Genomic DNA, 72,089 nt, shown 5'->3' with positions numbered 1-72,089 from the left:
CAATTTTTTCCCTAAACTTTGTACCATCTCAAAAAATCTGAGATGCCAAGATTGTCTCTTGGGAGATTTCTCTGCTCTTAGATCAATTAGAAGTTCTTGAAAGGACCACACTACTTCTGCTTTTGATTTTCAGCTTTCCATAGCACATATTGCATGGAAAGCCAAACAAATTTGTGTGTCTTTCAACCTGGAGATTAATGAAGTTAACTGCAAAGCACAGAAATTTCCCTCTCTAACCAGGCTGTCCCATATGTACAAAAAATAAAAACAATTTGTAGTCACCATTAGACTTTCAATTTGTTGGTTCATTCCTCATTAAGTTGGACTTTGCCATTATTAATACATATTGCATTAGCATTTTATTAATGTATAAGTAAAATGTAAATGTCTACACTTTGCCCAAACTGAACCAGGGCTGTGAGAGAGAGTCACAGAAAAGTGGAGTATCTGAGAGGCAAATGTTATGAGAGGAGAGAAAAAAAGGAAAGCATGTTTGTAGTTTAGATGGGAAATTAAACAAATGCCAGTAAAAGACGTTTAGGATTGCCCTTTGAACACAATACTTTTCTAAATTCAGTAGTATTCATATAGTAAAACTCAGATTAACCACTGATTGCTCTAAGGCATTGAGACAGCAGTAACATAGCTACAGTAATAGTAATTGCGCCCATGCATGGTCCCATGGAGAATTTCAGTTATCTGTAATTTAACAAAGCACTGGTAAAGACTAAAATACCTTAATGAAAACTGGCACTTAGCAGTGTTACCCAAAGGTGCAGGAGGATATGAATTAACTGGAGACACATTTTCTCCCTATCGCCCTCTCTGCTGATGCCTTTTGATTTTGGTTTATTTACTTAATATTTTTATCCAGTGAGAAATTCTCATGTGATAAACAGCTTATTTCATAATATTACCTTAGCATAATACTAACACTGTTATGTGTTAGACTTAATCTAAACTAGCAGATAGTAACACTGAACTGTGTACTGTAAAACCATGGGGCCAGTTCCTGAGCTGCTATAAATCATTGACTTCAATGGAACTCTGCAAATCTACACCAGCTGAGGATCTGGCCCATATAGTCAGGTTTGGAAGGATTCAATTTTTATCAGTAAATGTCAGGAAACATCAATGTCACCATACACACGCAAACCAACAAAAACTATTTCCATCAATAATCATCAAAATTTACTGATAGGCAATGTAAGAAAAATGTTGCTTGAGAATTTGTAAGTTTGATTTAAGGCTATTTTCTTTGTAAATTTTGACATGCAGTGTTGATAATTTGTGTTGTAATGGTTATAAATCTTTAACTTTTTGAATTTCAGAGTCATTAAATAATTATTGTGTATCACCCTCTCCCCCCCAAAAAAAAATTCCTGCAACTATGAACATTTAAATTGATAGAAATAAAAAAAAAGGACAATTTTTTTTAAAATTTGAATTCTGCCAAGTCTACCTGTAAATGAGAAATACATTGTTTGCAGCTCATATTGCAGACCTCATATTGTTAGTAATTCATAAAATTATACATTAAATAGAAAATAATCAGAATAGAATGGATTCAAAATAAGCATTGCATTGGTGTAATTATTAAGAGCCAACAATGCATTCAGCAGTGTACAAGATGTAAAAAGTAGAGGGACAGATCCTCAGCTGGTATCAATCAGAATAGCTCCAGTGGAAATATGGAACTATGTTGAATTACACCTGCAGAGGATCTGGTGCAAGGACAAGTCCCTGCCCCTACGACCTATTGACTTCAGTTATGTAGAAGTGGACTCTAGGACACAGACAAGACAGTTAAAGACATATGTAAAACAAAATACTTAACTTAAGCTTCCACCATTTATGCTATGTAAAATTCAGAACCCATTTCCGGGCTCTGGAAACATGCCAGGTATGTCTTCACTGCAGCTGAGATAGAGCCTTCCAGCCTGGGCAGACAGACACATGCTCTAGGTCTGCGCCCGCTAGTGCATGAAAAATAGCAGTGTGGTTGTGACAGGAGGGGCTAGGCTCCCAGATATGGAGCCAGAGGGTCAGGTGGGCTTGTTCTCAGTGGCTCATCTGTGCTGCCACTCAGACTTCATTGTCCACACTGCTACCAGCAGAGCTAGTGTGTGTTTGTCTACCCACACTGGGAGTCACACTTCCAGCTGCAGGGTAGCCATTGCCCTTAGACTTTCCCTCTTTTCAACCATTGATTGAGGATAAGTGGTATTTACAGCGTTTTCCTATCCTCTCATCTTTTGGGGCCCCAGTACTAACTGTGTAAGCCCTCTACCTTCAACCAGCCATCCACACTGATATTGGCCATATGATTCAAATCTGTGGCCATCAAAACCTCAGTAACACAAACAAGTGAAACCAAACTGCATTTGACTCCCAAAAGAAAACCCTGACAAACATCAAACCTGGCCAGTAACTACAGCATTGGTCTAATTCTCACTGTCATAATCCATAGCCAGCACTGGTTATTGTCACTTCTGTGTCACCTCAACAATTTTGGGTGAACCCCGTGTAAACATTTGTAATTAACCATTTTCAGCCAAGCTATTAAGCCACGGGATTTTCTCAGAGTGACAACAAGCAGTTTTCACTAGTTGTTTGTGTCTTTTGGTGCTGTGGTCATTATTTTTGGGGAGTAACAACCCTACTGTTGGCATAGCTCTATGCACACACCAAAGAAGCTCTGCCTGTGAAAGTGGCACTATGATTATTATCAGGCTACTCATGTTCTCTCCTCCCTTCTCCACTCTTTGTTGGACACCCACATTGTATCCCTCCACGGAAGATCTAGACCAGCAAACCCTTTGGTGCCATGCCCTGAGAGCTGCTATCTTTGAGTACTAAAAACTGTGGGTTTAAAACCTAGTTGGGGAACATTTTCTCTCCCAGCACCTAAGTTTTGTTTGTTTATCACAAGGAGAGTTTTGGCAAAGAGTCTTCTTCCACCGTAGCAGTTGTGAGATGGGGAAGCCGAGATAGTTGGAAAGATAGTTCCCTTTACTCTTATAAAGGGAGAGTTAAAATATTAGTTGAAATTCCATGGTTCTGGTGGCAAATAAAACACAATGGAAATGTCTGAAATAATCCTAGAATGCCTGTGAAATTATTTATATTTTAAGAAATATTCTGCCAATGTCAGAGTCTAGCTATGGGTTCTGAGTTTCTCTGTAATGAGAAACAAGGAGTTTCATCTGAAGAAGTCATTAGTTTCATTGGCTGGGTTGGTGTTGGTTATATGGCAATTCCTTAATAATATAAACATAATAATTCATAGCTTTTCTACAGCACCTTTTAGCCAATGATTTCAAAGCACTTTACTATGGTGGGTAAGAATCATTATCCTAGTTTACAGATGGAGGAAACTGATGTACAGAGGTTACACTATTAGATCAGTTTTGGACAGTCTAAGGGCCAAATACTTTACTTCAGAAAGGTCCAGGGGCCAAAATCAATACACAGGGGCAGATTTTCTGTCTGCTTCTGTTCCCTTTGTGCAACTCAGCAGTACAAAGGGAACAAAAACCACCCACAAATCTCCTGCAGGGGACTCCCCTGATGTGCAGGAATCACACGGAGACAACATAACACGTTCCTAAGCCTCCCGCACCTCCATTCCAGCCTCAGCCCCAGCCTCTGGGACAGCTGGGACAGGGAGGGGCGCGGCTGGAGTGCACTGCTCGATGGCTATCTCCAGTTGGTATATAGATCCTAGGATACCTGAATCATCTTGCCCAAGTTAGAGCGGGTCAGGGCAGAGGAACAGGGAGTCATACTGGCCATTGGTTCTCACATCTCCTTCTTCCTGAATGGCTGTGTAAGGCAGGAGAGCCATCCTTTGGTGTGTAGTTTCCTAGCTCAAGCAGAGTCAGTCAGACTCCATCCACTCTCCCTTGGGCCCCCACAGACTAGCAGGGAAGTAGGTAATGGAGCAGTCACAGGGTTTTTCCTCTCTGCCTTGCGATGTTGTGGGCAGTCAGCGGGAGAGCTGCTGAGCAGTTGCCACGGAAAAGGGACAGCAGCTGTTGAGAGCACGCCTAGCTCACATCAGAGCCACCCCTGCAGCTGCAAGAGAAACCATGGGAGGCAGTTGCAGGCAGTAGCACTGGGGCTAATTCCAACACTTCAGTTCATAAAGCTTAGGGCACAGCTCAGGGAAGACATTTTCAAGTCATCTAAATACACATTTTCTTCTTCACAAAGGCCCCCTGAAGGGTCACAGTTTAGAGCTGCAAGGGCCACCAATGAGCCTTGGGATTCAGGTTGGACACCACAGGCTTAGATACTGTGATGATTGAAAACACCCAAAAGGTGCCAAACGGATTGGCTCAGGCAGACCCTTGGAGGTCAACTGGCCTCTGCCTCCGCAAGGATACATTCATAAATATCCAGTTGCAGGATCAGACCTTAAGTGAATGCCATTACAGACCAAGTCAGTGGCATAGACAAGAATACAGCGCAGGTCTCTGGTGTACTGGGAGGAGTAGTGATTATTCTAGGTTTGTTTGGGGAGTTGCAAAGGGTTTAGAGTTAAACCATCTGCTACAAAAATAAAACTAAAGCTGAAATTCGCCCCGTGCAGAAGGCTGGAACCAGCCCCATAGAACACCTGAACAGAAGCTCTTTATGAGTGAAGCAGCTCATAGTCCTTGTCTAGCCCACTGCACAGGGGTGAATTAATAAACTGGAATATTTGACATTTCAAAATGGAAAATCCTTTCCTGAATACATGCTTCTGTGATTAGGTTTCTATGAAACTTTATTCTTGACCAAGAGGACTGTGCCGGTGTTGAAGCTTAAAAACTTTCTGACAGACCTACCACTCCAATGACACTGTGACTCTAATGACAAATCCAGTGGCAAACTGGGAAGGTTCAGCAAAGACCATATACAGTATATAGAGACTGTGGGGGAAAAAACAGGGGAGATAGTACGGATGGTCATAAAATAATTTGGACTCTTTCAAAGACAGGAGTCCTGGGCATCTCTGCTTTGTGTGTGTGGAGCATATACTATATTAACTGTGGCAGCAGGGACACATTAAACAAGAACCAGATACATCCCAGATTTCTTTACTATTAGAGTTTTATATTAAATCCTATGATGGTTTTGGTTTTGAAAACTCACTGAGCTTTCAGGACCTTATTTTCAAAATTGCATGCACACAATTACCAGGACCGCACGTGCAAATGAAGCACATGCACGTAGCCAGTTAGGAGAAGGGTTTTCAAAAGCACTCAGCCCTGGCCAAAAATCTTCAGGTTTGCATCATTTATATTGATGTGTTTATTTATTTTGGAATTATTGGGCAAAGCATCTATTGGCCTCTTAGATAACTACAGAACTTACAAATGAAAAAGACACATTACCTGACTCATCACACAACAGGCCAGTGTAGGATGATGGCCTGAACTATATAGCATTATATAGTGTTTAGTCCAGTCCAGCTGTCAATGACTCAATCAATAGTGTTTTCCTCCAGGAAACTGTTGCACAGCCTAAAAAAGCTAACTGGTAGGAAATTTTCCCCTGATATTTGCCCTAGATTTTTATTTTCTCAGTCTAATTACATTATTCCAAATTAGTGCCAAGCACCACTCTTTCATTCAGCTATATTATTACTGCCGTGAGGGAGGCTGTTACAAGTTACTGTTGACAGCATGTTGCTTGTTCTGTTTACTTCATCCTCATGTAGTTTTCAATTTGAGAGTTTCACTCCACTCCTTAATGAAACTCTTGCAATTGCTACAATGAAGTTAAATTACTTTCTTTAACACTAAAGGCAACTTTAGAGGCATTTTGAACAAGCAGCTACATGGGCGTCATGGCAGAAGGTACGCTCATTGGTCCAAGCTCTAACTATATATATTATTCATATAATATAATTGCACTCAAGGCAGCTGAAGCGATAAACTCATCATTTCTGAGTATTTATGTGACAGAGATCAGGCAGCAGATCTCTGATTAGGGTGAAGTTTCACAATAGTAGGAATTCTTCCCCAGTCTAAGGAACAGTGCTTTCTGCATTTCAAGTTCATCGCTTAACCATTTAGGGTTAGATTTGCAGTGCATTTGGTTTGTAGCTGCACTGCCCCAGGAAAGGAACTATTATTCTATGTCCCTTTCTCCCTTATGCAGCCACAAAGGACAAGTCACAGTCTTGCCCTTATTTTTTGTGCATGTCCTTTAGAAATCCTGCATCACTGATAGCGGAAAATAGGCAACTTCCTAAACAAATCTGAACTCCTGACCTCTGTTTAAAGATCCCTATTTTCTACAAAATCTGTAAGTAGGACTCTGCTTTCACTGGCACCAGTCTACATCAAGGATAACTCCATTGGAGTCAATGGTGTAACATCCATGAGAGGAGAATCTGATTTTATATCTGACATTGCCTTCTATGGGACTAAAATTTTACCCCTTATATCTGGTGCCAAGAGCCAATTTTGCATGGCATCAAAAATTTAAGAAATCAAGTTAAAAACAAAAAAAAAAATGAAAGCCCCATTAAACTCAGTGGGCCAAATTCTCTGTTAGTGCAAGCTGACTTCAATAGTGTCGCGCACTGACAGCTGCAGAAAATTTGGCCCCCTGTTTTCATGAGTTCATTTTTAATGTGTTTACTTGATTTTATTTTGCCAGCAAATATATGTAAGTACTATTTATATTTAATAATCCCCATATTTTTTTAATTACCTTGCCATAAAACTTGGATAACTCACTATACTTTGATCTCCAACACATTTTGAAGAATACTGCAGCAGGCATGCCTAAATCAGTTAAGCCATGCACAGGGCTGTTCCTGGAGGGAAGCTTTCCCACATCAGAAGATTGTGTAATAAAACTTAACACAGCTCATTAATTTTCTCTCTTAACCAATGCATCTGACAAGAAGTGACTTTGAAAACCTAAAGGAATGACACAACTCTTATACTTTGCATGAAACATCTGTTTCCAGATCCTTTGCCATTAAATTGACATCTTTTTATTTTAAAAGTTCCTTTTATTTTCCAACTTCCTGCAATTGGTAATGTATATATCCCAAGGAGCTTAAATTCACAGCTTTTAAAACTTGATTAACTAAATGCTGGGTTATTCCTGTCCCAGAGGAAAAACGCCTCTCTCTTCGCAGACAAAGTGGTGCAACCATACTTTTTAATCAATTATTAAGAATTTGTGTACTCAAGCAAAGTCAGACTTCATAAATGATGAAAATAGCCTCGAAGTCCCCAAACAATGCAAACACCATGATGATTACATATGAAAAATATCAGTATTCTAGAATCTGGAAAAAGCGATGGAATTCTGGCATGTCCCACTGGTTCTTTTGCTTATGAGAGCTACATAAACTATCACATTTCTTCCCAAGTACAAAAAAACTTAGAAAGTTACTAACAAAAGCAAAAGGCCTGTGTGAGGAATTAAGGTGTTTTCTGCAGAAGTGAAACATTCTGATTTTTCGGATCTTTCATTTATACTCAAAGGACTTAATTCACATATTTACATTACATTATTCATCTAACTTGCAGTCCCCAGTGTTAGGACTGAGAAGACAAAGGAACCTTGGCAAGACTTTTCCAGAGTGTCTCATGTTACATGTAGATACTATAAATGGCCCAATCCTGCAACATGACACTATTCTACTTTCAGGATTGGCGTCTATGAGATCGTTTGTATGGTGTTTTTCCATGGGAGTTAAACATTATTTTGGTGACTATGGAAAATAAGCTACACCCTACCACCTAATTCAGTTTTAAGTCATTTGAATGTATTTAAACATCCATGCACCTTCAAGAAATCAATTTTCATTTTAGTGTACCATTAAAGCAGGGATCTGCAGGTGTGGTGGATTAGACATCATCAGCACAAAGAACAATGCTACTCAATAGATAAGGGTTCATTTTAAAAAATTAATACTCCATTGAAATAGTCTGTGCCAATTTACATTAGCTAAGGGTCTGGCCAAATGTATTTTGTGTATATTTTCCCATAGTCTTGGTAAGAAGAATGGTTAACAGTTAGGAGTTGTACAAACTGGGAGCTGCAAACTTTAATCAGCAAGAATTCTGGGAATGAGAGCTCAACTTTATCTCAATTTTTGTGTAATGGCTGCCTACTACAAGTTTGTTTGTTCTGAGAACATTTATTTTTCCAGATGTTTCAAAATGATCCAGAACATTCAGCAAGGATTCAGTCCTCGAACATCCTGCATTCTGGTCTCAAGCTAGCAAAGGACTTATTCACATGCTTAATTTTAGGCACATGGGAAGTTCCACTGAAGTCACACCTGAATCAATGGGACTGTTTAAGTGCATTCAGTTAACTACAGGCATAAGCATTTGCAGGATCGGGGCCTAAGATTGGAGCTCTCAGAGAACAATTTACATGTGAAGAGGAAGATTTCCCTTCCTTTCCTAGGCCAATGTCATCGCATTTGCACTGTGTGCTCTTCTCGTTTATATGAGCCCCGCACAATTGCTAATTATTTTTGTTCCATTTACAGAGGGAGTATGTGCAGCTCTGCCTGATCAGCTCATAACAATTTTATGCTTTTCAGCTCCAGCTATGAAGCATTTTATTGCATGCAGTATAATGGTGGTTGAAAGATTTGGTAGCAGATCACTAACTTTCTTTCCACTTAAATGTAATGGCTTATGGCTGCCTACTATGAGAGAAGCAAGGGGGGGCTGATGCCAGATTTGCTGTAAATACATTGGCCTTATAACCTCAAATAAATAATATGATCAAAAAGAAATGATATGTCTACTCTTTTCTGAAGTTACCCAGATATGTAATAGCCAATGAAATCAGGCAGTAATATGTCACTGACATGTACCATCTGTGAAATTGACAGGATCAATGAAAATATGAAGAGTATACAGTCACCAAGACAAACTGAATTTTCTGACAGCTTTGTGAAAAGAGAAACATAGTATTCACCCATGCAGTTTGTTTATTCTTTAGGAGAGAAGCTGGTAGAAGGGTATACTATAATAATACTCTGCATTTCTATATCAGCTTCCTTCTGAGGATCCCAAGAGCATCTTCATTCACATTCATCCTCACAAAACCCCTATGAGGCAAGTAATTAATATCGCCATATTATAAATGGGGAAACAGAGACAAAGGGGAAATAATAACTTGCCCAAGGTCACACAGGAAAATTGTGGCACGGAAGTAATAAGATCAGTTCTCCCGACTGCTATTCCTGTGCTATCAGCATTCTTCACCTCACCCAATGTATGGGACATGTTTTTGTGATGTGTGTCCCAGTTCTGTGATCAACATGCCTTGAAGAGAGAGGCAGTGGGATGGTGGCAACGTTTTAGGAGAAAACTGTTGAGTACTGCGTGCCAATAAAAATATCTCTTTTAATATTTCAGTTGATTGTTTGCAAATTTTTAAGAGAATAAAAGAATGGCCTGGAGCTCCCAGAGTTGCTCGGTAGGGTGGGCTAAAGAAGGTGGTTTATAGGGTGAAAAAACACAGTTTTCAGTTGTTTTTGTTGGTTTTGCTACTGGGCTAATTTGGGGTATAAATCTGAACTCAAATAGAATTAGCCAAAAAAAAAAAAAAAAAAGCAAGGGGGGTGGGACATGCTCAGATTCACTAATTTCCCTCTAAAAACACAAGCTGAATCAATTACAATACATAGGTTTAATAATGATGCACTAGACATTTCTAGCAGGATAGTAACCATTTGCCACATTGTAATTTTGTGCCTGATCCTAGCCTTCAGTGCAGTGAATTACTGGGTGCGTTACTGTACTGGTAATATCACATGCAAACTTGTCCTTCTTAGCTGATGGAAAAGCATTCATCTGCCAACATTTCCAGCTACCTCAAGGCAGAGTGGTCTGGTTATACTAAACTTCATACTGCCTGCATCTATCTGATATCACACCTTGAAACAGCGCCTCATTTGGTCATTCACAGAGCAGAACTAGAGAACAACTGACTATGTGCAACAAGGGAAGGGCACCAGAGAGAGAGACAGGAAGATGAAATAATAAGAGTGAAATATCATGACATGCAGAAAGCCAACACAAGAGCTTTCCACCACTTAATTTCCACTTATATCCTCACAATAGGCATAAGTGGTGGACTTCACCATAAGAGAAACTAATAGGAAAGAGGAGAAATTTTTTTTAAAAAAGATGGGATGAGAAAAGGAAAAGAATGCTCTGCCCACCATTCTCACCTCTCCCTCCTTCCTTTTCTCAAATCTCCAATCCTTTCTACTTTTCTTTTTTCCCTTTAAACAGGCAGTTTGGAAGAGGCCCTGTGGGTTTTTCGCCTTCCTCTGTAGCATGGGGCACGGGTCACTTGCTGGAGGATTCTCTGCACCTTGAAGTCTTTAAACCATGATTTGAGGACTTCTATAGCTCAGACATAGGTGAGAGGTTTATTGCAGGAGTGGGTGGGTGAGATTCGGTGGCCTGCATTGTGCAGGCGGTCAGACTAGATGATCATAATGGTCCCTTCTGACCTTAATATCTATGAATTTATGCTGCATTTTTAAATTGCTGCAGTAAAAAATTCTAAACTGCCAGTTTTAGTTAATAAAATCAAACTTAGGTAATTTTCAGCCTACAAAATATTTAGATTTCATTTACATGCGTCAGTGTGTATCTGGTATATAATAAAAGAAATAAGCAGTGATTCTTATACAAAGAAACTACAGTTGATACAAGAGCAAACTATTGACATAGTTATGGCCAGTGGTGATTGCACAGAGTGAATCCAGTTATCAGTTTAGGCATTGTGATATATGGCAATTCTATGCAAATTATGAGTCACTCTTTCTTTGTATGTGAGGAAGTGTAATTAGTTCTACTACAAAGTTATCCAACCGCTTCAAACTTATTAGATAAATAACTTTATTACAGAGTAGCATGCATGACTTAGGCCAGAGAGTGTATTTACAAATTAAGTGAGATCAGCTTTGAAAGCCACACAAATGGAAGTATTTGAAAAACTGCCAGTTAAGATGATGCCAATTTAGTACTGAATTTAAATATATGCCAAATCAGCTGCATACATTAAATCCACACTGTGCTATTGAAGAGCTACATTAAAGCTGTGCCGAGGCTGAGTGTGCCTATGGAGTTTTACAACTGTGATGTTTGTAATTAGCGACAAAATTAGCATGAATCATATGAACACCAAACTTAAAAATGGAAAAGATTATGAGGTCACCCGGGCGACACCCTTGCTGGTTCAGGAGTATTCTCCTTTGGTCTTTTTTCCAGCCCATTTTGAAACAATTAAAGTATAGGGACTCCCATGTGGCTGATAGGAAAGAAAAAGTCAGGAAGCGAGATGGCAGCAGTTTCAGGGGTTGGTACTGCTAGGTACCCGATTTGCTTGAGGGCCCAGCAGTTTTCTATGGCAGGAACTGGTTCCCAAAATAAAGAAGCAAAAGCAGGCTTGAATCAGGAAGGCAACCACAGCAGCTCTTGAGATGCAAGCTCTCTTAGGCTCGTGTTCGGGAAAGCAGGGGGAGGGAGTGTGCCAATGATTGGGCCCCGACTGCAGGAACACGTAGCAAGGGCAGTAGCATAGTAGCAAATAAAGGATGGGTAGCAGCTACAGGTGATTGTTAGGGCATGCCAGCCCTCCTCTAGGTTTCCAGTAGGGGCTGTAGTAGCTGAGTCTGACCACGCATTGGTGGTAATGGAAGTGGCAGCACCAGTTGGGGCAGTGAAAATAGCTATAGCAACAGCGCTTGGTTGACAGAAGGAATAAGAGTGGTGGCAGCTATGGATGTGGAGGAAACATCAGCTGCAATGCAATCTGGTTATTCTCCTCATTGCGCATTGTCCAAATCTCTTGACTTCTACCAGTGAAAATACTGCCACCCTTCGGTGCATCTGCTTAAAGATTACTCTCAGACACTACAGCGTTATCAGTCTTGACAACATAAAGCACCAGTTTATGACCAAATACTAGTTTATCCTGTTCAGTTATTATATCATAAATCTTATTTTGTTATTTCCTGTGTTCTTGGCCATACGCAACATTAACTTCACTTTGTACCATAAAGTTTTAAGGCTCCTAGACTCAGATTCTATGCTCTCTTTTCAAGTGTAATAACATGGTCAGTAATTATTAGCAAATACTGTAATTTACTTCACACAAACATTTCTCAGCTCTACGGCTTTCCCTTAGTTCAGTCATGTGAACTAACAATAAGAAGCTAGAAGGCATGATCATCAAATGCTTTTGATTGTGTTTGCTTTGTACTTTAACTGCCAGGGAAATGTGTTTTCTTATAGTAACACAAGGCCTGAAGCGTTTTACTGTCATTAAAAAACGCAAAGTGATATGTTAAAATAGAGTAGGTTCTCGCCTTTCACTTTGAAAAGCAACATTAATTCAAAATGTAGTGGGAATTTCCCTTAGGGGAGGAAAATATTTTTCCCCTGTATCTATACCTAGTCTGTGCAGAGAAAATAAAGTGAATGTGTGTAGGTATTTAAATGTATGCACACCAACAGTCTGATTCTCTGCTTTGTACCTTCTGCACCCATTTAAAAGGTGTCTGTGAAAAGTCAGTGCAAAATGCTACCATTTTGATTTGGTAGTGTTTCACATCTCCCTTGCACATATGTAAATAACTATGCAAGGAAATGGAGAACTTGGCCCACTCTGTGTGTGTACACACACACACAATTTATTTCAACAATTTACACCTCACATACGTTTTTATTGAACCATTGTAACACCTATGTTCAGCTCCTGGCTCTGCCACAGGCTGCCTCTGTAACCTCGGGCAAATCACCTAATCTTTCCTTCAGCTCCCGGTCTACAAAATGGGGATGATAATATTTCCCTATTTTAAAGGACTTTGTGTGGATTATTTCATGTAAATGTGTGATGAAATCTACTCAAGATTTCATGATGATGTGGGTCAAATTACCAAGAAATATAAAAAGTGAATAACCCAACACTGTTCCAAGCAATGCCGGATTAAGATAACTAAGCTACAGCTTAGGACCTCACAATATGAGGAGCCTCTAAAAAGAAAAAACTGACTCCATTTCCAGTTTTATCAAAATCGGTTGATATATAAAGGAGATATGGGAAAAAGAAGATTCGCTTAATATAGACATTTTTGTTCAAATAAGACAAAAATATACACATATGGCTACTCAAATACCCTTACCTTACTCTTACCCTCCATTATTGACAGGCAGAAGGCCAGGGCTGAGGAAAAAAAAAACAAAAAAACGATAATTGTACTTGTAAAATCAGAATTTCTATGAGTAAGTCTGTTATCAGTCTCCCAAGGCAGTGTTTGGTTGGTCAGCTGCTACTGGTAAAATTCTGACCGTGCCTTCAAAACTTATTTAAATAAATAATCTCACCACCAATAAAATCGTGACAAATGTGAGGTCAGAGACGGCAGTGTCATGAAGCAATCCTGCCAAGCTCATACCCGTATGTTAGTGGGTTCTTTCTTCTTTTGATCTGTACATACGTACAACTGTGTGTCTTAGTGCGCATGCCACTTTCTGCTTCATGCACTATCCATGCTTCACATGATTGAGTTTGCAGGTGATCATCTTATGGAGTTGGATCAAGTGGATCTTGAGGAGGATAAATTTGTGTTGGCTTCCCTCTGTCAGTTTCAGGAACCTTCACAGTAAATATCAAACGGTGCTGACGAAAGGATAAATAATGGGTTTTGAGAGAAGTGAAGGAAGATACATATATATCAAAATGTTCTGAGTACCTGGTAAGCAAGTTATTTCAAACTATTTCCATATATGATTTATAGGCTATTAAAGCCTATAATATTGGTTATATTTGCTTAAATATAGGCTAGTTTTTCTCACTTTCTCAATGCCTGTCTAGAGATTACCAGTCTTTTTTCTGGTAAACTTTCTTTCTCTTTCGCACATATAGCTTGTTGTCACTATGTGTGTCTGAGGTGTTTACTTGAGGTTAATTAGTGGTCCTAGAGGAGACAGAGGATAGAGAAGCAAATGCAAAGAAAAAAAGACCGGGATTTTCTGCTCGGCGGGTTTGGAGCATGCAAGATAATATTTTATTATAGGTAGTATGCTATGTAAAAATTCTTATATAGACTTATAAATCACATATCATGTGCATAATACATTGTATGTTTGTAATATTGAAAAAGAAAAATCCCAGCAATTCAGTGTTTTGTAGCAAAAATTAAATCGGAATAAACATTTGTAAATATATTTTATATATAATCTGGATAAACTTTGTATTTCCCTAACAAAATCAATCGATTTTTTTCATTTATTCATATGAAAAGAATAATTTTCCTTATTCATGGTGTAAAAAAAAGTTATATATCCTCTCTTTCCATGTGAGAACGTAGACAAAATAGCACTAACTTTCACAGAAATACCCTGGTAAAATACACAGGTTTTCAGCATATATATGTATATATACACACACAAATATTATTTGTTGTTGTATAGATATATCAATCTCAATATTTATAATATAAAATTAAATTTTACTGGTTTCAATAAAAAACTTTCTGCTACTAATTTTAGTACCAATATTAGCTAATTCAGCACAGCCTTCTATAAAAACAAAAATCAATTTATTGGAAAAATACAACCTGTGTACAATTTTCTTACCTTGACTTCTTACCTTGATGTAATTCATATCAATATAACTAATAGCTGAGCTTTAAGCTTGTGGGTTATCCACATCCTACAACCTCTATTGCCTCTTGTATCCTCTAAGAGTCTCATTGCATATGCAGACAAAGAATTCCACAATTTGATGCCCCAACAGAGAAGAAAAATTCCCTGAGAACTCTTCTGGTAAATTGTATTATTTACTGTATTTTTGTATTTTGTACTCTTTACCTTTATTTTATTTACATATGCAATTAGTTCAAATAATTTGTCTAAAATGTATTTCTGTCATGATGTCATCGTTACAGAGAGGGCTGATGAAAATGAAGATTATTCTATTTTTACAACTTCACCTTTGTATATATGTGTGTGTGTGTGTATATATATATATATACACACACACACACACTCGCACACACACTGCTTTTGTGTTTCTATATTCAATATCCTATCTCTGAAAACAATACATTCATTTTTGTATGGGGTATGGGGCCTCTAACACTTGACATAGTTTAGGGCCTCAGAATGTCAGAATCCGGCCCTGTTCCGTGATAAAAAGGTCATTCTGAACAATAATTCATGGGCTACTGTCTGTCTTTGTTTCAACTCCTTGAATAGATAAGACTGGACTCTTCAAGATTCTACTCAATTGAAGTAACAAACTCTTCACCATATTGGAGGCATCACCACCTGACAGTATCTTCATCACATACACACTGCTTCAGTCGCAAAATTTCTCTTTTTGGTAGGAAATCTGTTAACTCGCTTCCAAGCACTGAATTTTCTCATCACAAGTTTGGTCAAATAGGGTCTATTCCAGATTAACCACATCTCTTTCCAGTATTTCATGTAAGACTTGCCTTAACAACAATGCTTTTTTGGGAGGAAGCTTTTGGAAATAACACGTGACTCTGACATGTGACTTCATTAGCCTTCCAGAATGACAGACCTGGCATGACTATAGTTATGAAAACAATGTAGTTGTATGACTGAGAAGGCCAGAGTCATATGGAATTTGATAAGGAGACATAGACAAAGGAAAAGGAAGAGGAACTTGAGCTACAGAAAGAAGCGAGCAGGACAAGCCATGGCCAACGGAGAAAGACATGTAATTAGAGCTATAATTACATCTTCAAATTCTGATGACAGAAAAAAAAAGACAGCCCTCACTCTCCTGGTTTATGATGTTCTCAAGGCTGCTTTAGAGCATTACAGGCTTGCTACATACCGTCGGTAGAACATTATTTATTCCTTATAGGCCTTTATTCCTTCATGCCCTATTAAGGCAACATTGCCACCAATTTCACCTTCAATGGAAGTTATCTCTAAAGATCAGGACTTGAAAAATCCACTAGCCCAGAGAAAATAGGAAACTTTTCACTAGAGAGATACACATGCCACCAGCTCTGGCAGAATATAAGCTTTCATTTAAACTTTAAAAAAATTACATTTCAGTCACTATGGCTGCTGAGAAAACCTTTCACACATGAACTAAGTTCAAACAGACCAATCAACATCTTAAGTCTGCAACCCAGTACCAGGGCTACAGCAGCTGATAAACAGGGGGAACATAGGTGCTGCTGTTAGGTCAGATGGGGTAAGTGTGGTGTATTGAAAACTGTGTTAAAAATGTGACTTATCACTTTAAATGCTTTGGGGGTTTTCTGGTCCTGTTTGTAGGAATGAGCTCTATAGGGAAGCATGCAATCTGGACCTAGCAGAGTCTGTCTGGAAAGAACCAAAGGGTGGAAGTTGTGCCTCTATCCCTTTAGGAACAGCCTGTTTCGTCTCTCTGTTTTTGGTTACTGCATGTTATTGTTCTGAAGTCGAAGAATAAACGTAGTGCTACTTTGCAGCCATCCAGCAAGAATATTTGATATTTTTATCTAATATCTCTGTCCATATGCGTGACTATAACAGGGAGCACCCCAGGCACTGCTGCTAGGAGAAAAGGGCTACCAAGACCATTTGCTGGAGCAAGGATCCTCGTGGGGCACAGCAGAGAGCTCTACATGTGTATGGTTCTTTTCAATAGTACCCTAAAAACACAGCAGGATTCCTGCCAGCTTTTGCCTAAACACCCAAAGCCTTCTGCTGTGGAGAGGCAGCAGGGGCCCTCCACATACAGGACCGCTGCAGGAATGGCAGAAGTGTTTGCCTACAGAATTCTCTGCTTATGTTGGTGGTGTCTGTGCCATCTCTCCCATACAAGAGTCCTCCGCTAGGTTGGTAGCCTCTCACTGGTCATCAGGCTGGCCAAGGCCCTCTGTTCCTCAGCCTACTGCTCCCTGTTTGTGGGCCAGGGGAAAACCCATACCAAATCGTAAACATGTACAAAATCACAGACATTGTTTGGTAACTGAAATAACGCTTGCTCCCCCACAGTGTAAGAAACAGCAACAACAGTGGATGTGCTAAGTTACCATCCCAAAGCAGAGCTTTGTAAATCCTACAAGGCTCCAAGTGTTTTAAAGAAAATCATCTCATATCTTTATGACTCTAGGGAAATATTAAAGTACTTGCTGAAAGAGCACTGGACAGGGCCCTTTGTGTTGCCATGAAGCTTCTGCTCTCTAATGGTTTTTCATGTAAAAAGGATGTTGACAAATTGGAAAGGGTTCAGAAAAGAGCTACAAGAATTATTCAGTGTGTAGAAAACCTGCCTTACAGTGAAAGACTAAAGAAGCTCAATATATTTAGTTTATCCAAGAGAAAGTTATGAGGTAACTTGATCACAATCTATAAGTACTTACATGGGGAAGAGATTTCTGATAGAGGGCTTTAATCTGGCAGACAAAGACATAACAAGATCCAATAGCTAGAAACTGAAATTAGACAAATTCAGATAAGAAATAAAGTGCAATATTTTAAACAGAGGTTAATTAACCATTGGACCAGCTTGCCTATGATGGTGATGGATTCTCTGTCACTTGAAGTCTTAAAATCAAGACTGAATGTTTTTTTAAGATATGTTCTAGCTCAACTAGAAGTTATGAGCTCGATGCAAGAATGGATGGATTAAATTCCATGGCCTGTTTTATGCAGAAAGCCAGACTTGACCATAATAGTCCCTCTTATGGCCTTAAAAAAAAAATCACTGAATATATGTATTTTAGCATTTAACTTTACATCCCTCAGGGATCTCAGTAATATTTATATTACTGCACATTTAAACAGCACACATTTTCCCATTCAAACTTTGTCAAATTTCAAATGTTATGGAGATAAAAAAAAAAATACATGGGAATTTACCATAAACTCCCAAGAAAACAATGACAAATGTGCAGCTATTATTCACAATCCACACCACAGATTTTTAGTATTGTTAAAAGTTAATTACAGCAGAACCTCTAATCCGCTAATGACTGAAGACACTCTGGGTGGCCCCAAAAAGCTTGTATGCTAAGGCCTCAAGCCTGCAAATGCCTAAAAAGCCTAAAAGACAAAGGCAAAGTTGACATGATAATAGTTTACAAGATCCCACATGTAAGTAAGGTCAAAATTTTAAAAAGCAGCCTTTGATAGTCAAAATGTAGAGTCTTCTGAGCCTGGCTTTAGCCATCTTGGGCCTAATTTTCAGTAGTTCTAAAATAAACAGCTTTTGAAATTTGCAGCTTAAGTACTGAATGCAAAATTATAAAGCAAGGAGATTACACCACAATATGTGCTTTTGCTCCTTTATTATGATCATAATTTACTTTTAATTATTCGTAGTACTTCCTAGTGTTCTAGGAAGTGCACATAGTGCATTACATTAAAAAAATGGCTTAGTTATCGGAGAAATTACTACACCACTCTTCTGTTAAATCTTTACTAATAAATGGAGAGAGACTGACATATTTTGGTGCAAATTATCAGGTATTGAATGCAAGACCCTTCACATACCTAGCATGCACACCTTTGACTTATTTTTGCTCTGCTTGAAAATGACAGACCTTTACTACTGGTTAAAGAGCAAGAATGAAATTAGTTGGCAGGGGACTGTATTATTGGAAGTTCCAATCAATGACTTTGACCACAAAGGTGTGACTTTTTTTTCCTCCCAGCTAACTAAATGGGTAGACTGAACATTCATGGGTGCTCTGCAATAATGTTCTAATGCCCTTTGTGTAACCAGTCACTTCTAACAGTGGAGTCATCCACATACTATATATAATCATATAGAGAGACAGTAAACAGTATAAAATTTGCTTGAAAACCATTATCTTGAAGATGAATAGAATGTGATTAGAGTATATCCCCTTCTGCCTATTTTCCCATTGAAGATTTAAAAGCTCAGTTAGTAATTCTAACCTGTAAGAACTTTAAAATGTTGTGTGCTGTGCCAAACTGGACAAAGTTGAAATGACACTGTGGAGTAAATCATTCAGTGCATGTTTAACCAACATACATAGTTTGGTCTCCTGGGATTTATAAATGAACTGTAGGATCACTGAAGATAGAAAGGCAACTTCCAGGTCACTGTTGATTTTAGATTATGATTTGAATATATGAAAATACATTAAACATTTCAGCTGTACAACTCTCTAGAGCAATTAAAATAGAAAAGTTTTGAACCTACACCATTAAAAATTTATCTAGTCAATAAATCTAAGGATGTGGGGGATTGTTAGAGGACTTTTATTGCAATGTTCTTGCTTTTAACTTAAGGATGACTACAAAATATGTTTCAGAGTAACAGCCGTGTTAGCAAAAAGAAAAGGAGTACTTGTGGCACCTTAGAGACTAACCAGTTTATTTGAGCATAAGCTTTCGTGAGCTACAGCTCACTTCATCGGAAAGTGAGCTGTAGCTCACGAAAGCTTATGCTCAAATAAATTGGTTAGTCTCTAAGGTGCCACAAGTACTCCTTTTCTTTTTACAAAATATGTATATTCATTAAAATATATAGCATTTTGGTTAAATCTGATACCAAGAACTGGGTACTGTTTTCATCTGTAGCTGACTATTCATTTTCCTCCAAAACCATATATTTAAAAAATCCTGTTTTATTGAAGTTTCATATTTTACAAGCAAATCCAAGTGTTTTTAAATTATTTACAATTTCCTATGAGTATCCACTGTCCTAATGGGAAAGTAAACTGTCGAGACTATAGTGAGTCAAATGTGTGCTACTTGTTTAATATCTCACTTTTGGACTTTCCATTGCTGGATATAAAAGACACAAAAAATGCAACTTTCATTTAATAAATCTCAAAATATTCATCTCTGAGACTCTACTGGGGCATTTTTGTAATCAGTTCGTATAACTTCCCCCTCTACTGATGTACATTTCTGCCTCTCATGTTTCTTAAAAGTAAACTGCCCACTACTAAAATATAGCTTTTAATTTGTGGAAGGTAAAAATTTAGTGCTTAATAAGCATACTTACCAAAGACTTTTAAAAAATTAATAGAAACCAAATAAATCTTGGCTATTTAAAAAAAAAAATCTGACACACATGTTGAGTTATACCAGCAAGCACAAGCACACAGTAAGATTCCAGATGTGCTATTTTCCTGTACACTGACAGCTATCAAACCCACCCCTGCAATAAAAAAAGTCCTGAAATGGATTTTTAATCAGGTTTAGATTTCCATTAGCCCAGGAGAACTGATGTCTGTGTTGTGGGTTTTATTCTTTACAGCACATGCCATTGATCTTAATATGTGTTTCCCACATATTAAGTCTAAACCTTCCCAGTGAACCTCTTGAAATGGAATTTTGTCATATCTAAATTGAAACCAAATAAACTTTATTAACACCTATATTTTTACAGAGTTTATATTTTAACTCAACAATGTTCAATAGACAATGTGTAAGACTAGCATGTTCTATGCATAGATCAGTGAAACAAGGCTCTAAAATAGGGAAGATTCTAGCTGATTCAAACTACAAGATTTTTTTTTAAAGCTTCCCTTTGAAAAACATTCAGAGACTGGATTTGAATAAATTCAAATCTTTCTGGAAATTGTTAGAGGGATATCAGTTTTTTCTCATATATTGATTGTAAACATTTGTACAAGATGATCTGATTGTTTCCAGGGAAATCCTATTAGTTACAGTTTGTACAGAATCAATTTCACATAAAATCATGCAGCACAGCTACAGAGGGGAAAAAAATCTGCAAGCATCTAATGTAATGAACAAACCATTGTGGTCTATTTCCATGGCAAAACTCTAGCAGAACAACTGGCACCAGCAAAAACATTGCAAATGAGAGATATTAGAAAAAGCTGTTTAGAACAACCAATTCTACCACACTTAAAAAACAAAACAAAATTTTAAATGGTTATTATTGTTTGTGTCCTAATAGGATATAATTGTCCTAAATCACTGAAATAAAATTATAGGGACCAATTTTAAGACTTATTCAAAATTGACATATTCCTTTAATTTGACTAGAGTCTGACATTTTATACTACTGCAGTGCAGTGATCATGTACAATTACTGCCAACAAGAATAACCCATTTCAGATTACATGCCACTTTTCTTTTTTCCTTGCACTTTAGAAACTGATCTTATTTCCTCCTTCCATAGTCTAGATCTTTTCATACCCAACCTTCTAAAAAACAAAAATTAAAGAGCACTAAACATAACCCAAAACAAAGAAAAAGAAAAAGAAAAAACTTACTGGAAATCCTGTGAAAATACAACAGACAAATCTTTTCATGGAAACACCTTCCCAACCTCACTGTAACTAAACAGGTTTTATTTTGAAGTTGGCAATACATTTTAGATAGTTTAATATTCATTCTTTAGGATGAACTCTTCCAGCTGGTCTTCTATTTCACTGCACTTCATTACATTGACAAGCTGGATGAGCTAATATCTTTTATTGGCCCAACTTCTGCTGGAGAAAGAGACAAACTCTCCTTCAGGTCTGGATAAGCTTGAAAGCCTGTCCCTTCCGCCAGCAAAAGTTGGTACAATAAAAGGTACAACCTCACCCACCTTGTCTCTTATATCCTGGGACCAACATGGTGACAACACTGCAGACTTCATTAATTCATTCATTCTACAATTTTTTTGCTGTACACATCACTTCACAAAATAAATTGTTTCATCGTCTTGCTCTCTGCCCTGGTCCCAACACTGCTCTGTTTGGTTCTCAACATTTAATTCTGCAAACTACCGGGAAAGATTATGTAGACCTCTGGTGGTCCGCAGGCCATAACTAGAGGATTAGTATGCTTAGGTGAAGGCAAAACACAAGAGTTGAAATCCTGGCTCCATTGAAGTCAATGGCAAAACTACAATTGGCTTCAGTGGGGCCAGGACTTCTCCCAAAGTTTCCTAGGCAAATCAATATAAATGGAGTTTTATTTAAGCAGATTATTGTTAACAGAATGAAATAGCAGAGAGAGTGCCTTTATGATCTTTTCTTTCTTTATTCCAAGCATCAGATTCCTTGGGCCACACTATGCCATACAGTTTAAACAGAACTCCCCATTGAGATGAATGAGGTGTTCTGTTTAAACACTCTTGGGAGCAGATCCTCAGTTGGTTTCAATGGAACTCTGACAATTTACAGCACCTAGAATCATAGAAGATTAGGGTTGGAAGAGACCTCAGGAGGTCATCTAGTCCAACCCCTTCTCAAAGCAGGACCAACCCCAACTAAATCATTCCAGCCAGGGCTTTGTCAAGCCTGGTCTTAAAGAACCTCTAATGATGGATATTCCACCACCTCCATAGGCAACCAATTCCAGTGCTTCACCACCCTCCTAGTGAAATAGTTTTTTCCCCAATATCCAACCTAAACCTCCCGCACTAGAACTTGAGACCATTGTTCCTTGTTCTGTCATCCGCCACCACTGAGAACAGCCTAGCTCCATCCTCTTTGGAACCCCCCCTTCAGGTTGTTGAAGGCTGCTATCAAATCCCCCCTCACTCTTCTTTTCTGCAGACTAAACAAACCCAGTTCCTTCAGCCTTTCCTCACAAGTCATGTGCCTCAGCCCCCTAATCATTTTTGTTGCCCTCCACTGGACTCTCTCCAATTTGTCCACATTCTTTCTGTAGTGGGGGGCCCAAAACTGGATGCAATACTCCACATGTGGCCTCACCTGAGGATCTGTTTCATGAAGACTTATTGCTCCTTTTCCCACTTCCTTTTCCTCTTCTGTTGCTGGCAGAAGTAGCTTCTCTACGCCATTGCTTATTTTTCAGGGACTAGTACATTTTCTCTAATTAAGAAGGATAATTTCAATCTATAAGTAAAACATATTTTACTGAGAGCACCTTCTCCCAGATTTGACTCCCTTAATGAAAAAATAGAAAAATATGTCCTACAAAAATAATCAGGATTCTTAGTCCTGGAAGACTGGAAAGAGAAAAAAACCCACCTTTCTAAGCTTTTTGTCTTGTGTAATTTTGTGTAGCACTTAGAGAGATCAGCAGACCAACCTCTTCCTTTGTTTCCCTGCAGTGTGATCAAGCGCATTGGTAACCTGGCTCTCAATATTTAGGGCCAGTCCTGGAAACATTTATGCATGTAATTAGAGTTAAACACATGCATGTTTAAAGCACCAGGCCCTTTGGATGATGATCTGGAACAGAAAGCATATTACACAGTACCTGTAATTTAGGCTTTGCTTCTTGGTAAATTCATAGACATCATAATTGTGCCATCTGAAACACCAAAAATGCATAAATAATAACACTTCAAAATAACTCTGAATTTATTCATACTATCACAAGGTATAGGAGAAAGCCTGTAGAAGTGTGAACCAAACTCAAGGCAGAATTCTGCACACAATCAGAAATTACCATGACGTATTTTCTCCTTCCTTTACACTGAATATCATAGAAAAGGGCAGTTCCCACTCATTATTTATATATTTTGCATACAATGGGTCTGGTCATATGAAAAGAAAAATATAAGACACTCACAGAGGAAGATCCATTTAATACCTGTTGTATGGAATGAAATAGACCCTTCCTTTACTTCAGTCATTTACTTCATATACATGAAATTCATATCTTCCAATCCAAACTCCAAATAAATAGGCTTGGAAAATGAACTAAATGAGGGCAAGAGAGGATAAAATTTGCTTTGTGAACCAGCAGGCAAGCAGTGTGTTCCAACACAGGCCTTCCACTGTTACAGTTCCAACCTATGGACTGGAATAGTGACAAAGGCATTCTGCACTCTCTACAGGAGGGTGTTGGACCCATACATCCAATAGTCCATCCCACAACATTGCCAGACTAATCATTCCAAATTCATTAATCAAGCCCTATGATTTTCTACTCAGGAGATTTTTTTTAAATAATAATTTTTGGTTCTGTTTATTTGCCATCTGGTTTCTGAGTCTTTAGAGTGCACTTGGGTAATGTTTTAAAGCTTTTCTCTGCAGCCATGAAAGTAGACATTTCTTCCACCCTTGCCCTGTTGCCCCCATGAAATTTGCAACTCTCATACAATCTCTTCACTCCAGGAGCTGGGGTTTTAAGAAACACCATCAAATACTGCGGAACTCATGATAAAATAGCAAGAGTTCACACCACTGCTCCCCTGACTCACCCAGAACACTTCTGGCCTTGTCCACACTGGCGATTTCAACCATTGGTGTATAGCCAGCAGTGCAGCTGCAGCACAGCAAATTCCTAGCATTAGCAGGGTCACTCACTGTAAGAGACAATATGCACTGGTGCAGTTTATTGCTTCTGAAAACTAAGGTCAACTACACTGAAGCAAATAAATTATAACATCATTGCCCATCAACACTTGGGTCTTCCACCAGTACTATACACTGATGACTAAAATCGGGGCATGTCCCCGGCATAGATAAGACCTCATTCAGGGATGGTGTAGAGCCCTCTCTGTAACTCACAGGGGATGTATGTCCACACCTACTCATAGGTGCTGGAACTAGGGGTGCTGGGGGTGCTGCAGCATCCCCTGGCTTCAAGTGGTTTCCATTATATACAGGGTTTACAGTTTGGTTCAATGGTTCTCAGCACTCCCAGTATAAAAATTGTTCCAGCACCCCTGCATCTACTTTCTCATTCCCCATAGGGCTCAAATGGAGTAGTGGGCCTTGTGTAAAATCTCCGCGCCCGGGTGAATTTCATCCCATATGAGTTGGTACTCAGAACATGAGAAGGAGTTTCTTCTCAGCTTTTGTTGATAGCAATTTTGTTGTTTTAGGTTTAGTCAGATCTACAATTCCGTGTTTTTATTAAGTGATAGAATACTATAGAAACACTTATGACATCCACACTAATACCAAATGAATTAATGATAATTTATTCTTATTAGAGAATAATACCAAAGGAATTTTAATGGTGTTACCACAGAACTTTGGAAACAGCTGACAGCTCAGCTTCTCTGGAACTGAGGAAGTATATTCGGAATCTACAATAAAGAATCTGAGGTTTTCATTTTTGGTAAATCACAGCCCCTACAAATGCTAAATCAAATAGCCACTTCATTAATCTTTTTAGGGATTTTTCAGCTTTTAAAGGATTTGGGGAAAGTTGTAAATAAAAGTGACTTAAACCAACCTTAAAACCTGGGTATCAGAAATCACTGGCCAATATTTGTGTTTATTTCTTTAAAAACTTATGAGACCCTTTTTCCAGTCCTACTAACTATGTTTATTGTTTTTTGTGTTCATGACACTAAACTAAATGTAATTCTACTTTAATCCTAGATTTTAAATAAGCCAGAATGATAAAATAAGAGGAGTCAAAACAGGCTTAAGACTCTTAGCCCAACACAAATTTGTTTTTGCACTGAAGTTAAAGAATCAAATACAATAATCAAAGAAATGTGCAAACAAACAAATTAGTGATATAAAGCTAAGATACCCTTAACTTTTCATATTGCTTTGAAAACATATTTTAAAGATACCAGCAGCTGAAACTGCACATAGTCATTCTTGAAAATCAATCATATTGTAAAAGATCTTCTAGAAAATGAACAATGACATTTTTTCCTTACTAAGGTGAATGTTCCTCATTCATCTTCCCTGACAAAGTCAACTAGAAGATAGGTCAAATGACGAGAACACTACATTTCATAGTGCAAACCTTCCTACAGTGTCTCAGAGCATGCATTCACCATCATTAAAATGCCCGCCATGCAATGGGCTCCATTCCCCTTAACTTCAGCAGGCCCTTCCAGGCTCTCATCTGACTGGATGGTCCTGTTTTGGGCTTTCTCCATTGACACAATCAAGAAGCTTATATTTCCCCATTTGGAGAGCTGAAGAAACACCCTGGGCTGCATCTCTTTGGGCAGGGCTGCTGTAGGTGGATCTTTGTGGTTAGACTGTTACGTTCACAGCATATAAAACCAAATACTGTTGCTGAAGGTTGCAACATAATGCTACTTTATTTCTTAGAATTCAGAACACACAGGAACCCAAAACAGACAGTGACAAAACAGGCTGCTCCCCAAAACAGAGAGGCATGACTTACCTCATTTTACTCTTGGCTGGTTGGCTGCAGACTGAGGTCTAGTCCACACTAGAAAATTAAGTCAGTTTAACTATGTCAGTCAGGGGCATGAAAAATCCATGCCCCTGAGTGGCATAGTTAAGCTGACCTAGGTCTCTGTGTAGACAGCACTAAGTCAGTGGAAGAATTCTTCCGTCGACCTATCTACTGCCTCTGGGAGAATTCCTCCCATCAGCGCAGGTAGTGTCTACACTGACATGCTGGAGCAGTTCAGCTTCAGGGGAAAAGTTGTGCAGCTGTAGTGTTTTAAGTGTAGACAAGCCCACAGCCTGAATCATAAATTTTCCTACAGAGCCCCCTTCCTGCAAGGAAAAGGAAAATCCCTGAGAATTTAAAGTGATAGACCATAATCATAACACAATTTTCAATAAACCATATATACCAAACCATAGAGACATAGCCTAGAGAACAGTCCTGGAACACACCTATGGCCACAAACTTGGAGCTAAGGCCAGAGTGATGCTGGGCAGTGCTCTGGTCACCTCTGCTTAGGCAGGGGAGCCAGCGATAACCAGAAAGCAGCAACTAGGGTTACAGGTGTGCACTCCTCCCAGTCAAGTACCAGCAGCCATAGCTTCCCCCTCCCCAGCACTAACCACCAGCACTCAGAGGTCTACCCCAGCCAGGGAGCAGCAGCCAAGACCAGAGCAGGGGGATCAGAGTCCCTCACTTCAAATATGTAACTTCATTCAGTAGGATTGTTTTCTTTTGAATTTTTTTAAATGAAAAAAAGCAAGATGCCTCAATGCAAAAAATATTTGTTCCCCACGTGAATCATTCACACTCTGCCAATACAGACCACCTGTTTTTCCCAGAGTTGGCTCTTATCCATACTGGCATCCAAAAGCCATTGGCCATGGCCACTGGATTTTGGAGCAAAGAAGGAAAGAATATGAAGTTGCCAAACAATAACTATTATAGGGATAGACGTTACAAGGTAGCTTATAGCAATGCAATACTGGCAGGATTGCCAGATACTGGCTATGATTCCTCCCCTATTTCTCTTCACCCCCTTTTATTTGCTCTTGGATGGAATATTTGGGCACAGCCCTGGCCACCCCAGAGAACAGAGGTTGCAAGTTTGGCCAACCCTCACGCGAGAACGTCTTTAGTCCCTCTCCCCATCTTAGGGCCCGTAAGAGTGTGGGACTCACCCCTGCAGCGCCTCCTGTTGGTGTCCTGGGAATTAGCTCTACTTCCTGCCTTGGAGCGCCCTCTGTAGGCCAGTGTCCCACTTATGCCAGGCCCCCATGTCCCTCCCAGACCCAATGCCTCTTGTATGCCAGGGTGCTGCCCCCTGGCAGTAACCCCTCACTTGCAGGGTCTCCCACCCAGGTGAACCCCCATCCCCACCTCACCTCAGTCTTTGGCTACTGCCCAGTCACTATCTAGCCGGAGTAGTAGGGCTAGAGGGAGGGATAGCTCAGTGGTTTGAGCATTTGCCTGCTAAACCCAGGGTTGTGAGTTCAATCCTTGAGGGGGCCATTTAGGGATCTGGGGCAAAAATTGGGGATTGGTCCTGCTTTGAGCAGGGGTTGGACTAGATGACCTCCTGAGGTCCCTTCCAACCTTGATATTCTATGATTCTAGCCCCCGTTCACTTGGGCTGACCGCAATATATAAGCTACTCATCACAGGCAAGGGGGGGGTTGGACCTGCTGCCTCTGCCTACCCACGGGCTGCCCCCTGCAACCCCAGTACCTAACTGGCCTTTGACTAGGCCACAGCCTGGGGGATTTCCAGGCCAGAGCTTCCCAGCTCCCTTGGCCTTCCCTCAGCCCTGCTCCACTCTAAGCACTTGGTTAGGCTCCCCAGCAGCCAGGCCCTTCTCTCTCTACAGGCAGAGAGAGTCTGGACGCCTGGCTCGCAGCCTCTTATAGGGGCCAGCTGGGCCTGATTGGGGCGTGGCCCCAGCTGTTGCTGCCTTCCCCAATCAGCTCAGGCTTCTTGTCCCCAGCCACAGGCCTCTCCGGGGCCAGTGGTGAGCTGGAGCCGGTTCGCTCCGGTTCGCATGGATCGGTTGTTAAATTTTGAAGCAGTTTTAGAACCGGTTGTTAACCTGCTTCCCTGCAGGGGGCGCTGAGGCTTTGATGGGCTCCGGCCAGGAAGTGATGTAATTCCTCCTCCAGCCGCCGGGGGCGCTGCGCTGAGGGAGCCATGTGGGCCGCTGCCTGGCCCTGGGCACAAGCCCTGGTGCTGCTGCTGCTCCCCCGACTCCTGGCCCTGGGGCTCCCGCTGCTGCCTGGTGGGTCCCCGGCTGCTCTGCTGGGCCTGGGCTGCGTCCTGCTGCTCGGGCTGCTCCGAGCCGCTCTTCCCATGAGCACCCACCACCCTGCCCACAGCCAGCCCCTGTCTCCAGCCACCCCTACACCCCCTGCCTGCTACCAGCCCCTGCCGCACCCCCTGCCCTGCCCGCACCCAGCCCCTGCCGCACGCACCCCCTGCCCTGTCTCCAGCCACCCCTGCACTCCCTGCCCACAGCCAGCCCCTGCCGTACGCACCCCCTGCCCTACCCGCAGCCAGCCCCTGCCGAACGCACCCCCTGCCCTGCCCGCAGCCAGCCCCTGCCGCACCTCCTGCCCTGCCCGCAGCCAGCCCCTGTCTCCAGCCAGCCCCGCACCCCCTGCCCTGCCCGCAGCCAGCCCCTGTCTCCAGGCAGCCCCGCACCCCCTGCCCGCAGCCAGCCCCTGCCGCACATACCCCCTGCCCTGTCTCCAGCCAGCCGCTGCTGCAGTTCCCAGGGCAGTAACCCTGCACACCTGCTTCAATGAGGGGGGCAGGGAGCAGCTGGGACCCACACATGTGCACACCCTAGGATGACCAGACAGCAAGTGTGAAAAATCAGGACAGGGGGTAGGGGGTAATAGGAGCCTGTATAAGAAAAAGACCCCAAAATCGGGACTGTCCCTATAAAATCGGGACATCTGCTCACCCTAACACACCCCCAGGGAGTGGTAGGGACCCACACATGTGAAACGGAGCTCATTTCTAGTTCAGGCCCATCTTTTTAAAAAAGAACTTTAGGCAGGGTTAACACACACCAGTATTTTCCCAGACAGGTCAGGCTTTTTGGTTCTTAAATTGCCATCCAGGAAAATACGGACATATGGTAACCCTGTTGGTACAAAAAATACATACTGGGGCACATCCCTTACATCAGAACTTTTTATAGGGAACCGGTTGTTAAGATTTTACCAGCTCATCACTGTCCGGGGCTGTTCTAAGTCCCTCAGGGCTGGAGCGGGTGTCTACCCCGCTACAGGGCCACATTAGGGCTAGCTACAACTTAGACCTAAATGTACTGAATAAAATCTTCTTTGGATATGACACTACTCTTGTTTCTCTTTTGAGGGTTTATTTTCAATGACTATCATTTTAAAATAATCTCTCCAATATTAGAATTTTATTTCTAACTATTGGCAGAATATTTCCAAACTGTGACCATTATGTCTTGGAACTCTGTGTGGTTTCTCCATAAATGACTGTGCAGGGGAAAAGAAAATAAATTACTGTATAAAAATGCAATTTCCAAAATTCAGAGTGACCTGGCAGGTGAAAAAAACCCATACCTTTGCACTTGATCTATTTTCATAGCCTCCTGGTCCCAGATGTGAACCTAAGAACATAAGAATGACCATACAGGATTAGACCAAAGGTCCATCTAGCCCAGTATCCTGTCTTCCGACAGTGGCCTATGCCAGGTGCCCCAGAAAGAATGAACAGAATAGAATGTGAGGAGAAAGAAGCTCCCTTGAGGGAAAAGATTTGTGATAGTCCCAAAGAGAATCAGAAAGTATTTTGAACTTCATGCTGTGGTCTACCAGTATGTACTGAGGAAATACAGAAATGGCTATTGACTATTGCAGAAGACTATGGAAATCATAATTTCTATGGAAATTCCTATACGGAAAGCCCAAGGGCTGAATACATACACAAAAGTGTATACGATAATGGAAGAAATTTCAAGGAAAACATCACATACTTGTATACATTACCAGTGTGGAGAGAGAAGCTATTGAGAAGTAATTTGTTGGTGTAAAACCTATACAGTATGCCAGCACTCTGGTGAATAGGGGACACATTGAATGGACTATACATGAAAAAACATGACTGCATAAAAGGCTAGGGGAAAACAACCAATGGAGAAAAGGACTTCCATTTTCTGTATATAGGGAGAAAAAGTCAAATGAAAAAGTTACCTTGCATATAATAGATTCATAGATATTAAGGTCAGAAGGGACCATTATGATCATCTAGTCTGACCTCCTGCACAACGCAGGCCACAGAATCTCACCCACCCACTCCTGCAATAAATCTCTCACCTATGTCTGAGCTACTGAAGTCCTCAAATCGTGGTTTAAAGACTTCAAGGAGTAGAGAATCCTCCAGCAAGTGACCCGTGCCCCATGCTACAGAGGAAGGCGAAAAACCTCCAGGGCCTCTTCCAATCTGCCCTGGAGGAAAATTCCTTCCTGACCTCAAATATGGTGATCAGCTAAACCCTGAGCATATGGGCAAGATTCATAAATTAGTGCATATTGTATGTTTAACATGGATTCTGGGTGACACCATTACTGGAAAGAAAGCCACTTTCTATGGATACAGGAGCAGCAGTATCACAGGGCAATACAGATTAACCTCGGTCACCTTCCCTTACAATCTACCAGAGCTATGCTTCCGATGTTTATGGGAAACGTGATAGGGCATATTGACATGCAGGCTGAAGTCCATGTCAAAACAGTCACCATTTGTGGGCAAGTATGACTACCTATCTGTTCTAGGCTGACTGTGATTTGAATAAATATAGCTGAACTAGCCAGATATTCACATGATGTACAGCCTACCTGGACACAGTCCTATTTTCAAGGTGGAACTGGGTAGCATAAAAGATATCACTGTAAAGCTAACCACAAAGCCAGGTAACCAACCCAAACATTGCAAGCATGGACAGCACCATGTGCCATCAGAAGAATGCTCTAAGCAGATTTGCAATGTTTAGTCAAGGCAGGAATTATGTGGTTTTTCTCAGAGTGAATAGGCAGCTCCTACTATGCAAGTGTTTTGGGAAAAAAGATGGCACCATCAGAACTCGTGGAAATGTCCAAGTGTCAGTAAATGTAGTGCTATGATCAGTTTGCTCCCAGCACTCCCTTTTGTTGAGAATATGTTTGCATCTTTAGCCAGGGACCAAAAGTGTAGCAAAACTGATCTGAGTTGAGCTTAACTGCAAATGGACATGGAGGAAAAACCCTAGGAGTTATATACCAACACCACAATTTATCATTTGCGATAATGTCAGTACTAGCATTGTTCCGGACCATATTTTAGATGGGCCATATTTTGAATGGATTGTCAGAAGTAAAGTGCTACTTAGCGGGCTTTTGAGTGACTAGCAAGATTAAAAATGAACGTGCAATCTTAGAGAGATTGGAGGATTACAGTCAGAGTTCTCAAGAACAAATGTGAATTTTTTCCCACAACTCCATAGATTATTTGGGTCACGTCACTGATATAAAGAACCTTCACAAAGAACCTGCAAAGATAAAGGCCATAACGGACACCCTTGTTACTGAAAATATGAGTCAGTTAAATTTTGGGGGACAAGGAAGAGGGGGGGTCACTGAACTGCTGTGGATGCCACAATTCTCATCTGTACTGAAACCTCTTCATGATCTTCTAAGTCCAGGAAAAACATGAACTTAGATGAGTGTGACAAAACTTTTAAAAGTGGTAAGACTTGTTGCTGGACTTGGAAGTTGGACTTCAACTTTGATTATGATATGAAAGGGAGACTGCCATGTGATGCATTCCTTTAATATCCCAATTTCTTCTTGCCTGGAGAACAAAAAACTGAGTGGTGACATGATATTAATCTTCAAATATGTTAAATGCTGTTATGAAGAAGACAGTGATCAACTGTTCTCCATGTCCACCAAGCATAGGACAAGAAATAATTGACTTAATCCACATAAAGGAGATTTAAGTTCGGTATTAGGGAAATACTTTCTAACTATAAGGATAGTTAAGTACCGGGATAGGTTTCCAAGGGAGGTTGTAGAATGCCTTTCACTGGAGGTTTTAAAGAACAGGTTAGACAAACACCTTTCAGGGATGATCTAGGTATACTTGGTGCTCACTGAGCACAGGGGGCAGGACTAGATGATCTCTCAAGATCTCTTTCAGTCCTAAATTTCAATGATGCTACATTATGTCACAGAAGAGGACAAAAAGGACACCAAAAAAAAGCAGACAACAAATGGAATGGGAAGTATTAGGAAATATCTTCAAAATATGGAAGTTTCATCACAATTTATACAAAGATTCTTGCGTCTGACAGATCATTACTCTCACATCTATCTTTGGTCTTCACGTTGATAATTTTTTTTAACTGTCAGTAGAATGCTGATTGCACTCTCTTGTTATCGCAAGTATGGTTAGACGCAGACAGACTGCAATGCATGGCAATGCAGATGGCTTGTCTAGGTGACCTTTGCCATTCATGCCCTTCAAGGCTTTGCCAGCTGACATTTTCCATTTTGGAGAAAACACACTTGTGAGAACTTTACAAGTAAGAAAATATACACAGACTGTTCCAACACTATCCTCAATGTTAACATCTTGTTAAATAATAAAACATGTCCAGATCTTATCTCTAGAATGTCCTGTAGTCTGTGCTCTTTGGGAATGAGCAGAAGTTTAGATAGGAAACAATAGTTGGGTCAGGATTTGCGTTTTTTTCTCAGCTTCTCTGATGATCAAGCATTCACCCTTCCTCTTGTGTTTCCTGCAAGAGTTAAAAGATGTGGTTCCTAAGAGTTTATCTGATTGTATATGCTCTGTTTGCAGTGATGTAACATTTCCATTATTTCCACTGACCTGTTTTTTAAAGAGCTTTGGGAATGAGTTTATTGTGAAGGTTCTATACAAATTAGCACACTGTGGTTAAATCTTCTTTGTTAGAGTGAAATGAAAACAGACCACCTAGATACTGAACCTACAGTTTAAACCACAAAGGTAGATGGCAGGCATTAATTCAGAAACAGGTGGCTTTTTGCTCATAATATTTTATGGCTTTCATTGCTTTACAGTGGAATGAGCTAACCCACAACTCCCCTCCTGACCCACCAACATCCGCAAATTTAGTGAAAAACAGGTGTTTGATATCTGGGCTTTCACTGGGAACTCTCACAAACAGAAAGACTCTTTGGATATTGAAAATGGCCTTGCTTTCTCACCAAAACTGGGAAGCAAATAACAGAGTATGTATAAGGTAACTGGTAAATATACAACAACCAAAGGCTTTATCCATGAAATGTAAAGTATAACGTCTCATCTTATGTCCTGCACATGTAAAAATGCAAGAACAGAATTGCAAAAAATGATTTCACAAACCTCACAAGAATCTCAGGGAAACCTCTTACAAACTGGACTACTTGTAAATGATATACAATCTTGAGCTCTCAGGAATCAGTCACCTGGAAAAGATTCCGTGTTTCCCCTATTCCATGAAAAACTAGTACTAAGCCTGAACTAAAACCCCAGATGTAAATACCCCCCAAACGCCGATGGAATTTAAATCTAAATGGGAATCTGGCAGTTTGCAAATGCTGGGTCTCAACCCACTCAAAAATTGGGGAATTTGGATCCAGATCCAAACACAAAGGATCTCTGTTAAAAATCACCCAGCATTTAAGAGGCCTTACCTATTGTCTCTGATTCCCAAGGCCATTAATATTTATGAGGATGTATTCAAGCCACCTTCATCTCCAGATACCTACTGACTTTCAGACACTGGAATAGAAAGATGTTAAAGGAAGGAAGGGCCAAATCCTGCATGCCTTACTTACATGAGTAATCCTGTTGAAATCAATGAGACTACATGACTGGATAATAAAAGCAGGAACTGGCTAAATAGCTCCAACTGGTCATAATGTGGAGAAACAGACATGAGGAAGGACACTGTTCTCTTAACTGACAATGTCAGGTCAAAGTCTTTACTTTCATGAGTGATGGTGGAGGCTGCACTCAGCCTCAGATAATAGGATTACCTGTTAAATCAATAAGTAAGATACACCATATTTCTGGGATTTATTTTTCATTTTATTCATTAAATTGGGGGAAACCACTGCTTTTTTCCCCACACAGAAAATCAAAACAGGATTCATGAAAACTATGTCCTGTTAATCATGGCACCATTGATACTTACCATACATGGCCTAGTGGATAGGAGGGAAGCTGTAGATGGTCTATATCATGATTTTAGTAATGCTTTTGACACAGTCCCACAAGACATTCTCATAAGTAAACTAGGGAAATGTGGTCTAGATAAAATTAATATAAGTTGGGTGCAAAACAATCAGTGGTTTGCTCTCACACCGTGGGGGACATATCTATGGGGTCTGACAGGGGTCTGATCTGGGTCCAGTACTATTCAATATTTTCATTAATGATTTGGATAATGGAGTGGAGAATATGTTTATAAAATCTGCAGATGACACCCAGCTGAGAGAGGTTGCTAGCACTTTGGACAACAGGCTTAGAATTCCAAATGACCTTGACAAATGGAAGAACTGGTCTGAATTCAACAAGATGAAATTCAATTAAGATGAATGCAAAGTATTACACTTAGAAAGAAAAAAAAACAAATGCATAACTACAAAATGGGGAATGACTGGCTAGGTGGTAGTACTGCTGAAAAGAACCTATGGGTTATAATGGATCACAAATTGGATATGAGTCAACAAAGTGATGCAGTTGCAAAAAAGGCTAATATTCTGAGGTGTGTTGTCAGGAGTTTCATATACAAGACGTGGGAGATAATTGTCCTGCTCTACTCGGCACTGGTGAGGCCTCCGCTAGAGAACTATGTCTAGTTCTGGGCACCACATTTTAAGAAATATGTGAACAACTTGGAGGGAGTCCAGAGGAGAGCAATAAAAATGATTAAAGGTTTAGAAAACATGGCCTGTGAGGAAAGGTTTTAAAACACACACACACACACATATCCTGGGCATGTTTAGTCTTGACAAAAGAAGATGGAGGGGAGACCTGACAACAGTCTTCAAATATATTAAGAGTTATTATAAAGAGGACGGTTATCAATTGTTCTCCATGTCCAGTGAAGGTAGGACAAGAAGTAATGGGCATAATCTGTAGCAAGGGAGATTTAGTTTAAATATTAGGGAAAAAACTCTCACTATAAAGACAGTTAAACACGGGACTAGGCTTCAAAGGGAGGTTGTCGGATCCCAGTCATTGGTGGTTTTTAAGAACAGATTGGACAAACACCTGCAGGGATTGACTGGTTTACTTGGTTACAGTGCAGGGGGTTGGACTAGATGACCTCTCAAGGTCCCTTCCAGTCCTATAGTTCTATGATTCTATATCCCATATGGATGAGCAATAGAAACTCAAATTAATGGTAATTGAGAGCTAGTCATCTGAAGTTCCTATGGCTTCTGTATCACTGCATAATAAAGGGAGTTGCAAAAAAAAACTCTGGATATTATTTTATGAAATGGGTATTTTGTTTAAAGAGTTTTATTGGATTTATTAGTACATTCATTTTTAAAACTACATCAAGTACACTGAGTGAGGGGAAAAACATCTGCCTTCCTCTCACACTATGTCAGCCCACGGGGGTCTGTAATTTACAAACGTCCAAGCATAATGGAAGGGCTGCCCAAGCAATGTTAAAAAAAAAGCAAATGAAATAAAAGCTAAAAAATGTATATACATAAACCAGATCTGTGAGGCTGCAGTGAAGTATTTCAGATTAATGACCAGTTGATTAATGAAGTCAGGAAGAAAAACTCCAGATCAAGTAAAGAGTTATTCATATTTCTTCATGGAGTTCAGGTAACTGCAATGTATTTGTTCTAACTTTCTTTTTTTTTTTTTTCATTCTTATCAATAGCCACATTCAAAACTACGTCTTCCTTTTTTAGCATTTAAAAATAAATTAAAGTTGATTTATTTTGCCCACCATATAAGCCATCATAGGTTATGTTTCAATTATTGTTTTCTACTGAGTGTTTTGCCATTATGACATACAAGTATATATCATACAGGAGTCCATCTGATATAAGGACCAGTGTATAGACATAATACATCAGTAATAGAAAAATAGTCTTAAAAGCACTTGAAGATAATCAGAACATCTACAATCTCACTTTTTTTGAAAGACATATATGAAGAGTTCAAATGTTAGCTATTTGTGGTAGAGTTCTGTATATACTGAGACAATGACTGTTATCTGGCTCATGGTACCTACTTCGTAAAAAATTTAAAATATTGGAAACATGCGCTTTCAATCATCACAAGGAGGCTATATGTGTGTACACGTATGCCCAGAAGGAGTTAAAAGTTGGGAGCTACATCAGGAGAAGTTAATTCCATGTCTTTTCTTCAGTGTGTGGTGATGGTGGTGATGATGGGGTGGGGGAGGACAGAAATAAGTGAAAGGGTCAATCCATCAATCACCGAGGAACATGGATGGGGGTGGATGTCCCAGAGAGCTATGTATCAGACAGTTTGCAGTGTAGGAAGTACTTGTGAGGCTACATGTCTTATAATGTGCAGGTGGACAGCAGGCTTCTCAAAAAATATGAAGGAGTAGTGAAGGCTGGTGACATCTACCAAGGAGTTATTATTTATTCCTGTTTTAGAGTACAGTAGCTCCCAAAAGCCACCCTCAGTATCAGAGCTCCATTGTGCTAATCACTGCACAAACACAGAAGAAGACATGGTCCTTGCTCCAAAGCTCTTAAGACAAGCAACAGAGAAAGTGTAGGAGGAGAGGGGGATACAATCAAATATGTACTATTTATATACATTTGCAACATTAAAAAAGTTATTATACCAACTAAAGTAAATGTTAACTATCCCCATTATTTCATTCACCTGCTCATCAAGCAGATGGAGTTGTGGCAGACATGGGTCTTGAAAAGAGGTTTGAAGGAGGGGAGTGGCTTTACAGATCAGTTCAGAGAGTGGGTTTCGTATGTAATAGACAGCATGAAACAAGGCACAGACATTTTTGTGAGATGTCAACAAATGGATAGATGAGGCTGACTTGGGGGATAGTGCAATGAAAGACAAGAGCAGACAAGTCCAAAGGGGCAGATTTGTGAATGTGAGGAGAGCCAGCTTGAACTTGTAATGCCATGAAATAAGAGATGGCAAAAGTGACAGATAAAGATGCCCTGTGAACAGGTCCACGGTCCACCATCTAGTGGGTATAGTCCCTGGCAGCCACCCCACCTAGTGGTTGCAGTTCCTGCAGCCACCCCACCTAGTGGTTATAGTCTCTGGCCATCACCCTACCTAGCGGTTGCTGTAGGAGGGGTAGAGGAACCCAGGCCCTCCACTCCACTGGGTTCCAACTCGGGCCCTGTAAGGTCTGTCCAGCATTTTCCACCCTCAGGGGCGTCAAGTCAGCTTCCCTGGGTCCCTTCCTAATGCCCTCTTTCCTACAGCATGCTGCAGTTCGTGCCTGTAAGCACTATTTCGCGGGTTGCCTACTCATCTCCAGCCCACAAGGACTGCCACTCACCGACATTCCTTCTCCCAGTCTGGGTCTGGCTACCTCTGCCTCCAGAGCGCCCAGGACAAATTCTTCTCTCTGCCCTGTCCATCCCCTAACTGAACCAGCCAGCTCCCTTTTAAACCCTGCCTCCAATTGGAACATGCTCGGCAAGGGTGGAAGGGTGGGGCCTCCTGAGCCCAGAACTGCTCTTTAACCCTTTGCTGTCCAGTGAAGAGTTTGTACGCCCCTTCACATGCTGCCAACACCAAACAAGGGCTGAGAGTAAAGACTGTCTTGTTGAGGTACCATTAAAGCAACTAAATATCAAGGCCCTATAGCTGAGACACCCCTCAAAATGTATTCACAGGAAAAATTCTGCTGAAGTTTCTTTCTCAAGATTCACAAACTCTGAATGAAAAACGCATGTTTAAAGAAGATAAGAAATGCTGACAGTAAAGAATCATCATTTTTCCATAACATCCCCCCCCTTTCTAGTAGATTAAGGATAGCACAGCACAACATGTACTGATTTATAATATTGAAATATAAAATGAAGAATTGTTAATGGTAAGATTAAGAGCTTTGACAGCTATATTTTTAATGATTTGTAATTATTGATGGTAAATGAGTGCAGATGAGGTAACACTTAGGCCAAGTGCATGCTGGAATAAATGTGGTTTTGCCAATTCTTCTTTTACATAGAATTGCTAATCTGCTTAAAATGTTATTGTTGACAGAACAAAGGTAACTTTGTGTTGGAAGAGATATGTCCAGACATTATAAGTGACAATAATTCTGTCTCACATTGTATAAATAAAGGCAAAAATTGATTAACCTTAAATTGGCTGGACTTGTGACTCAGTTTCCCAACTTTTAACCCCCTAACAGTCTTGCCTTAACGTATCTAACTTAGATTGAAGCTCCCCAGAGAAGAGATGCTTTTTCTATCTGTTTGTAAAACCCGCATACTATAATAAGAAGCCATAGGAATAGAAGTATTCACTTCATTTTCTGGTACCAGTCTAACAAAAGTGATTAATTTAGATTTAGATTTAGTTGGGGATTAGTCCTGCTCTGAGCAAGGGGTTGGACTAGATGACCTCCTGAGGTCCCTTCTAACCCTGATATTCTATTATTCTAATTTTAAAAATTTCCATTTCAAGGTAGCAAATCAAGCAATTTTATCGTATTTTATCCCAAAATATTTGTAATTATGCTGAGGTAGTACAGTAGCCTAAACTGAATGGCTCCTGAACTAAGTATATTGACATTACTGTATTCTTCTTTAGTAACTAGCACAATCCTATTCCCACTGTGGTTCTTTGCATGTGTCCAAGTGCACCCAGGCTCAGACAGGTTGGTGTGCTGGAGGATGCAATAGATAATAAGAAGCATCAGAAAACTGAAATTATGAGATATCAGATTATTAAGTTAAAAGACATTCACATTACTTTCAAAACAATCTAGAGAAATTTTTCTCTTTAAACTATATAGCTGAAAGAGCTTTGCTGGAACTACTGTAGTTAAGTCAAGCATTTGCTATGCACTATTTTTTTTTAATGACCTCCTGATTGGTATACAGTCTTGACTAATTTCTGCAATTAGAGAGGTTCATTTTCAGAGACTGAAATGCTAATATTTTTGAATTTGTTTTTATGGTTCAGAGATTTTAATTTGAGATTTAAAAATATCACAGCTCACAAAACTAAATAAACTGCAGCTAATGAAATTCACAGAAGTGAAGTACTCACAGAACACTTCTCACTAGCTTTCCTGGATGATTTATTGACAGCTAGTTGTAAAAACAATTTTATTAAAGGTCATAATGTTTGGTTAAAAAAAATCAGTTTAATTTATGGCATAATTAGCCTTCCTGCAATAGGCATGATGCCAAACCCATCGCTTATGGGCTTTGACTTTGAAATAAGCACTTGGTGTTTTAATTATATCTTCCAGAACGTGTTCAAAGGCAAGACTCCAGTGGTGTGGTGTTACTTTCTTTTTATAGCTATTTTATTGCTGTTAAAATAGTCAGAACACTAGGTTTACTTGTATTGATTGACATCGACAAATTATATGGAAGTGCCTGATGGAAGAACAGTCGTGATATGTAAAAAGGTAACCGCAAGCCATATCTCTTGTGATGCTGAAATTTGTTTCCTACTTCTTCTAAAAGAAGCTCTTGCTGGACACATTTTGAGTTTGACCACATGGCAAATATATCCTTTTATAATAATAAAATAATAATAATAATAACATACTTTATGTTAATCTCTTCATTTTCTTTTGTATTCTTCAAACCCAAAACGGATCCCTGGATCCCAACCTTCCTGAACTTTTGGAAAATATGGATTCAGATCAGAAGTCAGGGCTGGTCCCATAGAAAATAAAGTCAACTAGTGAGGTATACCTTGGGTGTTTAAATATCCTTCTCCTTTTTATTCTTCAATCCCCAGCTTTATTTTTCCATTATTGAGTTCTTGTGCCCAAAGTGAAAGTAGTGGTGATGATAGAGGGACCTGTAAAACAGAGCTCATACAAACTGGTTGCTCAGTTTTGGTTTACAGTCTCTGGACTAGATTCTGTCACCCGCACCCATGTGGAGTAGAACCTTACTCTGAGTGGTCCCACTGATTTCAGTGGAGCTAATTCTGAAGCCTGGTGCTACTTAGTGAACACCTAATCTTTGGGTGAACTCAGGCCAAAGATTTAGCATTTATAATGAGACCCAAAGACAAAATAGGCACCCTGGTTTGTATTTCTTCACAAAAATTTTGCACCGGCACTTTATGTTTTCTGCAACAGCAATAGGTGAGCAGAATTCTTGAAACAAGCATTAGAACAGCATTGAGAAACTCAGATTATAAAACCAGAAGGGACCACTGTGATCATCTAATCTGACCTCCTGTATAACAAAGACCATAAGACTTCCCTAATTTAATTCCTGTTTGGATTTGAGCATCTCTTACAGAAAAAATTACAGGGAAGGAGCTTCCACAACCTCTCTAGGTTCCATTATCCTACTGTTCTTACAGTTAGGAAGTTTTTCCTGAGATTTAATCTTAATCTGCTATTCTGTAGTTTGAACCTATTGCCCCTTATCCTGCCCTCTGTGGCAAGAGAGAAGAACTTTTTTCCATCTTTTTTATGACAGCCTTTCAAGCATTTGAAGACCACTATCATGTCCCCCACTCCATCTCCTTTTTTCCAAGCTAAACATACCCAGTTCGTTCCGCCTTTGCTCATATGGCTTGCATTCCATCCCTTTGATCATCTTTGTCACTCACCTCTGGATCCTTTCTAGTTTCTCCACATCCTTTCTATAGTTTGGTAACCAAAATTGCACACAGTACTCCAACTGAGGACTAATCAGCACCAAGTAGAGTGGTATTATAATCTCCCGTGACTTGCATACTTTGCCTCTGCTAATGCAACCTAAAATTGCATTTGCATTTTTTTCAACAGCATCACATTGCTGACTTGTTGAGGTTGTGATCCAGAACCACCAGATCCTTCTCAGGATATGCTCGCTATTTCTGCATCCAGGTCATTAATAAAGATGTTAAACAACACCGGACCCAGAACAAATCCCTGTGGAACCCCTCTTGATATCTCCCTCCAATCCGACATCATTCCATTAATAGTTACTCTTTGTTTGCAGTTGTTTAACCAATTATGTATCCACTTAATCATAGTTCTGCCAAGCCCACGTTTCTCCAGCTTACTTATCAGAATGTCATGTGGGACAGTGTCAAAAGCCTTGTTGAAGTCCAGGAATATTATGTCCATCACATTCCCCCTAGCCACCAAACAAATTACCCTGTCAAAGAAGGAAATCAAGCTGATATAAATCTCCCATTAACACAATGGCAAACCAGCTAAAGAAAAAGACTGAAAATGGCTGTACTTGCTTATGTAGCAGTGCTTAAAACACACTTTACCAGACATCATTGCTAACCAGCTATTCTGCTTTATCTATAGTTTTGTCACTGACAATCCTTTTCAAAATTTGATTGCCAGATCCAGCCACATCTCCTTCAATTGTAAATGAGGCAAAAAAGGGCTTGTATAGAAAACAGTTTTGCTACTGAAGGTCTCCCGGCAAGGATTTTAATTATTTCTCACTGTGAGTTTCAAATCAAGTAAGAAGGGAGCACAAAACAGCCAAAAGACTCAAAGATGTTTAGGTGAACCAAGTATTAAGTCCACCTCTTGATAGAAACACTGTCGAAGAAAAACGACTCTTAGCTGTGGAAAATATGAAACTCAACACAGAGCTGAATGTACTGTCCACTCAAATTAATATTTTCCTATTCATGACTACATTCATCCTCTTCATAAACTTCCTGACATCAGGAAAGCTATATTAATGGAATCAAAACAAACATCAAGATACGGCCTGAATTAATTTAACTGTGAACATGCATCCATGATGCCTGAGGAAAGATTAACATTCTATTTCAGGGCTTAATGCACTTCTGTACAATGTTGATCATCAGTTCTAAGGATTTCTGCAAATCAAGGTCAGATTCCATCATTCTTGATAATGCTGGGTAATACCTTGCTCTTTGAGGAGTCCCACTGATTTCAACATAAATAAGGTAGGCAAAACCTGGTCTTGAATGAATGGATGATTCTTCCCCATGGTCACAGGCTTGCCTTTGGAAGACCTAAAGCCTTGTCTAGACTGAGTGAGGACCCAGGTACGTACATTCCTTTTCTCTTTGAAAAAGTTTTTCCTGCATTTTTGCAAGTTCATTCAGGAAATGTCACTCTATTTCTATTGCTGTATTTTCTAGCACATGTCATCACTTGAAAGATATGAGCTGGGCCAGGAAATGTGAAAATAGCTCAAGAAAAATAGTTTCTCACAGTGCTATAGAAAACATAAGGCTTAAATTGGGGAAGAGCAGGGGAGGAAACGCTCGAACAGCTGCTCATTAGCTCCTCCCCCTCCCTTCTTAAAATGGCCTATGATTACCAGTTAATTCCTTTTATTTTGCACCCACTAAAATAACACAGTTTAGGTTTTCAGAATTTCATGAGAACCCTGTAATTCAATCTGAAAAAACACATTCTTCATCAAATAAGCAGTTGGTTTCAATGATCTAATAGAGTCCCAAGGGTTTTTATTTTTTTAATTTTTGAATAAAATTATTAAATATTGCTTGGCAGCATTGTGCTTTTTCTGGCTCTGATATCTTAAAAAGTATGTTCCATAATCAACTTTGTGTCAGTCCAGTTAGATGACCTAGAGTTCATTCCATTGTAATGAAATACTTTCCTTGCCCAACTTCTCCCCTCTTGCACAGCTAGGGCTCAATTTTGTGTAGGGCTGCACCCCCTCAGCTACCATTGACTTAAAGAAGGTGTCTCCACCTCTCACAGATTGAGGCCCATAGTGAGTTTAACACTCACTTTTATACATTTACTGATTTTGTTTTTTCAAAGCTAATACACGTGATACATAGCCAGAAATACTTATTACAAAATTAAACCAGAAGAAATAAATAACGTAGTACACTTCACTTAAAGGAAAATCAGCTAATGTGCTTAATTAGGCTATTTCCCAGGGAGCCAACTGATACCCAATGAAAATAAATTACAAAGACAGTTACTTAAATCAGTTACTAATTTGGTGTATCGAAATACGTAACCAATACTTACTTTAAATGCCATGAAATGTAAACATCTAAGTACTGTACTCTAAACTGCTACTTTTAACACTGTAAGCAGTTTCAGAGATAAACCTAATAAGCATTTTAAACGTAGAGTGCTATACAAAAGATTTATAGAATTGGTTACATCAGGAGCCAACACTACATCAGTATAGTAAATGGGAAGTAAGCCATTGACTTCTGTGGAAGCAAGTCACTCTTTAATGAATGAATAATTCTCACTTTCACTTTTGTAAAAGAGGAGCACATTGCCTGAAAATTTAAAATAATAGAAGCAGCAATACAAAAAACCTGATAACTGTGAAGATCCCTTAATGATTCTTCCTAAGCTGCTTCTATGGTATGATAAATTATCTATATAATAGTGCGTTCCCAGAGGCGGATTAAGTTTTATTGGGGCCCTGGGCACAAAGAACATTGGGACACCCCCCCCCATGTCCCCTGTCACAAGGCCCTTCCCCTGCTCCTCCCCTTGTCCCAAGGCCCCACCCCCTAGCCTGGTTGGAAGCCTGGACCGCGGTAAGAGCTGCCCAGGGACACCAGGCCACTCTGGGGAGCCCTGGACCCTCCATCTGCCCTGGGCAGCATACCCTGGGGTGCAGAGATACAGGCCAGGGGCTGCTCTTAGATACCCGAGTCCCCGGCCCAGGGCAGGTGGAGAACGATGGGCTCCACAGAACTGCCCAGGCTCCCTGGGTGGCTCTTACCACAACCTAGGCCAGTGGTCCCCAAACTGTTGGGCACACCCCCGTAGGGGGCATGGAGGAATGTTTGGGGAGGTGTGTGCAGTGGGGCCTGGGTCAGCCTCCACAGGGGGTGAAGATGCAGCGCCCCTCGTCCTGCTCTGGCCCCAGATCTGCTCCGGCCCCACCCCAGCCCTTCCCTCAGCCCCAGCCATGTCTCTGCTCCTAGGCGCACCCAGCCGCACCTCCGGCTCCCACTCCCAGCCGTAGCCCTGCTCCCAGCCCCTGACTGCAGCTCCCAGCCCCATCACGACCCCTGGCTCCCAGTCCCAGCTCTGCTCACAACTCCGGGGGGTGGGGGAAGGGCACCAACCAGATAAGTGGGGGGAACAATTGAAAAAGTTTGGGGACTCCTGGCCTAGGGTAACTATACATCCCATTTTGGCCCCAGATGTCCCAATGTTTTTGGCAAAATAGGGCATTTGTGCTGTTTGCTCTTGCCAACTGATCACCAAATGCCATTCCTCTCGAGACGCTTTTCCTCTGTAATAATAGCAACCAGTTGGTATTATTGTTTTAGTTTACACTTTACTTTTCATCCTGTTTGGCTAGCTATTAGAAATGTGCTCAAGCTGCAAAGTTTGGATTTGAATCTGAATCCAAACATCCCAAAGTATTTAAATCCATGGTTTTGGTTTTGCACATTAGAAAAAGTTTGGGAGTGTATGGATCTGCAATTTGGTCTGTGCCCATCTCTAGTGGTAAATAACATCTTTACCACTAATAGAGGCAAGTCTTCAGTACCATTCAGCAGTATACACCACACATTGAAGGTTAGTCCAAGTGAGGGCTTCTGGGTAGAACATTTAAATGGAGAAAGAGCAAAAAATCCAGAGTTAATTTTAGTTGGGTGTTGGGAATTTTATCTTTCATTTGTTGTTATTTAACTTCTATATCACTCTGCAGTATAACTACAGTATGTGTTAAGTTTCCAATATTTGATTGTATTCCTGCTAAATCTACACAATCAAAGACTGCAGGCATTAGATAAATCATACCACAATATTATACAGAGAACTAACAGCACCAACACACCTTGGTTAAATGCTAAAAAATGATGCAGAAAACAGTGAAACCAAAGTGTGCTGACTCTGTCCTTTCAAAATAATTCATGCTGACTGCAGCTATAACCCCATGTTTGCATTGAAAGACTAAAATTCCCCACAATATGCACAAGTAATTTCTATCTATCTACAGACCTGGATAAACAAAGACCAAAAGTGCACTAGCTATCTGAAAATGGGACAGCTATTTTTATCTGCAACACTCTAAAAGAGTAATAAATGTGACACTTGTTCCCAGCTTTAAAAAAATTCCTTACAGGAGTGACAATTTTATTGCTAATTGCACAAGTAGTTTACTATGCAGGACTAGTAAAAAAAGTCAAGACAAAATTATTTAATTTGGCAAATAACGATGAATCAAGCACTTATTTTCTTGAATTTCTTAAAACTGGAGCTTGTACTATTTTGTATGTAACTCTTCACTGTACAGTAATTCTGTAGTTAGTTACAGGAACTGTTATTTATTTAGGCCTAAATGTTAAAATTTGGGAATCTAAAGTTAGGCCCTTGTATCCACATTTAAGCAGGGAAACAAGTGGCCTGATTTTCAGACCTGCTGAGAACCCACAGTTCCCATGGACTCCATAATGGATTGAATCAAATCCTGAGATCCAAACACTCCTGATTTTGGAGAATTCAAATCCAAATCCAAACTCTGCAGTTTAGATCGATCTCTGCTTTTAAAGTTTGCAGTAAAGCCATTCCTGCTTCCCAAACCTGGCCTTTCCTCCCCAGCCAGCTTGGTCTGGAGCAAAGAGAAGGGTTGCTGCCAATTCAGCTCCACCTCATTCCAAAGTTCATTGTTTAACCAGACCAAAAAGTTTACTAGCCTGTTTGGTCCTAAAAGGCCCATCCTTCCTACTTTTTCAGGCTACTTAAGTGAATCATACCACTTAACTGTACCTCTCTCTATGTCATCCAATACTGCCTTTGTCTGCACTAATGGCTCCTCATTTTAAATTATTTTTAATGACAGTCCACGTCCATTTAAACTCAACCATCATCTGATATTGCAGAATACTACCTGATAGAATTGTGTGATTTCTTTGCACACAATGGACCAAGTTCACATCTGATGTAAGTGGGAGCTACTCCAGCTTTAATAGAGTCATAATTACTGACATCAAGTCTGAATGTGGTTTTCATTCTTTATATCCTACATGATGATGTTAAAATTAAAAATGATGGTTGTTGTTTTTTTAAAGGATCCACTTCCCCTGAGATCCCTTTATTATACTGCAAGATATCAACAATTCTTCACCTCTGAGGATGACCTGCAAGGACGGGGAGAGGACAAAAGGAACATAGGGGAGTCAGCTGAGAACTCGACTTCCGGCAGCATCCGCTCAACCGCTGTGTGCATAAGAGAGAGGGGAAACTCCCAAGATGAGGGAAACCCAGGCTCCCTTCCGGGGTCGGGGGGAGTAGAGGACAGGGGAACCAGAATTTGCCTTCCTCCTCAAGAAATATCTGAATTGACGCCGCTAGGAACTAACAGCTGCTAATAGTAGCATTAGAAACCCCTTATTGGTGGGGCCATGCCTCCATCAATCATACTGGTCAGCAAACATAGACCACCACAAAGGAGTGCACTTTGTTAAAAAGCCGTGGATGGGAAGCTGTAGTTAAGTGCACTTCTCCACTACTTCCAAAGGCATTGTGCCTACTTTAGGCACAAAGGCCCATATCCTTAAAAGGACTTAGGTGCCTATCTGCCTCTCTAGGTGCCTAAGTCCACCATTTAGGTGCCACAGACATTTTCAAAGCCACCACTCAGCTGCCATCTAACTCTGTAGGCACCAGAGTCCCTTAGGAACCTAAAGAACTGATGCCATCCCACAGTTAATGAGTTGCTTGGAGCCTTAGCTGAAGCCGAAGCCCCGGTGGTGCCAAAGAAAGATTCTCAAACCAGGCAGGAGAATGCCTACCTCATCGAGGAGCTCAATTCTGTAGGCATACTCAGAGCACACCTGTCACCTTCTGAAGTAACAGAAAGCCCCACATAAAATAGTGCAATGTCCTCACGAGAGGGTCTTTGGCCTCCAACTGAAGGCCCCTGGTCCTCACACCCTTGCCTCAGGACTTTCTATTGTCCTTGTCCTCGTCCTCTTCTCTGGGGACTCATATCACCTTTACATGGCTGGTAGGGTCCAGAGCAGAGCAACAAAGTCTTTTGTCTTCTTTAATATTCCATAATAGTCCATCTGATGTTAATGGGCCTTTCTTGTTCCCAGGACGTTACACCTTCTGTTGGACTTTGCACTAGTTAATGTCTCTCTCCTATCTGGTGATTTATATATTCATAGAGGCTTACAATACAAATGCTTAAATATTACTTTACAATATGGGATATAGATTCTATAAGTGAGATTAATGCATGCAGAAGCTCACAAGCATTCCATAAAGTTTAAACACTAAACGCATTCTTATCATCCAAGTGTCTATTTTAACAATACTAATACACAGATGAGCCAGAATGATTCCAGATATGTATTTGTCAGTGTTCAGTTGAGACATGGGAACCTTGACATGAGCTGACACCTGGTTTGCCAGCTTCACAGCCTGTTCTTTAAATAGGTTCAGTAACAATTGCTCCACAGACCAATTCTTTAGGGGTATATAATACACTGTATATTCTCCTCAAGATTCCAGAAGATTTATTCACATGACAACCATTAATGTTAGTGATAAATCTACACACATTGAGATCAAAGTCCTATATCCCTTAGACCAGTGGTTCTCAACCAGAGGTACATGAGCCCCAGGGGTATGCAGAGGTCTTCCATGGGGTATGTCAACTCATCTAGATCAGTGTTTCTCAATCTGGGAGTCCTGAGCCCCAGGAGGGTTGTGGGATGTGTTTAGGGGGGTCACAAGTGTAGGGCTGATGTTAGGGGGTCGCAAGCAGGGCAATTGTCTGAGGGCCCATGCCACAGGCAGCCCCACAAAGCTAAGTTACATGCTTCAGCCCTGGGCAGTGGGACTCAGGCCTCAGCTCCTGAAGGGGTTACAGTAGTCTGGAGAGGCTGAGATCCACTGCGTTAGACTAGAGCCCTGGGCATCAGACCTTGAGGTTTCCACTTAGACTCATCGACTTTAAGGCCAGAAGGGGCCATCATGATAATCTAGTCTGACTTCCTGCACACTGCAGGCCATGGAATATCACTCACCCACCCACTCCTGATATAGACCCAGTACTTCTGGCTGAGTTACTGAAGTCCTCTAATCATGATTTAAAGACTTCAAGTTACAGAGGATCCACTATTTACACTAATGTAGACCTTCAAGTGATCCATGCCCCATGCTGCAGAGGAAGGTGAAAAAAAAACAGGGTCTCTGCCAATCTCGTCGGGGGAAAATTCCTTCCTGACCCCAAATATGGCAACCAGTTAGACCCTGAGCATGTGGACAAGATCCACCAGCCAGACACCTGGGAAAGAATTGTCTGTAGTAACTCAGAGCCCTCCCCATCTAGTGTCCCATCACTGGCATTGGAGATATTTGCTGCTAGCAGTCACAGATCAGCTACATGCCACTGTAGGCAATCTCATCATACCATCCCCTCTGTAAACTTATCAAGCTCAGTTAGGTTTTTTGCCCCCACTGCTCCCCTTGGAAGGCTGTTCCAGAACTTCACTCCTTTGATGATTAGAAACCTTCATCTAATTTCAAGCCTAAACTTCTTGATGGTCAATTTATATCCATTTGTTTTTGTGTCCTGTGACAGGTGGGGAAACCCTGTCCAGTGCGGGGTGTGTGTGCACCCAGTCCTCCAAGCTGTCCTCTACCTCAGGCAGTGAGGCCAAATGGCTAGAGTCGATATAATTGCCCCTGCCTCTGGGATGGGGTGGCCTAGTGGTCAGAGTCAATTCAGCTGCCCTTGACCTCAGGGCTAGAAAACCTAATGGTAAGGGTCAATACAGATGCCCTCTCCCTCAGGACTGTGTGGCCCAACAGTCAAGAGTCAATAGGACTGCCCTGCCTCTCAGGGCTATGCGGCCCAATGGCCAGAGTCAGCAGAGTTGCCCTCATTCGCGGGGCAGTAAGGCCTTGTGGCCAGAGCCAATGGGCTGCCACCTGGGGGTGGCTGGGGGGGTGGCTGGGGTAGGGAGACCCAGGCCTATCCTGCTCCACCAGGTCCCGGCCCAGGGCCCTAATAGTTGTGGAGCGTTCCGCTACTGAGTCAGCAGGGCTCCAACTGAAACACGCCAACTTCCCACAGGACTATAGTTAGTGTCCCGTGCCCCCCTGACCCCCGGGACCACTTCCTACCATGTCTCTTGGAGCTGCCATCAAGGCATCGTAAGGGTCTCCAGGCTTCTTGTCATGTACGGTTCCCAAGGACTCTGATCCCTCTTGGTCGTCCACATGCAATTGAGCATCTGTGTGGGTCTCAGTACCTTTGACTTCTGCAGTCCGGGGTTCCAACTGCTCCCGGCCTGGAGCCAGAAAAGAGCATCCTTCTTGCTCAGCAGTCAGCCCAGACTGAGCTGGCTTCTCCCTTTTATACTTGTGCTGCACCTGGAGCATGCCCAGTAGGGATGTGCGGACATAGCTTGCTCAGCCCACAGCAAGAAGTTGATCCTTCCCCATCCAGTGTGGGGTGAGTGCACCCGATCACATGTCCACATTGGTGCTTAACTTAAATAACTCTTCTCCCTCCCTAATATTTATCCCTCTGATGTATTTATAGACAGCAACCATGTATCTCCCCTCAGCCTTCTTTTGGTTAGACTAACCAAGTCAAGCTCTTCGAGTGTTCTCTCATAAGGTAGGTTTTCCATTCATCGGTTCATAGTAGTAGCCCTTCTCTGCATCTGCTCCAGTTTTCTGCTTCTTAACCCTGGACTTTATTACATTTTTCCTAAAGCATTGCAGTAACATTACTACTTTGATTTTTTAATTGGAGTGTTTGGATACATGTAACACATCATTTCTTTTATCTAAATTTTATAGGGCATTTAGAGCTCATAGTAGATTTTCTGGACACTGAAACTCTATTTAGCCACAGAATAGAAATGGCACAGGGAGGGCAACCATTCAGGTTTTCCCATATTACATGCGTCAATCTTGCCTGGGGGGATTTCAGTGTGATTTAGTTAGGTCTCCACCACACTATGGGGCAGTGAGAGAACAGATTCTGAACTTATTCCATGTCTTAGTTACGCTTTAAGTGCCAGTTAGCACAAAATATACTGGTGTTTTTTGTGATGAAGACACAGTCCACTAGGAAGTCCACTGAGAATACCAATTCACTTCACAAAAACCAATGAGTGGCTGGCAAATGGAAACTACTTTCAGACACTAGGTTACTGGATTTAAACCGGTGACCTAGAAACAAAATACACTATTTTTCCACTAGCAACCCATTCCACATCCCCAAGCCAAAACATTTCTTTTAAGTCATCACTGGCTTTAAACAGTCACCATTTTTTAACTCAAGATAATCCCATTTCCTGAAAAATCTTTGTAACCAAAAGCAGGAATTTCTTAAGATCCCAGTTTGCCTCTCATTGAGGAACTATCTAACAGGTGTCTTCATCTTCCAACTGTACTGTGTATCTGCAAGGTCCGATTCGCTTAAAAGAAATAGGTTTTTCTATCTGAAAGCCTAATAATGGTAATATTCCACCATAGGACTTTAAAACTATGAGACAATTGTTAAAGCGATATTTCAAGCTATGAACAACAGTCAGCTGTATTCCACACTGGCTGTTCAGTGTTACAATACTGTTCTCTTTTAAAAACAAGCCTTTACTTCAGTAAACCAGACTGAACTTATTAGCATATAAATCAGCATTTTATAAAATGGAGAGCAAATCTACAGCAGCCATTGGAGATCCAATATTAAATGTAAATATGAAAAAAGACTATAAGGCACAATCTTCCCCAGATACATGCATTTAACTCCCATTAGTGGTAAGGCCTACAAATCATATTTTCTTAAGCTACGTGATCTCAAAAGATCTCCTAAGCAAAACTGGATCGGTTTTGATCAGCATTTGCACAGGTGGCCTTCAAAAGAAAGGGTCCACTACTGATGATGAATCAGTCAGTTCATAGTGCCAACAGAGGCCCATAAAATCAATGTTATGTCTAAAGCTTGTTGCAAATTTTTCAAGTGAACAATTTTCTATTGTAAAACGTTGATGCAACAAAATTGAACCATTTTGTATGGAAGTATCGCATTTTTCAGAATTTGCAAAAGGAAATTATCTCAACAGTTTGTTTCAGTGAGGTTGACACATTTCATTTTGACTTTATCATTTTGACTTTTATAATAATATAATATAAAGATTGAAACAAAATGCTTTTCAATATTTTCATTTCACAAAAATTTCTGAGATTGACTTTTCATCCTGATTTGGAACAATGCAAAAGGTCAAAATCTTAGAAATTCCCATGGAATAGAAATTCCATTTTCAGCCAAACCTACTCACAATCATTTGTGGTGGTTAAAATTCACGTGTAACTTTTTACAACAGCAAGAATTTTAGCTTCAGTCACATGGCCAAACACCTGTTCAGGAAAATTACAATTTGTTTACCAAAATATACCCTGTATCTACTGGATAATGTTTTTCTTTCCTCCCTGAAACACTGTGACTAGTGTAGAATCCTTTGTCCCTCAGAATCTGCATTTCAATAGTAAGTAAAGTGATGCCAATATATAGTTTGCAAAAGATTTGGAATGCTTCAGGACAAAAAATACCATACAAAGTTGATAAAATACAGGTAGAAACTGAAGAGAAACAGTCAAATGAAAAACAGTCCCATTCAATTACATCACATGAAGGCAGGCAACTAAATATTGACAAATTTGATAAGTTCTTGTACACAAATGCTAAAGTCTAAATATTGAGATGGGTGAACTTGAGTGCCTGGTATTAGATGAGGAAATTGACATATTAGGCATCACAGAAACTTGGTGGAAAGATGATAATCAATAGGACATGGTAATATCAGAGTAAAAAATATGGAGGAATAACAGAGCAGGTTGTGTTGGTGGAAGGGTAGCACTATATATGAAAGAAAGCATAGAGTCAAAATATAGTAAAAATCTTAAATTAATCAAACAGTATTATACAATCTCTATGGATAGAAATTCCATGCTTGAATAATAAGAGTATAGCATCAGAAATGCACTTCCTACCACCTGACCAGGATGGTGACTGTGATTGTGAAATGCTCAGGAAGGTTAGAGAGACCACAAAAACTAAAAACCCAGTTACAATGGGGGATTTCAACTACCCCAATATTGACTGGGTACATGTCACCTCAGGAAGGGATGAAGAGATAAATTTTCTAGACACCATTAATGACTGCTTCTTGAAGCAGTTAGTTCTGGAACCCAAAAGGCAATACCTGATCTAGCCCTAAATTGAACAGAGGATCTGGTACAAGAGGTGAATATAGCTGAACCGCTCAGTAATAACAACCTTAATGTAATTAAATTTAACATCCTTGTAGAGGGGAAAATACCAAAGAACCCCACCACAGTAGCATTTAACTTCAAAAGGAGGAACTATACAAAAATGAGGAAGCTACTTAAATGAAAATTAAAAGGACCAGCCACAAGAGTGAAAGGCTTGAAAGCTGCATGGAAACTATTTTAAAAAACCACAAAAGAGGCTCAGACTAAATGTAAAACCCAAATCAAGAAAACAGCATGCAGACCAAAAATATGTCATCATGGCTAAACAACAGAGTAAAGAGGCAGTGAGAGGCAAAAAGTCATCTTTTAAAAATTGGAAGTTAAATCCTACTGAGTAAAATAGAAAGGAGCATAAACTCTAGCAAGCCAAGTGTAAAAGTATAATTAAACAGGGCCAAAAAAAAATTGAACAACTAGTAAAACACACAAAAATTAACAGCAATTTTTTAAAAATACATCAGAAGTAGGAAGTCTGCCAAACAAGCAGCCGGGTCACTGGACAATCAAGGTGCTAAAGGAGCACTCAAGGAAGACAAGGCCATTGCAGAGAAGCTAAATGAATTCTTTGCATCTGTCTTCACTGCAAAGAATGTGAGGGAGACTTCCACACCTGAGCCATTCTTTTCAGGTGACAAATCTGAGGAATTTTCAGAGATTGAGGCATCAAGAGAGGAGTTTTTGGAGCAAATTGATAAATTAAACAGTAATAAGTCACAAGGACCAGATGGTATTTACCCAAGAGTTCTGGAGGAACTCAAAGATGACATTGCAGAACTACTAACTGTGGTAGGTAACCTATCGCTTATATTAGACTTTGTACCAGATGACTGAAGGATAGCTAATTAACACCTATTTTTAAAAAAGGCTCCAGAGGTGATTTTGGCAATTACAGGCTGGTAAGCCTATCTTCAGTCAATGGGCAAATAGGTTGAAACTATAGTAAACACAGAATTATGAGACACATAGATGAACACAATTTCTTGGGGAAGAGTCAACACAGCTTTTGTAAAGGGAAATCATGCCTCATCAATGTATTAGAATTCTTTGAGGCTGTCAACAAGCATGTGGACAAGGGTGATTCAGTTGATATACTGTGCATGAACTTTCTGAAAAACCTTTGACAAAGTCCCACACTAAAGGCTCTTAAGGAAAGTAAGCAGTTATGGTATAAGAGGTAAGATCTTCTCATGGATCACTAACTGGTTAAAAGTTAGGAAACAAAGTGTAGGAATAACTGGTTCAATTTCAGAATGGAGAGAGGTAAATAGTGGTGTCACCCAGGGTTCTGTACTGGGACCTGTGCTGTTCAACATATTCAGAAATTATCTGGAAAAAGGGGATAAATGGTAAGTTGGCAAAATTTGCAAATGATACTAAAGTACTCAAGATAGTTAAATCCAAAGCTGTCTGTCAAGAGTTACAAAAGGAACTCACAAAACTGGGTGACCGAGCAACAAAATAGCAGATGAAATTCAATGCTTATAAGTGCAAAGTAATGCCCATTGGAAAACATAATGCCAACAATAGATACAAAATGATGAGGTCTAAATTAGCTGTTACCAGTCTTTTATTAAAAGATTTTTTTATTATTATTTATCTTTTATTATGAAAGATATTTCGCTGCCGAGGATTAGTAGGGAATCAAGGGACAGTATTCTCCAAGACTTCCGCCATGGTCCTTATGCGACTCGCCTGTGTGCAGCAATGGTCCTCCGCCCCTCCAGTGACAGCAGAGTGGCGCGGGAAAGTTATCCTTAATGGGGCAAGAAACAAAGCAGCTCTGCCAAAGAACCTGTGGCAGCAGATTGCCCAATATCTCCATGAGAGTTTCCTGGATATCTCTGAGGCAGATTCCTATGAAGTGAGGGAGTCAATCAACAGCCTGTTCCACCACTCAGTATGTTGCAGTATGTGCTTCATACAGACACAAGCCTGATTTCTGCGACCCTCCTGCCCGCAACAACTCGCTTCAGCAATTCCCAAATCAAAGCCACTTACTGGGGCCTCCTCTCCTGTTATGCACTTTGCCAACATCCGACAGCTATGACTGGCTAGCCTCCTCTGGGGTAGAGAAGAGCTCTGGGCTGCATGCATCTCTGAACTCTGAGTCATCTTCTGCCTCTGGGTCCCCCTTCCCCCTCCCGTCCAAGATTTCTTCCTCCTGGCTTGGTCCACTCTCGACTGGCACACAAGCCACTGAAGTATCCACAGTGGCCTTCGCAGTGGAGGTGGGATCATTACTGAGTATCACATCCAGCTCTTTGTAGAACTGGCAGCTCGTGGGCACAGCATCGGAGCGGTGGTTTGCCTCCCGCACCTTGTGGTAGGCATTTTGCAGCTCCTTCACTTTGACCCTGCACTGCAGTGTGTCCTGGTCATGGCCACTTTCTGTCATGCATTGTGAAATCTGTCCATAGGTATCATAATTCCTATGGCTGGAGTGCAGCTGGGACTGGACAGCCTCGTCTCCCCAAATGCTGATGAGGTCCAGCAGCTCGGCATTGCTCCAAGCGGGGGATCGCCTGGTGCATGGAGCAGGCCTGGCCACCTGGAAAGATGTGCTGAGACCACTGCACACGTCACCGAGCAAACAGGAAGGGGACTTCCAAAATTCCCAAGGAATTTAAGGGGTGGGGATGACGGTTGGTCACCTGAGGGCAGGGCAGTAGAGTTCAAACTGATGACCAGAGAGGCGAGAACAGGCATTGTGGGACACCTCCCAGAGGCCAACTGCAGCACTGAAATCAACCAGGGTGTCTACACTGGCACTGTGGTGCTCTAGCCCCGGTGCACAAAGCTGTACGCCTCTTGTCAGGGTGGTTTTTTTACAGTGCTGCAACTGTGCAGTTTCTGCACACTACGTGGCTTGGCAGTGTGTACACCTCAGGAATTACACCGCAGAAAGCTGCTTTACTTCGCAGAAATGTGCCAGTGTAGACAAGGCCTAAGAGTCAGACAGTTGCCTATGGTGGAATAACTCATGTAGCGGTTTGGTAGCTCTGCCTGGCTCCTCTCGTGAACTTTTCTTGATATCATTTCTTAGAGGAGTGAGTAGAAGGGTTTGCCTCTCCCCGCAAACTAGTGGAATTACTGAGACCAACATGGTTCTTAGGGGGGTTCTGTGGAGGTCCTGTGTGTCTCCATAATGTCTCTCTTCCCACTGCAGCCCACGCCTAATTCAGTAAGCCAAAATGCCAGGGATGACTCTATCAATCTGGGTCACTGAACATTCCTCCCCACTTCACCCTGCCCCCCACAAAATGGGCTGGTCCACAACACAAATGTGAGGGAAACATATGGGCCAGGCCCCATTTCAGATATGGCATTACAACAAAAGAAGATTCTGGGAAAAGGAAAATTATCTTCTTCAAAATTCCATATCTCAGAAACACTTTGTCCAATTAACCTCAAACTTTCCCCAAACTACATTCCTTTGTTTAGATTCTACTCCTGAAAAAAATCACACAGAAAGAAGGGTTTGGGGGAAAGTCAAGAGAGGATCTAAATCAGGGTTATAATAGAAAACAGGTTAAAACTTTACCTATAGAGTCATTATTGTCCTTCCATAATACATTCGAGGTCTCAAAATCTGCATGATTTTTCCCATCATACTCATAAATGAGTTATTTTGATGTAAAACATTTTCCCACGTGCTTCTCAGTGTTTCCCTTATAATGCCAATCACTAGCTATTTATTCCCAGGGCATAGCATGCATCTTCTCAGTTATTTTAAAAAAAAAAAAAAAAAGGACCCACCAGATTAATGAGCCTTCAGACCTGCTTTTCTACTGCTGACAGGCTTCTTCGTTTTATGCTGACAGCCAAACCTGCCCTTCCTCCTTTCTATTTGATGTTGAATTTATATCAGCCACATGGGAAAAGGAGGAGCAGCTTCAGTCACTGGCTTTAATCTCCATGCAAAAGGAAAGCCAATGATGGGGCAGTAAGGAGCACTGAATTCTTCAGTATAAATGTGGTTGCTCATTACAACGTCCCTTTCTAGGTACAAAAAAAAATCTTCAAAGGAAAACTGCACCAGTCACACACACACACACACACACACACAAATGCAAATACACGTCTTTCACAGCTCATACATGTGGTTTCCACACAGGAAACAATTACCATAATTAACAGACCAAAATAACCCCACTGTTCATTTAAAAATGCACTTTAGATTGATGGAAGCATGAAAAAGGTAGTAGGGTTGTGGGGTCTCATTACCAATATGGACTAAAAACCTGGTTGTGTATTTAGACTGTCAGCTCTATATTTTTCCAGACCTATCACATCAAACTCAAACTCAGGACAAAACTAAGTATGTTAAAGATCTGAATTTTCTCATGCAGACACTCAGACGCCATGATTTCTTCCTACAAAACCTAGGTCCTTGTTCGTCTGGAATTAAATATATTTGAACGATACTAATAAGACTAAAAGAGTCCTTAGATGAGAACTATTGGTGGCTGATATTGCAAATGGTTCAGACAGTACCTCCTATGGAAGATTATATTAATGATTCTCATTTGCCTGGTTTTGAACATTTACATTTGTCTATATTATTCTTTTTCTTAGTAGCCAAAGATTTATATTATATTATATTATATTATATTATATTATATTATACTTTGGCCGCAAAAACCCTTTCTGATTCTGTTCTGTGACAGACATCAGAAGACAATTTCATATCCTATTACTGTAATGCCTTATTTAATATGACGATATTAAGGAACAGATAACAAAGATTTATATCAGTTACCATGACATTTTCCTTGCCCCTCTCTAAAAATGTAAGGCCCAAGCATGTATTCCTTGCACACCCTAAATTCCTACGAGACCTAATTCTCTGCTGCCTACTACAGAGACATAAAGGGGCTGGAATGCAGTCAGATGTATACCCACCCAGGAATTCCCCCAGCACAGAATAGTTCACAGTCTTCACAGCCCTATGCCAACCCAGTGTAGGGATAGGCCAGGAATGGGAGGGATCATGTCTGAGAAGATGTAAGGTGTAACCAGGGCACTCTACCCATTCTGGGCTACAGAGTAGCCCACAGCAAATTGTGGAGTCAGTGGGACTTCTCACATGAGTAAGGGCTCACCAGGGTGAGTGAGAGCTCCACAATCTGGCCAAAGTGCTGCAAGATCTGTTATAATAACTGGGCTGACAAATTCAGCCTAATTGTGAGGTGAATTGTAAATAGTATATGGAAGTTCATAAAATGTTACAATAACCTCTCATGCCAAATGTTAATGGAAAGTATGTCACGTTGCTTTTAGCAATGAATGTTATAAAGAAGTGCAAGAGAACCAGACAGAAAAACTAAAATTAGTCCAAACAAAAAAGGTCACATTAATATAACTCAAGAACTATGTCAAAATCATGCTTAGTAAAAATAAAAAATGTAAAATCAAAAGCTCATATACCAATTTTGGTTTGTCAGATATTATGCCTAATTGGTAGAAAAAATAATGAGGGGATGGGCTATTTCAGCCATCACTCCCTTTTTGGGTCCTTAAAGAAAGGATGGAAGAACAGACAGAGGCTACTGAAGCAAGCTTCAGCACCCCCACTATCTCCTGGGATCCCAGACCTTCTTTGACCTAATTCTGAGGGAGGTCCTGACTCGACTGGGTCAGAGAAAGGAATCCAAATGGCATCACATTGGACGTAATGTAATGGCATTACTAGCTCCAACTAAATCCAAAACAGTGCCTGTAAAAAAATGAAATAGAACTTTAACTGCAGCAGCAACAACAGTTCCGGCTCATCTTAGCTAACTTCTTTTACCAAGCCCCTTCCCGCTCCCCCACCACCACCAAAAAAACAACAGTTACCACCATCTTTAATGCCATCTAAAAACTGTCAAACAAGGGTTGTTGGTTTTTTCCCCTTTAAAAACTTTCTCCAGCTAAAGGGAAAGGGAATAAAAAATGTTAAAATAAAAGCCATACTTTACATGCCAGATGCTTTAACTGTTTTTCTTTCTTTTCTGACAGGTTGCAGAGTAGCAGCCGTGTTAGTCTGTATTTGCAAAAAGAAAAGGAGGACTTGTGGCACCTTAGAGACTAACAAAAAAAAAAGAGCTCACGAAAGCTTATGCTCAAATAAATTTGTTAGTCTCTAACAAGTACTCCTTTTCTTTCTTTTCTGTAACTTTAATATAAAGTTAAAAAAAAATTGTGTGTTTGCCATAGTACTAGAAGGATAAAGTCTTTGAATACCAAGCCCCAAACTGTGTTTTACACTGTTTAATGTTACACAGTAACTAAGTTATGTTAACACCTTTAGCCCATATATTCCATTTAAATTAAAACAACAGATCACCACATAGATAGTAGTTCTGTTCAGCCAGCACCTCAGTTATGATCAGAAAGAGAGAGAGAGAGAGCAGAATTATCTGTGTGTGTGTCCAGATAGATAAATCTCCTTGCCCTAAACTTAGAGCATAGAGCTCTTTGTACTGTGCCTGGTTTGTTGTGCTTCCTACTAACAAAGGCTGGACTGCTGAAGCATTTCAATTCTTGCATAAATGAATAAAAGGTGAATTTTTTCCTGAAATATTTACTCTCTCCTTCCCTCCATATCCCTGCATCCATTTAATGATTCTGAGCAAACCCAGGACATTTCAACTGGTACAACAACTTGACGCGTTACTCTGTTCACATATCTAGCATGAATCATTCATGTAATTAAAAAAATCTTACTTTAGCTTTTCAAAGTAAAGGTTTTGGATTTTCTTTTTTAGGACCCCTGAGAATAATATGTTAGATTTGACTTCTGGTATTTGTCTTTCATATGTTTCAGTGAAATTAGTTAGATCTGGAAAATGTTGCCCTTTACCTGGTAATTCAGGAAACTGAAGAAACTAATACATTTATCAAATGAACAGAAATGGCCCTCTGGATTTCAACAAAGTTTCCTTTGCTCATGTATACTAAATTCCAGTTAATCAATTTTCTACACATCATAATGTTTTAAAACAAAAGTTGAAATGACAATGAAATTTGATTATTATAGTTCTTTGCTTGTAAAAGAAAGTAAAGAAACGAACATTTTATAGTGTCAATGTACATAGAAATAAATCCCGAGGGGCCTTTTCGACAAGAACACCATAGCAGCTTCACTCTGACAGCTAACGGCTTTTACAACATGCTAGAAGCCATTATTCAGCAACACTCTTAAACAAAAACATTATGAAAAGCAGAGGGAAATAGTGGGATCAAGAATTATGCCCTTATTCACCTTTAAGTGAAATTACCTCATAATAGGGACTCGACAAAAGAATTTAACTGTGCCAAATACTATCATCCCCTCCCCAACATACTATCATCCCCTGAACATCTGCCTTCTAGGGCCTATTGTTTATTATCAGAGTAATGCTTTTTCATTTGTATTTTCACCCATAATCTGTGTAGGCAGAGTGGTGTTTTCTGGCAAGTTAGGCAGAATCTCACATACACAAGTCAAAATGGCAGGTGGGGCATTACAAGCCTTCTCAGCTGAATGTTCAGTCATTAAAGATACCTTCTATAATGCCCATCTGCTGCGGCTCCTGGGTTGTTTACTGACACATGGGGTCTCCTGCCTGGAATCCTAGTATTGATGCATTAGAGACCCCTATTGAGATGTGTACTACAGAGCCTAGGATAAAGCAGTGTTGCCAACTCTCATGATTTTATTGAACCTCTCACAATATTTGACAGTTTACCTAAATCCTCAGCTCCTGGAGGCATGTGATTAAGTGAGAACCTCAGGTTTCGGCTTTTTAAAAAAGGAAGTTTCTATCATTCATGGTTGCTGAGAAAAACTAGAAAACATGACCCTAGTGAACCCAGGAGGCTCAGAAACCAGAAGACAAACAAAAAACAACCTCACACTTTTTTTTCATCTCATGATTTGATTTTTGAAGGCTTGTGCTTGACAATACTGGAACTGCCAACCTTTCATACCTCTGAAGGTGGATGCGCTCTGGGGCTCTTCGTCTCATAGATTTTTAGGTGGACCTGTATCTGTGGAGGAAAAGTGTGCATGTGTAAGGGGTTCTGCTTCTGTGATATGATCTTCTTTCCCCCGGCCGTGCAGAAACTCTTTCATAGGGAGATCCACAAGGCTGTACGTCCACAGAGTTGGAGAGAGATGGGAGGATCCAGAGCAGGGAAGACAAAATGGTCTCTTCTAGATTCTCCCCGTATCTCAAACCCACTGAGGAATGCAGTATTCTTCCCTGCACTGAGGAACCCTTGTGACACTTGCAGCAGGGCCAAGCAGTAGAGCAGATACAAGATCTGTCTGTATGTATGTCCCTTGCTTCCTGCAAATCCACAGGTTAAGCATAGGGCACCTTGGATTCCTCCACGTGTGTGCAAGCCACCCCTCTCCTGCCCCCTGATGACAGAATGAGTAGGAAGCTGAATTTTACCTCATGCAGTTTCCTCTCCCTATGCAGGTTCTTCCCACATGGGAATGCAGTAAAGTAACAGCTGTGAATAGTTTATAGAATGGGAATGAAGGAGATTTTATTTTACTTTGGTTTCATTTTTCTGAGTGTAACATTGCCCCAGACATCTGAGTGGTAAACCACCCCTGTACAGACACATGAATGGCCAGTGGGGCTCCCCACAACTGTCTCTTTGAATGGGACACTGTCTTTTCTTTTTACTCTGTAGCATTTAACCCCTATCTTAGAAACCTGGAAGCACTTTTTGTTTTATTACCAATCTTTCCTTTTCCATTTGGCAAAATCTGATTTTTAAAATTTATTTATTTTACAGAATTGTATTTCTAATTTATCACGAGCCAACATACTTCTGCTTTGTCTGCTCTCTTGTGGTGGGTCCACAGGAATGTGCAACGTTCACAGAATAAATCTACTTGACAGATTTTTCACATCAAGGTTGCTGCATTTTTCCAGAGACACTGTTAAGCAATTTTATAGGGTTTTCTGTATAAGCTATTCATGCTCCACTATCCAACCCTAAAATCTCGAAAATAACATTTTCCTCCCTGATGGGTGACAAACCATGAGCCACATGCTGCCCTCCCATGGATAAAGCTGCAGGAAGGTGACCTGCACCCCATGCTGCACAAGTTAAAATGCACAGAGTTAAAGGCACATCTTATGAGATAACGTTTATAAAGCATTTTGAATATTAAACATGCTCCATAAATCCTGTGGATTCATATTATCTCCCCCGCCAGGGTAATTTGATCGAGCATGGTGGGGAAAGGAGTACAACCAGGAATACCAGCACAATTCATGGACCTTCCAGGGAGTCTATGCAGGATCATATGGACCCTGGCATCTCCATAGATCACCTTCACCATATCCTCCACACTGGCCTCCCTCGTCCCCAATTTAGAGTCACTGGCTCTGGCCCCTGCGTGCACCTTCTGAGTACCAAGGCACTATCTGACTCTCTCTTACAAATATCCAAGAACCAGCTTCAGCAGTCTCATCTCCTACATTAAAATGGAGATGTGGCAACAGTTCCACCCCTGAAAGGAATTCATACTGGGAGTGACAGAGACTGAAGCGGGAAAAGCCTCTGCGTGAACTTAGTGGCTATATTAAAACTCAGCCATTAAGCAGCAAGAATCAAGGAAATGAGTCAAGATGTGCAGAAAAAGGAGACATGGAGGACTTAAGATAAAAAGCCCCAAACAGTATAGATAACACTCATTCTCCCAAGATAAACAATTTCCATCCCTGTATAAGTACAGCTGACTCACTCAGATCTGTACGGAGTAGGGGGGCAAATGGGAGGCAGAGACTGAAGGAGAATGGATACCATCTGCAGTGCTTAGGCGATACATACAGGGGATAAGAAGTGGGATTTTAGGGCCAAATGCAGCCACCTGTACTCAGGCAACACTCCCACTCAACTCCCAAAGACGGGGGGTGAATGAGGCAAATCCTGTCCCCAGCCCTGTGATCACAGAGGAGCTTGGCAGCAGAACCTGTGCAATTCCTTTGCACAAGGGAGGGGGTGAATTTAGGGGAACTACACCTGTAGCAGAAAGCATGGGGAAGGAGCACTCCAGTGTAATGGAAGGGACACATGCCACTGCCACCAAACAAATCCTCTGGTATTCCACAACAAAACCAGAGAGCGTAGTGGGTATGGAGGACTGCTTCTTTCCACTCCACTCCTCCCCTGTATATCCATTCAGTGGCCAGCCCTTCAGTCTAACTACTCTCACTGGTAGCAGTACTTTTCAATTCCATGTTTACAGAGAAATAGCACCACACTGTACAAAGGTAAATAATAGCTTCATTCGTGGTCATAACAAGACGGGGTATGGTATGCACCGAAAAATTGGAAGTGAGCACTGAATAGCACTAGAAATCTAGGACTGACCAATGGTCCATCTAGTCCGAGTATCCCATCCAGGACCTGGCTAGTAACAAGTGTGCAAGTGGCAGGTGAAAACCCCCGCAATGGACAGTCATGCAACAACATGCCTATGCGGGGAATTCTGTCCTAATCCCAGAATGTTAGCAATGCTAATGCCCTAAAGTCATGAGGAACCACCATTGGGAATGCCAGATATTCATTATGGGGTACACATCTCCATGGAGTTGGGGAGAGAAGTGAAGGTAGTCACATTAGTTTAGTAACATGCAACACCTCAAAGGACCAAGTACATGTAAGTCAGAGCCTCCTCTTTGCTATGATGCCAGTGCTTAATTGGTGCCAGGGCTTGCCAGGGCTGAGCCCTGGCACCTCCAGGCTTATCAGTTCCTTGGTGCATCAGCTATGAATGTAAAAAAATTGCTTGAACCCCAGCACCTCTTTCATTACAAATTAAGCACTGTATGATGCCTACGGACAACACAAAAAGGGTCCATTCAGAAGATACCCTGCAAAAACAAAAACAAGGTCTGGCTTATGGAAAGTTGAGAAGTGTCATGGAACTATGTACTGTGTGATATCCCAGGAAACACCTTACTACATAAAAGTCTTGGGGCTGGATCACGTCTCCTAGATCCATACATAGAGGGGACTGCAACATCCCACCCCACGCCTGATTAAAATCCACTCATCGTTAATAAAGCTCTATTACATTCTGCATGGAGCCCCTTTTAAGAGGGACTGCAGAACTAGCTGGTGACAGGGAAAATCCAGACTTGTGCCAGCTTACACCGGGACTGAAATAAAGCGCCAGAATTGTTATTTAAAAATTCCTATCCTTATTAAAATACTCACAGTGGGATTTGTATGCATAGACATTTTAATGTGATCTAAGGATATTCAATGCCTTGCAGAATTGGACCATTTTCACAGTGTAAACCATTTAGGACAAGAGTCCCAGCTGGTGTATATTAAGATAGCGACACTGAAATCAATTTACACCTCTAGACAGCCCTTTTGCGATAAGGCTAAAATAATTGTCCATATTTTCAGTGCTTGCGTACTGTGATTTTTCTGTGCACTCCAGAAGCTGAGATCTGCTGCCAATGGAGGCAAGATGGCAGAAGAAAGGAAGTAAACCAACCCAGCCAGAATGCCTGCAAATCCTTCCAGTGGCATACCTGTGTAATTTCCACCACCATGCAGCTGCAGACAAACACAGAAAGAGTATACACGTTAGCAGCAGTGGCCTTCCAATAAAAATGAAATATCGCTTGTCTTCTATGCTGAAGGGCAAAGAACTATCATATTAATTCTTCTTATATATATCTCACTGCTCAGTTGTAATCATTGTGTTTTGCTTGGCAAAATGGCAATCTAAATAACAGTGAAACATGTCACTGGAAGAAATAAAAAAAATCTAGATCATGTTTCCCTTGCCATTTCTTCATGATTTCCATTAAAAGTATAAGTCTTGGTAATAAATTATTAAGACCTATAAAACTACCCTAAAACAAATGTATGAGACAGAGAAAGTACATATAAAGAAAGCTCTTGTATTCAAGATGGTAGACGTTACTTAAAGGAGGAGAGGGATAAAAAACAGATGAATCTTTAATGTTACAATTTCTTTGTATCTTTACCCACTACCTGGACTAAAAAAATCATAATTCTTTGTTATTTTTTAAAAAGAAAAGAAAATTTCAGTTCAGTTATGAGAGAAGTTCTGTGAGACCTTTGTAGATCTAAGGCCAGAGAGAAGTCAATTGTATTTTCATTCCAATTGCAGCTTTATATGATTCCTTGCAATTTCCCCATTATTGTTATTGTTAATTTCATAACATACAAACAGAGAAATTAGGTAAAAATATAAAATACTCTCTGGAAGGTTGTAAGAAAACACTACTTTATTTCTTAAAATCCAGAACCAAAAACAGACAGACACAATAAAGGCTGCTCCCTAAGGCAGAAAAGCACAAGTCACCCAACCTTGCTGTCAGCAGGCTCTTTGTAGACTGATACTCAAGGCCCAGATCACACGCTTCACTAAAGAGCCCCCTAGCCTGCAAGCAGGATTAGGAAACCCCTTACAAACTTAAAGGACTAGCTTGTAATTTTAACACAGCTTTCAATACACTGCAGTTATGGATGCATATAAAGTAAAATTCATCCTAGTGCAAAAGGCCAGAACAAGTCCCACCCATATTTATTATTATTATTTCGTATTACGGTAACAGGTAGAGGTCCCAATCAAGATCAGACTCCACTGTGCTAGGTACTATACAAACACATAGTAAAAGAGTATCTGTCCAAAAATTCTTAGAATCCTAATAGACAAGACAGACAAAGGGTGAAGGGCAAACAGAGGTACTGAATGGTAAAGTGTCTTACCCAATATGGTCACCCACCATGTCATCAGCAGAGGCATGATTATCACCTGGGTCTCTTGAGCCACAATCTAGTGCCCCATACACTGGACCATTCAGCCACCCAGAGTGACCAAATTCTCTTTTTATGAACTTTGTTGGTGTTTCTGTACATTGCTGTAGTGTTTTGGGTATTTTAATTAAAATGACAATAAGCAATGCTTGGGGCCATACTCTCTGCTGACATAGAAATACAATGAAGTTACACCAGCAGAGACTGGGATTTAAGAAAAGAAGTTGGTTCTATGTAGATGTTCACACAGGGCTGGTCTTGCAGCCCTTAATATCGCAAAACTATCATTGAAATCAATAAAGATTTTGTCTGAGGAAGGATTTAATCCAAAACTCTCATTCTTCAAGTATGGGATTTCTTCTGATTCTGATTCACAAAATTCTTGTTTTAAATGCAACCCACGCAATCTACTTTTATACTGTGTAAAAGTTAAAAATTATTAAAAGTCACACTAGGGTCAATAATTAAGCACATTACTTGGAAAATATACCATTCCTACTTTCCACTAACAGTGAACACTAATTAACAATATCTACCAGCACTAGCATAAATCAAAACTGTTCCTTTTTCCTCCTGGGCACTGCACTGGATAATATCAAACCAGCATAAATACTTGGAATGTTTCTTATTTTTTTATTAATGATAAAATATTGGATGTCAACATGCAATGCTTTATGCATTGCATCAGACAGCTCTAACTGTAATTGTGATGAATGGGAGTGGAAGGGCCAAGGTTGCAGGCATTTATGAAGACTCTGTGGAGTGAAAATATTAGGATTGATTAAAGGTCAAATACTTATGAATTTATCTGTGTTGTATACATTTTCTCATGACACAAGATCACTTATATTTCCTATAAAATGAAGTAGACTAGAGCTGCAAATCAGATCATTTTAAACACTTTAACCCCTCCATAGATTTAGCCATTTAGAGTAATTAATGATACCAAAACATTTTGGTTAGTTGAGCAATAAACTAAAACCCCAACCATCTAATAATTCCTCTAGCCTTACTCAAACTCATAAGTAACAGTCATTCTTGATTAATATTTACAATAGTGTCAGAAAAACACCAAGTAGCAAATAATAGCCCAAAGTATAATTTTATTTAAAAAGCTATACTTAATTATCTAAACAAGGTATGCTTTGGTCAAGAAAATATATTTTATCTCATACTTCACTCCAGTGGTAACTTGTTTTCAAAGGAAAAATTGAATTTACTGTGGACATTAGTATACCTTAGTCTTAGGTGTAGTCTCAGTTATTAGAATCTTTTCAGGGCCTGATCCAGTGCCCAATGAAGTCAACAGGAGTATCTCCATAGATTTCTATGGATATTGGAACTGGCCCTATTGAAACAGGTTTGTGGGTCAAGATAAGGGATTCTTGAAAAGTGTCATTTTTTGTTCAGGTTTTTTTAAACATTCCCCTACACAGCCAACAAAGAAGGCACTTATGTACAGTTGATTTAATTGGGATCAGGACTGAGCTGGTAGGCCCTGATTCAGCAAAATACTTAAACACATGACTAATTATAACCATCTGAATAATCCCATTGACTTCTATAGGACTACTCATATACTTAAAAGATCTGATCCAAAGCCTAAGAAAAGTCTTTCAAGTGACTTACATGGCATGGGCAGCGAATACCATAGGCTGGGGGAGGCTGTGCCTCCCCAAACAGCCAGGCGTGGTCCCACCCATGCTCCACCCCCAGACCCGCCCCTGCTTCCTTCTCTGCATGCAGCTCTAGTCCCTCTGTGTAGTGGCCCCAGCTCAGACTGGGGCCACACCACCTGCACTCCCGGTGCTCCGGGCCTGGTGGGGGGGGCTGCAGCTGAGTGCCGCCTACCCTCCCGGTGCTCTGGGCTGGGGGCGGCTAGCCTGGGACAGGGACCAGTGGCCATAGTGTGGAGGAGGCTCCAGTGGGGTGCGGAAGGGGCGGGCCTGGGGTGGAAGGGGCAGGGCTGGGGGCTAGCCTCCCCCAGCTAGCGGTTCACGAGCCACCCATGTTCCATGGGCTCTGCATCAGACTTCAAGTTGGGTACATGCTTAAGGACCTTGCTGATTGGGTCCTTAGTGTAATATTCTCCTGGTCACATCTGAGTTCAGATCTTGCAGTAGGATGTCAGTTCATGACCTCTTGAGCTATACTAAAATCTTTTGAAATAATTATGGGATCTAAAAAGAAAAACAAACCTGTGTTAGTAGCTGGAGGACAATATTGTTTCTACATTTGGAGGCCAGACACTAGAACGCAAATTGCAGTCTTTGTTGTGTATCTTGTATGCTGGCAGAGCTGACACGCAAACTAGGGTGGCCTCAAAGGAGGTTTTCCTGTGGTCAAGCTAACAGAGAGCTATGATAACCTTGTTCCAGCTAACAGTCGTCTTTATGTCTCATATATTTCCCTCCCCTTCTGGAAGCTAGTCACGAAAGCTGAACCTGTCATTAATTGTTGTGTTTGCCAACTGGCAACCAGACAATAGGGACACTTTCCCAGTTAGCAGAATCTCCCAGATGATGGCCTGACTCAGTGAATCATGCTTTACCTAAGACTCAGAACGGAAGCACAGTCAGCAGCTTAAGCAGAGGACCCAAAAGGGAACCTTCCTCTGGGCAAGCCATTGGGAGTTGTGCCAAGCTAGTGTGAGCTGAAAGTTGCTCTTGCAGGAGGCTGATCTAATACTGATATTCCAATTCTTTAACTGACTATATATTCTCTAGGGGGGAAATCCTGCCCCTGACCACCTTCTGTGGTCTAGAACCACATTCCATGTGGTTTCATGCACAGCAGCACTTGATGGGCTGGTTAAATGGGCCAAAAGTAGGCTAGGATATGGGGGGGGGGGGGGAAGAGCCAGAGGATCTGTCATTATGCAGATTCTTTGGTCCTCCATCCAACAATGGTTATTGTCACACTATCTGGAATAGTTCACAACATGAGGGCCAACCTCAGGGCAGACTCAAAAAGCAGGACAGACACCCCAAATGGGCAGTATGTTCTATAACTAGATTTCACCAATACAGTAACAAATGTGAAGCTTTGTAACAGTCTTACCATGGAGTCACAGACAGTCCCCTTGGGCATTCCAGTCTATCTTGCCACCGAGGCAAACTGGACTTAGTGATAAATGGTCACTTGACACCAAAGATCACAAAATATTCAGGTTACTCCAACTCCCAAGAAACCTGTCACTTACCTCAGGTCAATTTATGCCTCAGATCACACACCAAAGACAACGCTTGTAGCCAATTCTATAGTAAACTAACTAAAGGTCTATTAACAAGGAAAAAGTTCATTACAGGTTAAAGCAGGCAATGTATATTACAAATTAGTTAAAGTCTATGGTTCAAAAAGGTGATGGATCAGTAGTAATCTGTCAGCAATGAATGTCTTTCAGGACTAATCCAGGCTGACCCTGGGGATCTCTGCTTTTGTTTCCTCGCTCCAGCCCTGGGAGAGTCCAAACAGCAAAGAATAGAAGTATTTTCATGTCAGCTGTCTTTATTTCCTTCTTTCAGAATTGAAGTTGATGGGACAAGCTTCCTTGCACATAGCACCTTTACGGGTGTGAGAAGACCATTAGTCCAGTCTTTGTATCATGCTGTGTCACAATGGCCCACTTAGTTTTGATAATTCTTCTTGCTTGGTGGGGGAACACTATCTGAGTTCACAAGTTCAGAGCAGGCATTTTTACAGTTATAAAACAAAACTTACATATTACCTTATATCATGGGATACAGACATTACAAGTAAGATTAAGCCATGCAGGAACTTACAAGCATTTTACGGAGTCTAAGCTCTAAACCCCTCCTTACAAGTCTAACACCTGTCTTAAACAATGCTAGCATACAGGTGAGCTGGTCTGGTTTCCAGCTATGAATTTGTCAGTGCTCAGCTGACACCTACAGCCTTGGCAAGAGCTGGCACCTGGTCTATGAGCGTCACAGTTATTGCTAAGGGCACAAGGGCACATTGTGACAACAACAACAGCCTCCACAAAGAGCTCCACAACCGCTCCACTGCCAGAGGAAGGAAGATTCCTTGTTTGGCCACCCTGTAGATCTGCCCAGCCTCGTTACTCAGGCTAGTCACAGCAATAAGGATTTGGCCCTACACATCCCTGGCTCACAGGACAATTTGGAAATGCATCTTTTCACATAAATGCCCCTATACTTATGAAGTGTGGCCTCTAGTGTCTGCCAATTTGTTTAAATCATGATTCGGTTAAACTGGATAGTAAGTTCCAGCAGTTGTCATAGGAAAACTCGGAACTGTTTCTTGGGCAAGGAGGCTTTTTAAGAGTAACACCCATTTTATAATTTAACATTTGATTAGGAATGAGGTCACTTATCCCAACTGTAAAGGTTAAATACAGGCATGTGTGTCACATATGAGGTCGTGAGTAAATGATGTAATGTTGATGGCTCCATAACAACCAAATACATTTCAGTGCTGCATTTTGGCAGAGGTTTGACTCCATATGAAGTCTAATGAAACAGAGATACATTTCATACGGTGTGAATCAATGCACTGTAAAATAATACACTATTTATTAAAAACTTTCCAAAAGGTTTAATTACATTAAGAAACTATTGCTCTGCCTTTAAATTAGCAATTTAATTAAATGGATTTGCAGAAAATAGGTTAGCTTTTGTAATTTTATTTCAGCAAGGTTACAGTATGAACTAAAGGCTATTTCAACTGCAATATTTTAAAGTTTCCCTACAGTAAATTCACTGATTGTGTGGCAGAAATTTTCCAGCCTTGATCTACATACAGCCTTGCTCTTCACTAAGGATGAAATGCACCCCTTTGCAGAGTGCTTGCACAAGGTCTATTTGCCAATTAAACCCTCAAAAAAGGGTTTAAATAGAACTTGAGTGGTGTAGCTCTTTCCCAGGAGTGAATTTCACTGTAAGGGCCTGAGACTTGGAAGAGTTGAGCGCCTCCTGCAAGGTGCCTTTAATGGAAATGGAGTGCACTACACACCTAGCAGATAGCACTCTGCTCAGTCTCTCTATACACCATTAGTATCTCAGTAACAGTTCAAGCCATATATATTTTTTCCTGACTCCAAGAAATGGATTAAAAGTTTGAAACTGATAAATATTTGTAGGGAACTACTGACAAACTAATAGTCAATCACAAAGAGGAAAAAAAATCAAGTAAGGGAGGTAAGTCATCTACTCTGGGTCTGGTATCAAACGTCTGTATACACTCTAAGCCCCTCAAAGTTAACTGAAACAAACTAAGCTTCAAAGGACACCACACCCATTCTACATACAGACATTGAAGAGCTTCCAGATAAATACATTTCCAGAAGTGTTTTTTGGTAAAAGATGTGCTGAATTTTTTTTTATATCAAGTCAAGATTTGTAAAGGATACAGACTCTTAAAAATTGAATACTACCAGTAAATCAAAGCTCTTTTAAGGAAGAAAAGCAAACTCACAGAACCATTACATTACATTAGGAGACAAAACTGCTGCTGCAAGTTGGGTGCTCAGAAATGGATGAATCCAAGGTACGTTTGAGAATGCTGGCCTGAGCTACTAACGAGAATGATTAAAGGGTTGGGAAACATGCCTTGCAGTGAAAGACACAGCGCTCAATCTGTTTAAGTTAACAGAAAGAAAGTTAAGGGGTCACTTGATCACAGTCTGTAAGTACCTACATAGGGAACAGAAAATTGATAATACAGGGCTCTTCAAATTCACAGAGAAAAGTATAACAACATCTGATGTCTGGAAGCAGAAACTAGACACGTTCGGACTGGAAATAAATTGCACGTTTTTAACACGGAGGGTAATTAACCATTAGAACCTTTTACCAAAGATTGGGTGGATTCTTAACCACTGGGAATTTTTAAATCAGAATTAGATGTTTTTTCTTGAAGATATTCTCTAGTTCAAACAGCAATTAATTCAGGGAAGTCCTATGGCCTACATTATCCAGGAGGTCAGACTAGATGATCGCAATGGCCCCTTCCTGGATTTATAATCTAAGGATCTAGGAATTTGTACACACAATGTGTTTCAGTGAACTGTGGAAGCAAGACTGCACCTGCAAAAACAAAGACAGAATTGAGCCTAGATGAAAACTCCCTTCAGAGTCAGGCACACAGTCAGGACAGTGTGAAAAAGCCTACATTACACTATTGTGTAGATTAGCATAATTGGTAGCTAGCTAGGGAACTTCAATCCACTATTTAGAGTTGTCATTCTAACACCTTTCACCAGCATTAAACTCACTTTGAATGAAAGCAGATCTAATGGGAGGAAATGATCACATCTAGTAAGGAAGTTTTATCTCTTTTCCTCTTGAAAGACTGATATCCTTCAAATTGTCCCCATAATAAATAGGTTGTATAATTACAACAAGACACTTATACAGTTCATACAGTTTTGTAGATACTGACACTGGTTATGCCAGTGTGTTTTCCCTTGTGAAAATGATGACCTTCAACTGAATCTTTTCCAGGTTGAGATTTGAATTAAATATGGAATCTCTGAAGTACAATCTTAGCTCCTCAGGACCAGATCAATGGCAGGAACCTCAGTGTCTGTGAACCACCTTTGCAACTCATGATCTTCAGGCTGCTGGCTCAGCCTAAGGACAATTTAGAGCAGTCTCAGAGTTGTTATGAGATGGGATGACCCAGCAGAGTCTGCATCCAGATACTGCCAAGTAAGAATTTGGGCAGTGGGGGTGGAGTTTTCCATAGGACCACAAATGCCACTGAAAGTCAATGGGATT

Source organism: Lepidochelys kempii, chromosome 3 (assembly GCF_965140285.1).
Source record: "Lepidochelys kempii isolate rLepKem1 chromosome 3, rLepKem1.hap1, whole genome shotgun sequence".
Taxonomy (NCBI): domain Eukaryota; kingdom Metazoa; phylum Chordata; order Testudines; family Cheloniidae; genus Lepidochelys; species Lepidochelys kempii.
Note: the sequence above shows the minus strand (reverse complement) of the source record.